This window comes from Molothrus ater, chromosome 4 (genome assembly GCF_012460135.2).
Source record: "Molothrus ater isolate BHLD 08-10-18 breed brown headed cowbird chromosome 4, BPBGC_Mater_1.1, whole genome shotgun sequence".
In the NCBI taxonomy this organism is placed as follows: Eukaryota; Metazoa; Chordata; class Aves; order Passeriformes; family Icteridae; genus Molothrus; species Molothrus ater.
In genome coordinates this window covers 47,224,350-47,296,438 of record NC_050481.2, presented here as the reverse complement: position 1 = coordinate 47,296,438, position 72,089 = coordinate 47,224,350, and the positions used below count along the sequence as shown (strand labels likewise).

The 72,089-nt window shown below is 38.7% G+C and overlaps 1 protein-coding gene and 2 long non-coding RNA genes across 3 annotated transcripts; 1 reads left to right on the top strand and 2 right to left on the bottom strand.

Moving 5' to 3' along the window:
* Window positions 1-14,168: 14,168 nt before the first annotated feature.
* Window positions 14,169-17,649, bottom strand: LOC118686141 (uncharacterized). The gene is made up of 2 exons (XR_004980116.2): window positions 17,354-17,649; window positions 14,169-15,385 (listed from the first exon to the last, which is right to left on the bottom strand). It is a non-coding gene; the product is annotated as an uncharacterized LOC118686141 (long non-coding RNA).
* Window positions 17,650-20,350: 2,701 nt separating this feature from the next.
* Window positions 20,351-68,053, bottom strand: GABRA4 (gamma-aminobutyric acid type A receptor subunit alpha4). Its single transcript, XM_036382156.1, has 9 exons — window positions 67,792-68,053; window positions 67,573-67,691; window positions 58,394-58,461; window positions 55,748-55,968; window positions 55,563-55,645; window positions 53,683-53,826; window positions 52,172-52,324; window positions 49,585-49,844; window positions 20,351-32,333 (listed from the first exon to the last, which is right to left on the bottom strand). Exons 1-9 carry the CDS (start codon window positions 67,872-67,874, stop codon window positions 31,800-31,802), a joined length of 1,665 nt encoding a protein of 554 aa, XP_036238049.1. The 5' UTR covers window positions 67,875-68,053; the 3' UTR covers window positions 20,351-31,799.
* A 154-nt stretch (window positions 68,054-68,207) lies between these two features.
* On the top strand, window positions 68,208-71,411 carry LOC118686140 (uncharacterized). Its single transcript, XR_004980115.2, has 2 exons — window positions 68,208-68,757; window positions 69,264-71,411. It is a non-coding gene; the product is annotated as an uncharacterized LOC118686140 (long non-coding RNA).
* Window positions 71,412-72,089: the final 678 nt, after the last annotated feature.

The following is a 72,089-nucleotide window of genomic DNA, read 5'->3' as shown; positions in this document are numbered from 1 at the left end:
TGTTTGAAAATCCAGGATAATGTTCAACTTAAAAATTTAAAGCTGACATAGTTTTGATGAGGGTTTTTTTCAAAGCATGCACTGTACAATATTAATTGTAGTCCCCTCTTGCACACACATTTACAGCTGAAGGAAGATTGCTGTCACTGGGAGGCATGGTTGCCTGTCTGGCCCTGTAGCACAATGAAATCTCAGGTCTGGAGGCCTCATGCTCATTGCACCTGATAAGTAATGCAGTAATTCACAGAGCAGAGAGATGAGCTGCAAAAGACACTCTGTCTTTTGAGCACTACTTATGTGTTGCAGCACCACATCCTACCACACTGGCCTCATGTTGGCTGTAAAGTCCTTCTGTTTTACAGCTGGCACTGGTAAGTGTAAGCCTTGAAAAGTAGGAAACTCTAGCATCCTCACCAGCCAAGGTGTGAAGTGGCCATGCCAGAGGTCCAGCATAGGGTGCATTGATTAATGACCTTCCTTTGCAGGAGAAAATTCACATTTGGACAGGTACAGTTAACAGTTAACACTGATTTTGGTCCCCTTCAACTTCTTATGACCTGGGATCAGATCAGGGATTTTAGTGAGAAGGAGTAATCACTGTATATTTTAATATCCCTTAAGTAATTCTCCCTCACCAAAAAAATATAAGAGCAGTTTTCACTTCTTTTGTAGGAGTAATGATAAAAGGTGCAGAAAATAAAATGCTATTTTAGATGTACTTTGAATTATGTGAAAATAATGGTCAAGATAAAAAGGAATTGTGGATGGCATCTGGATAAAGGCTAACAACAATCTACACATTTACAGATTATACAGTTTATACAAACAGACATGAATAAATCCTGAAATGCATATGAGAATAAAATACTACTCAGATGTGCACATGCAAAAAGAGAAACAAGGAAAGGGACTGACAAGGTTTAGAGATCCAAGGGCAGCTGAAAATATTCAATTTAATTTTGCTCCAGTTTGTGCATTTTATCAAGTTCTAATTTATGCTGTCTCCAGTTTAGGGGAAATAAAAATCTTTCATTTAAATTTCTACCACTCTCAGATGGGCACCAAGATTTATATGCAGTCACCACATTTGGACTCCTCACAAGATCAGACTAGAACAAAAGAAATTAAACATATTTTTCCTTCTAGGTAGACTTTCCAGAAAGTCTTTTTGTAATTTTCTAATAACAAAAAAGCATCAGTTTGGAGAGAAAACTGAGAACTAAAATCAGAATACCTGGACTGGAAAAGAAGGATATCACTGACATGCCCCAAAAGAAGTTCTAAGAAATCAATTGGTTTTTCAGTTGACTATGGTGTGCAGCCATTGCTTGTAGTATCAATACTCCCTTAGCTGAAGAGGGATTTGCAGCAAACTGACACCAACTCTGGAGACAAATCTCTTTTCTCTTCAACCAGTTTCTCTTTGCAATAATTAACAACTGTTACTACAGTAAATCCCTTTGGAATTCAAAATGTTCATCAAAAAAACCCCCAAACCTCTGGATACAGAAAAGACTTGACTTCTTGGAGCTCTAGCTTTCATTTTCCTCTCTTATTTGTTCCATGTAAAAACAAAGAGGTCTCGGTATAGTTATGAGAAATGTGAAACTCAGTTTGTAGGAGATCAAAACAGTGATTTCAAGATAACTAAGCAAGCACATCAGCTACAGTCTCAGTTTATTTGTGTGTGAATCATGAGCCTGATGAATGCAAACTGTTGACTCAAAGTGTTCCCTGAGCAGTTCAGAGGTCTCTTTGATCACACAAATTAATATCAAGTGGGACACTGACTATGTTGGTTATATGTTGTGCAGAATTTTCAAAACTGGGCAAGGGAAGACCTTTAACATCAGGAAGATAAAAGACAAATAGACTCAGATGAAAAATAAAAGTCTTTCTCATATACTTTTTCCTCTACATTTTTACAAAGTGTTCAACATTCATCTCTTATTAAGCTATTTGAAGAATGACAAATTTAGAATAACAGAGTATGGCAGAAGTGGGCCACCACTTAATTAAAGATGTATGACCAGTGGGAACCATTTGTGTGTGAAAAGTCATTTTATTTCCAGGGTTCTGGATAAAGACAATTTTAATGGACATTTGGTTCACAAACAGCTTAACTGATGGGCAGGCTGTGTCCAAAGACAGTGGACCCATTAATTGAGACAGTAACAACCAATTTACTGCAAGTGATTTGGTGAATACAGGCTAAAAAACAGAGATTCTGAAGGACCTAATGATCCTCATCACTTCAACCAAGAGCATTTGCTTAAGCTGTGCATGAAAAGGTGTCAGTGCCCCAAACTGGACTTGGACCTAACAAGACCTCCCAAGAAGTTGCTCTTATGCAGGAGTCTCTGTCTCTCTTCCTGCATCAATTTTCCTCTGCTTGGCACACTAGTACCACGTGGAATTATATGTCAAATTATAGCCACCAGATTTAGCACAGCAATCTATATTTGCTCACTCTCTTTGGCCCACTCCATGGAAAGCAAACAAAGTCACAACCTCCTCACCCCAGAATAACCTGGAGCAATGTCTTCCTGCACACAAGAAGTTGCTGGATCCAGACAACAGTGATAAGAATTTTTTTTATTACTGTCACAATTAAAAAAAAAAAAGTAAAAAATGGTAAACATCTTTGAAGTCTTTTTCTGTCTTTTCTCTCAGAGTTCACAGTATCTCACTACTCAGCAGCTAATTAGCATCATGTTGAAAAACAGTGCTGTGAGTCAGTGCCAAGTGACAGGGGAGGGAAGAGGGCTGGAGACTTGTTCAAGCACACACACTCCTTCCTCTGCAGCCTGACCACAGGAAGGAACATGACTAAGAGAAAGCATTGTGATTTCTGATTTACTGGCAAGCCACAGACGTGATAATGGCTCTCTCAGTGCTTCTCTCACATCTTTTGCAATACTTTTCAAGCAGGAATTTGGAACTGAAATAATTAAACAACATAATTAGACATTTATTTTAACTCTGTGGGCCAACGTGTTGGCTGAGGCTTTGCAAATGACGAAAACCACAGCTGCCATGTTCAGCTTTGGGAGCAGCTCAGCTGCACTATGTGTCATCAGTTCCCATCCTGCTCTCTTGTTTTAATTAGACTCTCTTGCAGGCAACAAATCAGACTGATATTCTTCCTAAATGCTGCAAGTGCCCAGAGCAAACTGTGAATACTAAGGGAAAAACAAAGAGACAAACTAGATGTTTGTGTTCTTATATATGCGATACAAGAACTTTACCAATACAGTCAAATCTATCGAAATAGCCACGTTCAAAAGTGGCAGGCTTCTGTTGCAGTAGTGTTACCTCAAAGTTGTTAAGCAGAAATTCTTCTGGCAAAGAGACTTTCCATGTGCTCAGGCTTGGATTATATAAGTCTCCTGGCCCAGGTCCTACCTCCACTGGTCCTTCTCCAACATTTCTTCCCACCAAGGAGATAATGCCAGAGTATTGCCTGTGGTAGCGGCTAGGAAAGAATGGATGTGGCAATAGGGATGTGTTGTCCATGCCCCCTTCCAGTCTGCTCAGTAAATGCCACAACTCCTTTAATTTTAAAATCCTCAATTGTCTCACTTTGCACCAAAACAAGGGATCAGATCAACTCCATTTAGCTAAAGTCAATGAGAAAATAATTTGCCCTTCTTTAGGTGGGGGCATAGGGCACTCCAGACTCTAAAACCGAAATATTCCTCTTTGCTTTTATTCATCCCTCTTTCCCCCCTCAAAAAAAAAATCTCCCCTGAAGGTAGACAGACGGGAAATCACCAACCATATGAAGTTTAACAAAGACAGGTGCTGGATTCTTTGCCTGGGATGGGGCAAGCCTGGACAGACTGGGGAATGAGATGCTGGAGAGCAGGACCATTTACAGGGGGTCCTCATCAATGAGAAGATGAGTCAGCAGTGCTCTGGCAGCCAGGAGGGCCAACCCTGTCCTGGGGGACATCAGGCACAGCATCACCAACCAGGCAAGGGAGGGGATTGTCCTGTTCTGCTCTGAGCTGGGGCAGCCTCACCTCAAGTCCTGTGTGCAGTTTTGGTCACCACCATTTGAGAAAGATAGAAAGTCTAGATAGAAAGGGAGTGTCCAAAGAAGGGCTACAGAGATGGTGAAGGGTCTGGAGAGAAAGCCATATGAGGAGAGGCTGAGGTCACTTGGCTTGTTCAGCCTGGAGAAGAGAAGACTGAGGGGGCACCTCACACTTTCCCTCACAAGGAACTGAGGCACTTCCCCTCACTAGGGCAAGTGGAGGGGCAGGTACCAATCTCTTCTCCCTGATGACCAGTGACAGCACCCGAAGGAATGGACTGAAGCTGTGTCAGGGGAGGTTTACATCGGATATCAGGAAAAGGTTTTTCATCCAAAGGCTTGTTGGAAGAAGCTTTTGGACAATGTTCTTGGGCACAAAATGTGATTCTTGGGGTCGTCCTGTGCAGGGCCAGGAGCTGGACTCAGTGATCTTTGTGGGTCCCTTCCAACTCAGGATATTTTATGATTCTATGATTTTGTAAAATTAAAACATTGAATCTTTCTTCTTCAATATTTTCCTCTTCTTGAAGAAGAGCTTTTTGAACCTGTGACCTGTTTCCCATCACCTATGCTTCCTCATATTGGCCAGTAATATGTTCTGCCTGTATTGCATGTCAAAGGACTCTATGAATTTCTCACATCTTCCCCTCTCATGATCTGCATCTGCCCACATGGTTCCCAGGAGCACACACAGAGCAAAGCATGTTGTGCAAAAGGGACCAAGTGGAGTAAACAGCTGTAATAAGTAGAAAATAGAACTTACTGTGGAAGAAAAAGATGAGGCATATCAGGGCCTTGGCACTGCATCTTGAGATGAATCTTAGCTCCCACAATTTCTCATCAGCTGCAGATGAGATGTTCCTATAACAGGAGGGAAAGGGAGGGGAAACTCACAGTGTCCCAAAGCTCCCCCAGAAGTTAAGAAAGCCATGCTTGTATTATAATAGTTGGTTAAATAGCAATGAAATGTTAGTACAGATGTTAGATGTAAGTTTCAATATAGATGTTGTGTATAGTTATATAGATCTATATATATATTTAGTAATCTATATATGCAAAATAAATGCTGTCAAAGATTCAAACTAGAACCCCCATCACTAACAGACACTGAAGGGAATAAATCCAGATCTCAAACATGCAATTATTCCATGCCAGACAGCAGTATATGTTTGTTATCACACTATCAAAGTATTCTGAGTGTTGTAGCAGACATTTTCTTCAGAAAAAAGAGTTTCAGACATGATGTGAGAAAAAAATCCATTTTAGCAGGTTTCATTCTTTGAAAGAGGTGGGGGACTCTAATCTCTAATGTTTCTAAATTGGCTAAGACATAAAAAGCAGCTTCCACTTTTTTAACTATTTTAATTTTTATAAAATATATTCCCAAAGAAAATTATTTTAAGCCATTCTCAAATCAGCAGACCATTCTACATAAAGATCTGAGCTACTTGTACACTGCATGAGCCATACAGAAACAAGTTAATTACCAAACTACGGCTCTGAAGGATGATTACAACTGAGGCCCTGGGCATGCACAGAGCAAGATCCTATAATCTGAAATTATCTTGATTGGGAAAAACAGCAGAGAAGTTGCTTTTCTCCTAATGTTGTGGAGGTAAAATGTGTTACTGAGGCAGGAATACACTGTGACAGGGAAATTGGAAAAAAAAAAAGCTAGCGAAGACTCTCTCCGGAATGTCAATATCTGGGTTTTGAAAATATGGCACTCACATTTATAGTCATTATCATATAAGTAATACAAATTTCATGATCCTAGCTCTGAAATATATGTATTCTAATATAATTCTAAAAGAATGTAAAAGGTTGAAGAACAAAATCATCAGAGCTGTGACTGCGTGAATCCACAGATGACAAATTCCCAATTCTGGGCACTCATCTGATTTTCTTAAGTGAGGGCATGTGAAAAAAATACTCAATTGTTGGGCTGGGTTGAGGGAAGTGAGGGAATAAACACTGCTAGAATAATTGCCTTTTGACATATTGAAAAGCATGTACATGATTGCCAAGGCAGGCAGCTCCTAGGGATTATGCTTTTCTCTGAAAAGCTATCAGCCTGCAGCATGTATCTGAGTTTACTAAAAGAGGTTTAAGAAAATATGTTGAATTGCAAACAAAAATAGTACCAAGTGCAGGCACAGCTCAAACAGCTGCATTGCAGTAGATGTTTGCTTTGAACATCGTGACAGAACGGCATTCAACAAAACTATCCAGTGCGTGCGCTCAGAAAGGATGCCAGGATCTTGCCAGCTCTTGTACTCCCACTTACTGGGATGACAAAGCCATGAGCACAATTGTCAGGCTGAAAGAAGAAATGAAGAACTGTGCCGAGGTGCTTGGAACAAAGGAACATAAAGATTTCTGTGATCAGCTTACATGTCACCAGACTATAAGGGGAGAAGAGGAACAGGGAAGAGTGAATGAACAGACTGATGAGAGCACTAGAGACACGCTGAAAGATAAAGGATTGGCACTGCAGAGAGGAAAATCTCGGCACAGTACTGAAAAGAAAGGCTGAGCAATAGATTATAAAAGAATGTAGAAAAACTAAATAATATTTAAAAATAAACTTTGAAAAGCTCGAAAGGTCTTTGGGTCAAAGTCTATATCCTCCTGTGTACCTTACCAAATATGACCGAGGCAGGGTCCCTGGGGCTGCAGCTACATGGCAGGCATGGGTGTTAAAGCAATTGTGTTCCTCAGGGCCCCAGGATCTGTCAAATCTCTTGCCAGATATCCCTCACTAATGAAGCAAAGTGTGCTGAAAAAGATTACAACGAATCAGTTTCATTGGTTGCTTTTAAGTGAATGATAGGAGCTCAGGTTAGCAGCTCTTTATGTGTTAAAAATTATCTGAGCTAACGGCTACATGTTAAATAGAAGAGGTAGGCAGGCTCCACAGCAGGACTTATCCAACTCAGTTTTTTCCCCAAAAAATTGCATTCAGGAACCTTCAAACTGTGGAAATACACAAATCCCTTTGAAAACACCCAAAATCCTCACTGACAGCCTTCTACCCTTCCGCATGTCTGCTTCAGGCTGCCTAATTCAGCATCTAGCTCCCACCCAAGTCTCAAGAGGATGCCAAGTTACTCATTCATCCACCAAAGTCTTAAACAGAGACTGTTTAAACAGGTTTCATAATGCCCATAATTCACTCAGGACAAGACACTCTGTGAATACTACTTGCATTGAACTAGTGCAATTGCACAGCTTCTCATTCAGAATTGGTGAATATACAAACAAAAATACCTGTACATTCAAGTCTAAGTCTGTATGTCTCTAACACTTATTGAATACAGCCTTTAAGCTAATTTAAAAATGAAAAATATCATGTTCTCATTTGTTGATTTTTTTAAATCCTTTTTTTATGTTGATTTTTTTTTTTAAATACTACGTGATTTCTTTTTCTTGGGGGGGCAGAAATGAGAAAAGCTGATTTTAATTGAGAGCTGGGTTGTTTTGGAGTTCAACATCCTTATTTTCTTTTTTAGAGATTCTGAATTCTCTATTCATCTATTTTTTCCTGACCCATCAGCTTCTTAAAACTTAACGGACCTATTTTCTCATTTTCTTACCTTCTTACTCTTGTCCACTTAGTTAATCTAACACCTGATTAGTTTCAGCCAAACCAATTCATTATTCTTCTTATATGTTTATTTTAATGGTTTCCTCAATAGTCTTGCAAATGTCTCCTTAATTTTTTACCTGCCTCTAGTTTTGCATGAAGCTACTTTGCTTTCTTCTTTTTTCACTAAGCTGTCACATCATCCTTAATCATGCTTTCTCCATTATCATCACCCACAAGTTTTGACTCAGAAATCAAAGATCTTCTATTAAATAGACTGTTATTTCAATCCCTGATGGGTAGATACTTCATTCTCATGACTTTACTCATGCATTTGTATAACCCTCTATTATTATTGTTATATTGTTTCTGTGTAATATTTCTCCATCCTAATACTATTTTTATATAATAAGTGCCATTATCTCCTCTTTATTTACTGAGCAAAGGGCCCTTTGTTTTAATTCTGTGTTTGAGGTTGACTATAATTTTCTTTACCCTACTCATTTTCTGATCTCTAAGGCATTTAACTCAAATCTTCTGTCTTTCTTTGACTGTTTGAAGGCGATCTGATTCTTCCCAAAAACCTGAGAAGTTTACTAATTTACAAAGATACAGAGCTATTTTGTACAATATTTGAATCACAAATTTCCTGATCTTTTCTTTCTTTCCTTAAGTAAATTCCATACACCGCCTTCAAATCAGCTTCTTATTTCCATTTGTCTTCAGCTCAGTTTCCTTCATTCATTGCATCTCATAGTTTAGTCTGAGAATTGGACATCTTAATTATAGACCTACTTTTGTTTTCACAAAATTCAAAGAGAACTGACACATGTCAATTTAATCTCAGGATGTTTTGTATTATCAGAACTTTTTTCATATTTCCAGTGCTTACCACACTATCTCTTGATACATATGGTTATGTTCAACCGTATGTTCAACAGTGAGTTATAATATTAGAAAACAGAGGGAAGCCTGAACAGAAGAACATGTGACTACAACCATCTATCTAGTAAACTCCACCTTCATTGGCAATTAAGATCTAACACCTAATCCTAAATAAAGAAAACACAAACACACCCTAAATAATAACAGTCTAAAATAATAAACACATCCTAACTAAAAGTATATAACATTTTTGCACCAATAAATATATTTCCAAGAGTATATGATACTAATGCACCCAATCTCTTCTTGTCCTTTATCTCACTGCACAGTGATACCAGTAGTGATGACAGCAGTAGTAATCAACAGTAATTAACAGCTGTGACTCCAGTCCTTCACAGCTACCTTTCTTTAAGCCAACAGGGTGCAGGTTTGTTCCTCATTCTGAAGCATTCATTTTACTGATATTCCACTTTTTACTGTCACACATGGCTTCAATTAATTCACCTGCAGCTTTTGCTTCTTTGACATCACATCTGCTTTGTACCACAGCCCATTCCATCATTGCACGGCTGAAATATTTATTCAGAAAGTTGTGCAGGTGAAGGGCTGGCAAAAAGAGAAGAGCAGGACCTTTTAGCTGCACCATCAGAAAATTAGGTAGGACATAAATGGAATTGCCTAGGTGAAACACAGTTTGGATCTCACCACTTGCCTCTACATTCTACATACTAATTCAACATGGTAAAGCTGAGCTGCAGCACAGTCAAAAACTAAAAGCAACATTGAGAACATCATAGTCTAACAGAAGCTTTTGTAAAAGCTATATTTTTATTTTTTAAAAATTAGTATTTTAATCATTTTACGTACAAATGTAGCCTCTTTATTTTTACCCAAGAAAAATGAATATATGGACCAAGAGTTTGAATGGGATTAGAAAAAAACTATGCAAACTGTCAGTCACCAAATTACTCTATGACAAAGACTGTTGCAGGAAACCTTTTAACAAAGATGTAAACTCTCAAGAAACACAAGGAGTTATATTCACAAAAATATGAATCAAAATAATAATTTTTAAAACCCACACTTGATTTTTTTTTTTTACTGAAGGAAGGAAATGAAGCTTATTTTTCTTGAAATATGGACCTTAAGAGATCAGCTAATCTAGACACATAGTCAAGGCAGGATTGACAGAATTGAAACATTTCTGATACAGGATTTTTAAAAAGTAAAAGCAACAAGAAAAAACCCCATAGACACTCCTGTGCTTGAATACAATAGCAGCTTTTTCCCAATGTCAAAGATTTTTCCCAATGCCAAAGGTATCTCTCCTTGCTTGAGTACCAACCCATAAGTTTGAGTTGTGGGACAAAACGCAGAAGACTAAAGGGTAATCTTCTACGGACAGATAATTAAGAGAGCACATAAAGTCAGCAACATGAAAACATAATTAAAATCACTGAAACACAGAGTGGAGTTGAATAAGTGAAGTGGAACACAGTATTGTCTCACATGAATGTCTCTGTTTTTCCACAGACACAGAAACACTGACCATCTTCTCAGTTTTAAACCCTGACATAAATAAATTTCTAGTAAAAACCACTCACTGGTGGACATGGGTCAGCAAGCACTGGGCTGTTTGACACCACCAGCAGAGAGCCATGAATCCCATAAAAGCTGATCTATCTAAAGGGGTACAGGAATTTAGGTCAGAGCAAGAATCAATTTTCAGTTCTGCCCTGCAAGTAAATTGTTTACTACCCCATATGTCTCCAGTGATACTACCTTCACATTTCAAGTTTTCATCACGTGTATTACTTCATTAAATTGTTCTTAGCTGTTCAAAGGCCTCCAACAGGGATGTTTCACAAGGATTGTCTATACCAGCAATTGCCATTCCTGATATGAAGAAAGGTATAAAGCTTCTTTTCCTGTACTAGCTTGAAGTCAAGAGCATTTAGGGTTTGCTTTTTTTATCCCTTACAATTTCCTGTTTGAGGATCATAGAAGCTATTCACTTTATGTAATTGTTTCCTTAAATTGCTGTTTTCCATTTGCATAATGTATCATTTAAGTAAAGGTAAAGAAGCATTTCATCTTGATAATTTCTGCCACAGCTGAGATTGCAAAATTGCTTCTTGTTAGAAGGAAATTTTTAAAAAGTGCAATCACTGCAACTTTCCAGATGGCATCTAACATATTTTTCAGTCTGCTGCAATAGTATGTTATAGATATGCTTGCTATTCAGTTCAAGCTAGGAAACATTTTCTCTAGCTGAGGTAGGTCTTTTGGCCCCATGTTTTCATATTCTGTCACATTCCTTGATAATTTCCTGATTTATTAGTTCCATAGCTCTAAACATTTTCTTGTCTACAAAAAATTCTCTACAAGCTGGACTTACCAAGACACTCTATTGCTCCACTACTAATTTCTTTGCTATTAAATCTGATTAATTCTTTTCTACAGCCTTATCTAAGAATGCCATAATTTAGTCAAAACTCCATTCTACATTTATCAGTAACTTCTCCTAACTTCAATTCTCTTCTATTATTAATAGTAAGAACTGATACATGCAGTACCCTTTACCTCAGATATACCCATAAGCTGAAATCCTCAAAACATAAAACTTCCTAAGTTTCATGCCTGACACTTCTCTGGAATTAGCCTTTAAATATAGTGTTGCTGGAAATATCAAAGTCATTATATTGAATAGTTCTGTGTAGGTCAAAATCTGGCAATTGATCTATAAATATGTATTGTTTGTACACATTTACCCACATTCAGCTGAGCTTTTGACTCAGCCAAACATATGAGTCTTATACTTCTGTAAAGTCACTACTTACATGCCTAAACTTTGGCTCAGTGTGGCAATACCAGCACAGACATTCAACTATTTAAAAAAAATTAAATTTAAATTAAAAAAAATAATTCCTTTATAGGTGATAAAGAACATATAGATCATGGTGACTTAAACAATCCTATTGCTTAAGACTGCAAATCAGACCCAGTGCCTGCCAGAGAGAAAAAATAAAACAGAGTTAGCCTCAAGCTCTTCACCTGGGTCAGGAATCATTCCTGTGTACCTGAACTCTCCCATTCTCCCTTTGCACTTCAAGGCAAGCAGGGTACAGATCCTTGTTGCATCTGCAGTACAGGGTCACAGGCCTGTGCAGATAGGCAGCAAAGTAAAACAAGATTTGTCCTTGATTCAATCATCTTCCTTTTCTTACACTTAGAATGCTGTATTTCTCTATCTCTCTACCACTTGCAAGTCTGCAAGCTGATGCAAACCCTCACTTGAAATTCTTTCACTAGATCAAGAGCATTAAAATGGGGCATGCATATCCCTACTTGGTTGCTATATTAATCTGTCTTTTTCCATTAGAACTGGACAAAATTTCCAAGTTTTTCATTAAAAATTTGAAAATCTTTGTTTCGTTGATTTGAAAACTTAGATGTTTTAAGGATTTATTTTTCAATCACTCTTGTTTTCAAGCTTAATTTTAACACCAAAGAAAACAAAAATCTATGATAATGTCATCTTTTATGACATCTCTCTTGGTCAAAGTAAGCTCTATGACACATTTCATCTTCAAAGAATTCGAGTGCTTCCTTTATGTTTAATGATTATGACATGGACTCAAGTGATCTGCAAGATCTGCAAGAAGGCAGCAAAATCAGCCACCAGCATGCAAGAGTCAGGACAGTTTATTGTCAGACCTGAAAGACCACAAAGAGTGCAGAGTTTATCTAGATTGTGTGCACATCAGCCACGTGGTTAATGATTCTCGAGGCTATCAGCATTTCTTAGTCTGGGTGGAAAATGCTGTGGGATGTCTCAAGTGAATTGTTTGTATAGCACTGCTTGGATGCAGTCAGAGGCTGTGAAGTTCACATGTGGCAGCACCAGCAAGATCATCTGAGATGTCTGAAACATTAAATAGCTTCATCTCAAACTGAAGGACTGTGTTAGGCTTATTTCCTAGGCAATGAAAAGCATTTGTAAAGAACCGAATTGTAATAATACATGCAATTTCATTTTGAAAGATAGGGATTAATGGCACACAATGCCAGTAATGGTAGTTTAATTTGGCCTCCAGCAAGGATTATTATAACCCAGAGGGTATTCCTCTGCAACTGCTTTTAAAAATTTTACTTCCAACAAAAAAGTTTGCTGCATCCTTTCATAGTCCTTTAAGGAGCCAAGGACTCTTTTCTACCCTGCTGCAGTCTGGTGCACCTATGCTATGAGGTTAAACCTGCCCAGGACTGTGCCTGCTGCTTAGGCCAGCTGGCACTGAGTGATGAGTGATCTCATTTTCTCCTCTTGCCCTCCAGTGAGGGCAACCATGTATTGAAAAAACTCCCATCAGGAACTCCCACTTGCATCCAGAAACCACTTGACTAGCTGATGCAAACCAAAACCATCCCAAAGACTAGCTAGGTGCTTACCTTCTAGCATGGAGACAGTCAAGAAGAAGCAAAATCAAAAATTAAATAGAATTATGTCTTTCACACAATCATCAAGGTTGGAAGACACCTTCAAGATATTCTAGTCCAACCCTCATCCCAGCACCACCCAAATCACCACTAAACCACAATCCAAGTGTCACATTCAGATGCCTCTCGAGCAGCTCCAGTTACAGTGACTCCACCACCTACCTGGGGAGCTTGCTTCAATATCCAGCCACTCTTTTAATGACAAAATGTTTTAATATCTAATCTGAACCTCCCCTAGAGCAACTTAACATCATTTTCTCCTATATTTTTCATTTGAGACATGGCAAAAAAAGACCAATCCCCACCTTACTACAACCTCCTGTCAAGTAGCTCCCTCAGCCACTCCTCGCAGGACTTGTGCTCCAGACCCTGCACCAGCTCCATTGCCTGTCTTCAGACTCACTCCAGCACCTCACTGTCTTTTCTGAAGGGAAGAGCCCAGAACTGAACACAGAACTTGAGGTGTGGCCTCACCAGGGCCAGGTGCACAGGAGCAACCACTTCCGTGGCCAAACTACTTCTAATACAGGCCAGGATGCCATTGGCCTTCTTGGCTACCTGGGCACAGCTGGCTCACATTCAGCCACTGTCAACCAGCATCTCCTGGTCCTTCTCAGCTGGACAACTTTCCAGCCGCTCTGCCCCCAGCCTGTAGCACTGCCTGGGGTTGGTGTGACCCAGGTGCTGGATCCAGCACTTGGCCAACCTCATGCAATTGGCCTTGGCCCATTGATCCAGCCTTTCCAGATCCTCTGCAGAGCCTTCGTGCCCTCCAGCAGATCAACGCCCTCACCCAACTTGGTGTTCTTTGTGAACTTACTGAGAATGTTCTCAATCCCCTCGTCCAAATTATCACTAAAGATATCCAACAGAACCAGCCAAAACACTGATCCCTGAGGAGCACTGCTAGCAACCAGCTGCTGGCTGGATGTAACATCATTCACCACCGTCTCTGGGCCCAGCAATCCAGCCAGCTTTTCACACAGTGTGGAGTTTCACTGTCCAAGCTCAGGACTGCAGAGTCTAGCTACTGCACTGGGGGATGCCAGCAAAGGCTTCCAAATTAATATATAAGTGAGGTTTTTTCTCTTCTACAGCAGGTATCTGAGAGGTTTGTCTAGTTGTCTAAACAATTTATTAATAAAGTGCTTTGTTACAAAATTAACATAAACAAATTGTTCTTGCATTTATTCATAAGTCAGGAAACTCCTCATAAATGTTATTTACTTCACAGACAATTTCAGTCTGATTAACTAAAGCATCCTTCTTCAGGAGAGCACTTGAGCATGTCCTCAAGTTCCACTGAATCCAATTATTAGGTTAGTTGAGGGAATCAGTTACAAAGAGAGATTGGGGTGGAACACTGGACAAACGAAAGCAGGAACTAAATAGCCAAGGACAGAAACAGAATATGGGACAAAGCCTAAACAAAAACCAAACAAAGAAAAGGGCCAAAAATCCAGGACTTGAGATTAAATCTGGTGGCCTTGTGCCACTGTACTTTGGCTGTTGTTGGAACTGTACCTCACTCTCCTGTAGTTTCAACACACACAGTAGAAAATGTCTTCTTTACTTCTCTTGTGAGTTTCTTCATGACTCCCGCAAAATTCTTTATTTTATACAACTTTCCCTACAAAATTCTTTAAATAAACATGTTAGTAACGTAGCACAAAGACATTTGTAACCTGAATTAAGTACTTGTGATTTCATCCAAGTTTAAAGACATTAATGTAATATGTATTTACTAATTAGTGAAAAAACCTAAATAATGGTTACAGGCAAATGAAACAGCAATGCATTTGCAAGGACATAATGAATACTCATGGGGAAAAATCCATGACAATGAATTAAGCACATGATTAAGTAATTATTTGGTTGATTTGCTCCATTTAGCATACCCTGCTACTATGATAACAGAAGTAAGAGATGCTCACACTATATAATTTACTCAATGAATTTGACTTTCATGTGAATAAAGAAACAATAAATCAAGGGCTGTGACACAAAAAAATGCTCAGGCTCATTCCCTCTGCTCTCACTTTAAGCACCTGTAACCTGTCCCTGCCACAGGTCATTTCTTCCCATGATTGAACAACCAGACCAGAGCATGTGCAGGGATAGAGGCTAGATAATTAACCAAAGACCTATTTTGGAGTTCAGCACACGTTCCTACATGACCAAACTTAAACATTTTTTCAAGACTTGCATGGCATACTTGTTTAAGAAAAATAAAAATAATTACCCCATTGAGAACAAATTTTTATATTGTTCAAATTATGCCAATATTACCTGAGAATAGAGTTATCTTTTGTCTTATCCGTCTGTTGTCCAGCTTTACTTCCCTGTTACCTGCCTTTCTCTCCTCCTCCTCCCCATTCCTAGGAAAAAAATGCAGGAAGAAAGGCCTTTGCTATAGTATCAGTATGACATGGCATCTGCTTGGGTTTAAGTTCAGACTTTTACTATAGGTGTGGATGTTGGATTTTAGTGAGAGGAACCAGCACATAAAGTGTTGTGTTTGTTTTATTCTAGGGTTTGCAAGGTTCAAAGGAGAAGCTGTTGGTTTTCTTCCTCTGGGATCCCTGACTCCTTATGTTTATCTGAGAGTTAGGGTGTCTCAGAAAGGGATTTCAAAGATTAGGATGTTAAAGGGAGACTGTCTGGAGGTGGCTCAAAGGAAAACTGAGAAAACAGTATATCCTAATCTTTCTTCAATCGCTTCTTTGGGCTTCACGCAGGTTTACAGTGAGATATGTTTTCTCCAGGCTAAAAACTCTGGGTGGGTTGCTGCTAACAGCATTTTTTTTCCCCAGGAAACTCTGCAGGTCTCATGTTTCCAGCACACCTTCTCAATTCTTCTCTCTGATGAGAGCGTACTTCTTCCTTACTGGTAGCATTTATATGCACTGGTTTTGCATTCCAGCAGAGAGAGCACTCAATGTCTCAGCACTTAAAAGGCATATCCAGCACAGGAACAAAAATTTTCATATGTAAGTTTTGATGTGCCTACTTACCCAGCTTTGCCCACAGACACTTTAGATAGAGAACTGAGCAATCCATTAGAGATTAGCTCTTTCCAGACCTTTCTCAGCATGTAGACACATGTATTTTTAACAAATTTCAGAATATACTAGAACAACTTCCCTGCCCATCACCTTTGCAATATCAAAGTGGTGGCCATTTATTTTCATGTGATTCTATTCACATCCCAGAGAAGACTAATGGCTTGTATTTTAGAATGCAGCTTATTGACAACAATGTATGGAAATAAGGGCAAGATAACACACGCATCATGTTTTGATTGAAAAAGACCTGACAGGTGCCATGATATGTAAGTGGCCACAAGTTTGATAACTAAATATATTCAGAAGCAACTATATTGGCATCTTAGCTAAAATTATTAAAGCCCAAGATGTTGTTAGGATCCTAGGGTGTTAAAATTGCAAGAAAAGATGCTTCCAGTTAGAGAAATTAAGCAGATTTAACAATTACCCTCCTTGTGTTGTTACATTCATAAACAGTTATAATGTTTTCTTGAATTCAGGGATAGAATTCACCACATTTGCTCTCCAAAGGTGGCATTTATTGTAATCTTATATGATAAATTTAAAACATAGTAAAAGGGCCTTTAAATAATGCCAGCTGTGCCAGTTCTCAGGCACAGCTTGTAGCCACACAGAGAGAATGGAAACACATCTCAAATACCTCTGTGTATAAACACCTCTGTGACCCCAGGGAATCTGGCAGGGGTCTGCTTCTGCATTCCTAAGGCATCCCAGCTTCTCAACCTTCAGCTGTCAATGTACAAAGCTGAGCTTACACGCACACTGCTGTGCTTTATAACTCACAATGAATCACATAGCACAGATGCAATGCTGTTTGGAGGAGCTGGAGGTTTAGAAAAAACACAAGCACAACTTTCAGCCTGAACTGACAAATGTAATCCATTTCCATAAAAGCAAAGACTGTTATAAAGGAGGATAAATAGAGGAATCAAAGTCAAATGCATGGTAAAAAAAGAGGCTGGTATATTGCAATAGCAAAAATAATTCAGATAAGCCCAGACTTGTGCAAATAATCAGGCCTGTTTAACTTCCAGCTGGACACCTCTACCCTTACAAATTATCTCTTTGAGCCCCATATCAACACCACTATAACACCTAGTCATAAAGCTGCTGTGGAATTCCAAGAATGGTTGTGTCTCTGGGAAAAAATAGCTTTCCTATTGCTGGAATTGTGTCCATACAACCCACAGAGCATTTGGGCCTCTTTAGCTGAGTCCATTTCCCTTCAGGGCCAAATCAGTAGGCATTCTAACACATCTATTCCATCTCTATGTACATTACCTAGTGCTGAGGCTTCCTGGATGTATAGGTTCCTTAAACAAGGGGTCCAGAAACTCTGTGAAAAACATACAGGAAGTTATCTCCTGAACCAGCAATGTAATCATACATCTCTTTTATCTTCAGATCCTGGACAGACTCCTGAAGCAAAATACCTTCTACTATGCTTCAAGGGATCCCACAGGTCTTCTCCTCTGCTATGGCCCACTGGCTGTGCTTACACACAGGTTACACACTGAGGTTTTTTATGTCAGCTGGGAGCTGACGTTGTAAAACAGGCAGAAGACATTCAATGTCTTTTATTGGCAAGTGCTCTAATCATTAGCCTTGGAAAGGAAGGATGTAACAGCACCTCCATCTGCAATCATTAAAAGAAAAAATCAACAAAAACAAAACAAAACAAAAAACCAAATGAAAACCACCAAACACCAACCCCCCCCGCAGCAGATAAAACACCAGGGAGCTCCGAGTTGTTTGTGTCATTTTGGCAGGCTCTCCCATGCTGTGAACGACACTTCAGAGTAGCTTTTTATTCAGCTTCTTGTTATCTGAAAAAGAAAACACTTCAATGCATTTTTAATGAATTTCCTGTAGTTTGAAATGAAGTTTTCTCAGTTGAGAAAGTAAAAATCTCCACAGAACAGACAGAAAATGTCATTTAAGAAAAATAGCCAAAACTGCAATAATACAGTGAGTACATCTGGACACACTGCCCATCCTAGAATGCCTTTGGCAATTTGCCCCAATAGCTTCACACCTCCTAGTCTCCAGCAAGTTTCCTTTCACACTATCCATCAGAGCTGACACATAAATTCCATCCAAAGGCTTTCATCAGCATTAAAGCACTTCAGCAATACAGGTAAGTTCTCTATTCCTCTTAGAGACCCTCCAGCACATCTGAAAAACAAGCCTTTGATCTATAATTTCTCTAAGTTTTGCTGGCTTAATCACATCAACTCACACCTTCATCTTCCCTCCCTAATAGCATGAGGGTGCTACCAGCTCCTTCCCACACTCAGACTGGGGCTACCCTTCACCTTGTATTTTGAATTTTTCTTCCAGGCTCATTTGGCTGTGCTGAAGTTGATGCAACTTCTGTCTCTCTGTGCCTACACTGGCTGCTCTTCTGACATGACAATTGCTAGCATAAGCTATGAAATGTCACATGATCTACAGCCAGCCTTTTCCCAGATGCTTCTTCACTTTTATCTGGACGTGTCATCTTGCTGGTTTCCTGGATAAATTTAGTGTTACCATCTCAGACCACTGGACAGGCTGAGCAGGTTTTACCTTTATATACATACCAGGTCAGAGGCTGTTCAGTAGATGAACACTGATATTCAGCATTTGAGACCAAATGCTGAATTTGGTCGATTTCATTTTGGTCCAAATTCAGCATTTAGACCATAGTTAATTGTGTCTTCTCCAGGACCATTCCAAAAGAGCATCCAAATACAAATCTGAGAATACAAACTTGAGACTCAACCCTGTAGAAAGGAAGAAAGGAAAAGGGCAGAAGGCAGTGGTAGGCAAAAAGCCAGAACTTGACTTCCACAACCGAGTCCTCCTCAGCTGTGCTGCTCTCCTAAGAGAAGTACTATGTACTGCATATAAAAGTAAATATATTTTAATGGGAATTGAGAGTACCTATTCCCAGCTCAATATCAAATATTTCATGGGTCCACAGTAAGACCACTCAGACAGAAAACACAGGCTCAATTCCCTTAAACTCAGACTGAAAATATATAAAACAAAGTCTCATGCTCCTACTACCAGAAATGGATCTAATGCTCTTAAGAAGCACTAATCACACCCAGTACACAAAGAGGTATTAAAAATTAATTTAGGAAGTGTTTTTCACCTGCCCAGGTGAAGTTCCTGATAATTTTCAGCCTTCAGGTTGAATTCGTCTTATACTACCAGCAGCCATAGTTCTAAATTACATAAAACCTGATGCAGCATCCACTGAAACTCTCCTTAGATGCTAAACAGGCCTTGCCATAACCTAACAGCAGAAATCCCCACCTAATCAATGCAAGTGATGTGACTAAAATGTGAGATGTGGGGTAGGTAGAATCATGCCATGTAGCATTAAGTGGCAGCAGCAGCATGTATGACTAATTTGTGCTACAAGCTTAAAAATGACAGCCACAGAAGCTAGGAGAAAGGGCTGTAGTCTCCCAAATCTATGATCTAGCTGTGGTTGTCAAACATAGCAGATTTCTTGGCATCAACATCTGTCCCTGAAGCAAGCAGCAATTACAGCACTTTGCAGCACTGCAAGCCATTCTGACAGCTTTCAGCTCAGCCTGCAAAGAGATTTGATGGTCCTGGCCACACTTAGCAAAATAAACTAGGATTCCCCACTCCCTGCTTTGCATGGGCCACTACTCATACCAAAATAATTTCTCCATACTTATCTCTATACGCATATTTGTTGCAAGCTATAGTTCATTTTTGCTGAAACACCATTTTTACAAGTCTGTGGCTTCTAATGTACAGAAGCTTTACCAGGTCCAAGCAAAGAATAATAGAAGATCACTTTAGGTCATGTTAAGAAATAGAGCAGCTGATGAATGTTCTATTGGCAGGTAAGGCAAGAAGGAAGTGCTTTCTTAGATTACCTCACAGGAATAAAAAATAAATAAATTAGATAATAAAGTGAGCATTCCTAATCCGTGTATTATTTGTTTCTGCTGCTGTGAGAGAGGCAAGGTAATTCATGTAGCTTTTAGCTTGTTGACGTCGTGAGATACATCATAGACTGTGTGATACATCAGTAGACTGGTCTGCCATCTTAATAAATAATAAAGCAGAATAACACTCAGCATATTGCTCATGAAACCCATCCCTTTATCTGTTCATATCTAAAACATCAGGTTGATGGAACCATCTAGCTAGCATCAATGTTGCAGCAATCATTTCAGGAGAATCCGTATTAAAGAGGTTTACTGTATTCCTTTCTCTTTCTGCTTCAGGCCACAATTAGAAAGACAACTGTTTAAGAACTCTCACAATTGTATTTTATTTGACATCAGCAATACACTGGAGTATAATAGGAACAATTGTTTTTGCACAATCTTTCTTGCAAGATGGATTTATTTTCCAAATACATAGATGTTCATAATACAGGAAGGTAACAGTTAAGCTGCACAATAGCAAAACAAGTTGACAGCTATCAAACCACCTTTTAAGTTTGTTAGTATAGTCAGGTGACCAGCATTGAACATATCATTCAAATAATTTAGTTAACTTCTGATTCTTCAAATCTTCCCAGCCACATTGTTCCATGCAACTAAAATGTGCACCAAGAATAGTGTAAAAGAATTCAACAAAAGGCTTCCCTTGCTCTGATTTCTTTTCAGTTTTTCCCCATGTATGAGCCAATACAATGGGATAAACATCAGAATTTGGAATGGCACAGGAACTCTTGCAACATGCATCTAGGTCAGCCACATATTGCAGAAGTAATAAGTTATCGACAGAGAAGATAGAACTTTCCTACAGGAGGTGTTTAAAAAGCATGTTTACTATGTTTGCTTTAAGTGTATTTTCTGCATGCCACTACTTTTACAGAAAAAAAATATAAAAGTACTTCCAAAAGCTTCACATATTTCACTGGGAGTTCTCCTTGCAATGTCTAAGCCTAAACCCAGATGTTTTGGTTGCAATGGACAGGGCGTCTCAGGAAAAGAAAAGCTTACAGTAAAACAAAATATCAGTAAATATCACATTTTTTATTTTCTTTTCATTTTCAGCTTAAAATGACACAATATATATGACATATAGCAGCTGCTACACATCACATATAAATACTTTTTTTTTGGGGTGGGGGTTCGAATTAGCACAGAAGTTGGTATCTCCCAGTCTGCCCCTCAGCTGTGAATTTGTGAGTAGAAAGAGTGAGAGAAAGGATGTTCTCCATCATTTGTTAGACAGACTGATTTTAACAGCTCATTAAAGTGCCCCAGCAGTTTGGAATATCAGGACTGGCAGAGTGCAAGGGTGGTAGATAAAGGGGAGAAAAAGGTACCCAGGGCAACTTCTAGATGCCTTATTTACTTACTACCAGCAAGTCAATACTGTGTTTGCAGATGGACTTTTAACACACTGTCTCTGCTCTGGATGCTTGCTAGTGATGCAGCACAGAGCACAAGTTAGTCATCCAGAAAATCAGAAACCTGAAAACTTTTGTCTGTTCTGAATCTGACCTGTATCTCAAGCAGCCAAACTTGGTTTATGCCACTGCACTAGCACTGGATCTTGAAGCCCACCCCTAAATCCTTACACACCATTCCTTAGGACTCCAGCCCTACTCACACTGTGCCTTCTGCTTCACTGCCAGGGTTTATCTGCCCCTGGCATGGATGCACACCCTCTCCCTGCCCAGATTCTGCTGTCCACCTGGGGCTGGAGATGTGATGCATAGAGAGCCTGTGGCCAAAGGGAAGGCGTGGGAATCCCACACCATCCCAGAAACTGCTGCTCCTCACCTCAGCCACACAGCAAGGGAGCAAAGTCAAGGACAGAACTTGAACAAATCAAAACAGTGCAAAAGTAGCAGAACATGCCAAAGATTGGTTTAGATTGTTCATTTTGGAAGTTTAAAACAGCTAATGAGAAGCCCTTAAACCTAATTCAACTCTAACATCTTACCTCAGGAAAATGCCTCAGCTGTTCTTATCCAGAACTGGGATACCTTGTCCTGCTGAACAGATTGCTCCATCACTTACAAAAACATGCTCCAAACTCAGCAAGGCTAGCACTGAGTGCCCTCTTAACTGGATTGATATATTGAACCTTAAAATTCCTAGGTCTTCCACAGTTCATCCATGGCATAGCAGAAAGAAATCATGGAAGTATACATGGAAGCTGGTTAATTGCATATTTAGTAAGATCTACTGAGAATGTGAAGATCAAAGAAAGCCTTTTTTTCACTCACGTATCTGTTCTTATCTGATTTCACTGTATTTATGTATATGATAGCCAGAGAAGAAGCAAGAAGTAGCATTTTAAAACCTCTCCACAGAATCTTCCCACCTTCTGTTTATAAATTGTCTCTGCATTCTCCAAAGAGAAAAAATATAATCCATGTATTTATTAAATGGCTACTGAATATCCCACAGCTAAGCATCTGATTTAGCTTAAGGGAAAATCCACATACATTTCACCTTATCTTCCTAAGTGAAATGTCTACAAATAAAATTCACATTTTCAGTACAGAGAAAATATTTTTGTATATAAAATGTTTAAAGATTTAACTAAATATCCTCCTAACTAGAGACTTTATTTGAAAACAAAAGCTATCTTTGTGAGATAATCATAGACAGAAGTTTGCACAGAAGTGTTTCCTACCTTCCTGAAGTTTGCAATGGAGCTTATGATTTCCATGTCTGCAGGTGAGGAAGCCTCTTTAAAAAAAAAGTTTAAAAATGAGAAGAATTCAGCTTGATTTTCTTCTTAATAGTTATGCAACAAAATGGAGAAATGTGCATAATTATGCAACAAAATAGAGCATCAAAGAGAACCCCCTTTTTCCAGTGCTTAAGTTACAGGAGAGATGGTGGGGGCATAGTAATCAGACCTGCAAAAAGTCAGCGATGCAGTTCTGTCTCTGGGAAGGCCCACAAGCTGCTGGCAGGAGACTGTGGGTACTTACCTGGCAGCAGCACTAAGCATCTTCTGTTTCATTACCAGACCTGTATTTGTCACTCCCACCACTCTTCATTGCAGAACCTTTAGCAGATAGGCAAGGAGCAGACGAGGTGCAGTACACCTTGGTGCTCCTCTGGGACCTTCTGTGCTGTTGCAGTGCATATGAGCAGTGCTGACCTGAACAAAGTTTTCATTCTGCCCTATTTTGTACTCCAAAAAAGCATTTTCCATCCTCCTCCCACTACTCCAAAGACCCTGTTGCACTACAGGACGGCTTGGATGCACAGCAACATGAAGGCATCCCAGCTGGCAGCAGGAGCTGCCTCACATCTTTTCAGTCTTCCAGCCACAGCATCAGAACCCTTAGGGGAGATTAACTGTGCTGATCCTCATGGAGGATTTGCAGTTGGAGCTGAATTCCACATTGCACTCAGCTTGCTCCTATGCTGCCTATTTGGAAAAGGGGTTTAGGGGGCATTTTCATAAGTGGCTTAATCCAATATAAGCTCTGCTCAGCCTCTGAGAGAGGGAGTCACCCTCTCCTTACCCTCTGTTTCTGACCACAGACTCCCATCTTCTCCCACACGAGCAGCACAACAGCCCTCATGCACCCACTGTGGGTACACACACATACACACACACACACACACACACACCTTTGCCTTTTGTGGATCCATGCTCTGCAAGTGCCAGCTTGTGAATGTACATTTTCAGACATGGCAACTCTAAATGCAGGTGCAGCCCACACGCTGTAGCACTGACTGGATTATCAGAAATGTTCAGCACCAAACAGCTCCCGTGAATTCAGGTACAAGAATGAAGGTTTCAGATTTAGTAGGAAAGCATGATATTTTAAAAATACTGGTTGTTACTGTAAGGAAAGCTGTTTTCTTCACCCACATCCCCTCTGATAACTGAATTAAATCAGAGACAGCATGCTCTCTATTTAGTCTCTTAAACATAAAGCAAGTTAAATGCTAAACATTCCAAAGTGCTTCATTACTGAAAATTAAATGTATAGAGTCCCAGAAAGATTTTTTTTAATGTTACTGTTTACATTTTTGGTTGAGAAATGTTCTAAAACAAAGGGAAGCAGTAAAACTTAATAAAATTCATTCTTTTCCCTTTCCTATTCTGTCTCCTAATTCTTCCTGGCTGATAAAGAAAATACCATTTTTGCAAACAGCTTCAATGGAACACAAATGTTTATAATAGGACATTGGACACTTTTCTTTAATACTTTCTCATTATACTTATAATGAAGGAATAATTATTTCTAGGCTGTTTCCTGCCAGATGCAGTTCTAGTACCTCTAATAGGACATATCTTAAAATAACTGCTTGGTAGCAAGAAAATAATTTTTTCATCCACACTCATGTTTTCCCTTCTCTCCTTTTCTTTCTCTTCAAATAACTTGATTGATTTGTCTCTTTCAAAAATTCTGGCCTCTTTTTTTGTTGTTTTTTTTTTTTTTAGTCCATGATTTGTCATTGATATAATTCACAAAATCACCTTTCTGGAGGAAAAATGACCACAGGGCCACAGGAGGTTTGAGAAAGCCTGAGAGAGCCTCTGTTTTAATGACAGTGGAGGGAAGAGGAGAGTCCTCAGGCTGTGGTTTCACACCAGCATTAACCCAGCTCAAAGCATCAACCCAGGCTCCTCACACCCTCCTTTGTACCAGCACTGAGATGGGAGCCAGATCAGACTGACCCCACTACTACTAACCAGCCAAAAGGAAACAAGACAAAACTGGGGGTTTAGCTGGACAAGTTATTTCAGCCTGCTTCCCCACAAACACTGAAATTCTTCCCCACACACAAAGCAAGGCAATAAAGAAGAAGGGGAGAGTGCTACATTCAGCAGTAATATAGTCTTATGGTGGAGTCTCAAAAAAAGCTTGCAAAAAGCTCATGGATTCTGCTTGTAGCCTCTCTGGTGCAGACTGCTCCAGAAGATGGCAGAACATAAGCCAGCTCCAATTCACAAGCCTCTAAGAATAAACATGCCCTGAGTCCTGCCTTGCCCAATGTGCTTCATCAGCCCCTCAAATGTGGGTTGAGTATTCAAGACCAGAATTTTTCACAGGTGGATTATTTTTTACCACAAAAGCACTGCTGGTATTGATTTGCAAAGACATGTATCTATGAAACAAATATTTTAAAGTGATTGCTCAAGAGCTCTGGTTATCTGAAACACCGCGAATCTCCACCACTCCTCTGGTGATAAAGAATGTTGCCACAAATTAACAAAAAAATGAAATACATGTACATACAGAATCATCTGCTTATGAAAGGTTCATTTGACAACCTGGCACATCCTAACAGAAAAGGAGATTTTCAAGCTTGCAAATATAAAGCATACTGTGACATTACTCTTAGTAATAAGGTTAGATATCTCATATTTGGAAATAACTTTGAAGAAATACTTATAGACATTCTTTACTTCTGAGACCTCCATCCTCATAGCAGTTTTACTTACCATGCAGATGAGCCACCAGCACAAGATGATGACGCAGGACAAAGCAGTACTCAACTAATTTTTTCAATGTATTGAGCTCAGAAGTAGAGCCGAGTGCTTCATACTGTCATCTGCTTCTTCTACCAAACTCCAGTTAAGTATTTTCCAAGGATGAAAACATATTCACAATCAACGGTTTCCTTTAGTGTTTCTTTATGTCATCAGATCATCCACAGACTGCTGTCAGTTAACAGCAACCTGCATACTGCATTCACAAAAACACTAAGCAAATGTTGAACAACAGCAAGATGACCAGCAGGAAATAACTCAGATTTTATGCTACTTGAAGATTAATTCAGTATTATCACACTCTTCCTCCAGATCTTTGTCTTGAAAACAGGTATATGAAGATAGTTATAAAAAAAATACCTACCTCGCATGGTGTTTTCCATCCAGAAAGGTACTCTTTCAATATAGAACTATTAGCAAGTGCATCTTGAGTCTGCTTCCTTAAAATTCAGGGAAATTATATTATTTCAAGGAATATATATATATATATATGTATATATGTACCCAGGCTGCAACAGCATTAGTATTTTTAAATGCTAGAACTACACTATTTTTTTTAAAACCATTCAAAAATTGATGGGAGTTTGGAGGGTTTTCTAAAAAAGGGAATCTCCAAGGCTTTTGTTTTGCCAGTGTTATTTTTATTTTGAAAAAGCCATCATGCTCTCCATTCCTCTTGCACAAGAAAATGAAACTAGAATTATGACCAAAAATATAGTGAACTGCAATGGATATTAACTGGCTTTCTTTGAAATCCTTTCCAGCGGAATAATACAAAAAGCATGAGAAAGTCTAAGAGATAATTTTAGATGCAATAAGTTATGGACTAGAAGACAATGCTATTCAATTCTGAAATAAATACCTACCAATTTCTAACTCCTGTGAAAATAAATTATATTTTGCAAATTCTATCAATTTTACAATAATTGCATTTTTCATTCCCTCCAGTTAACACAGAATATAACATTAGCAAAGAGAGATCTTTACAGGGTGCTCTGTACTTCGCACTACTCTCACTTGCCTGGGATGTGGCAAAAATTTACTTTCAGAGTCTGATTTACTCAGAACACACTGAAACTCTCCCCACATTCACATTCTCCAAAATAGCTACATCTCGACTCTGAGGAGAGGCCTACAAATGAGGATGGTACAAATAAACGCGTATCAGACGCTTTCAAAACGGCACATTTTTCCTTCCAGTAAACTTCCCTTTTAAAGTGCACTGAAGAAAATTAAAAACACATATTGGTGCCAGTGGATACCAGTAGACATTCTTAAAAAAATGTAAACTCACCTTGGAAGCCCACAGTGAAAGAAATACAGGTTCTTGAAAAAAAAACCTAACTAATTTTAAAAGATGCTACTGTCATTTAACTTAATTTAACTTAACTTAATTTAACATTTAACTTAATTTTTTTTCTTGGATTTTTTCCCCCTGTTTTTTTGGGGTTGGTGTCTGGTGGTTAATACTGATCCCCATAATGCTATTTGCCTCTCAGATTTTCATTGAGTATGAAATTTTGTTTATGCAGTTTTGTTCTACCACATATAAATAGAGCAGCGATAAAGCTTATGCTTTACTGCTTTACTCCTGTCAGAGTATGAAGGGAAGCATCTCCTTTTCTCCCCACTTAGCGCTGACCTGCTGCAAACTTACTGCTGTATAGCCCTGGAGTTCTGTAAGGCTTCTACAACTCTGATCATCCTTGGCTTGATTGATATCATCAGCAGATGTTATACTAAACCTAGGCTTCTCAACACTACAGCTGCTTTTTTTCTAATCTGTTTTTCAATACTAGGATTAAATAAAAACAAGGGTGGGTTTTTGTCAGCTGTCTGTATTGCAATTCATAACCAGTGCTAGCCACACAGACCCCTTCTATTTTAGTGAGGTCAAGCCCTATTGGCAAACCCTAGGAAGACAAGGAACTCACCAAAATTTCTGTCCTCCTTCCAAGTTTATCAAAAGTTATAAGAAGTGTGCAAAGCCCACGATCTATTCTGCTACTCAAGCAGAGCTCTGGCAACTCTTGGGATTTGTATGTATAGTGTGCTGCTATAGCCCACTGAAAAAGGGTCTCCTCAGAAATCTGTAGTATCTATGGGAAAATGTCCCAGATGGCTAATGTGTGTCCCTTACAAAGCCTGTGCGTCATTTCTCCCATTCTGGCCTTCCCTACACTTCTAACAGCACAAGGAATATGGGAAGTCAGGCTTTGGATAAATTGGATAAATAGATACCCTGACAGTCTCACATAGCATACAGACAATGACCTACAGCATTAAGGGACACAGAGGCCAAATGACACAAAGGAGGTGTACAGTACAGTGGAAGAAGATCGAATTCTGGGCATATAAAAAAGCTGAGTTCATTTAATTTTTTTGTAGAAATACTGGTTAATCCTATTAAATACATTTACTTGGTTTCCCCATTTCTGGGTAAGGTCCATTCTGAATGTTGAAGATGATGAGATGCCAAAGGCTACACTTGAACACCCTGTAATCAATAACTCTCAGGTCCTGTAAACAGAAGAGCTCTAATCACATTCCTTATTAAACTATTTACCTCTTTCATTCAATTATCATCCAGTTTACTCGCCTGATGAAAGGGTAATGTAGAGTGGATAACTAAACAGTTTAAAGTCTTTTTTCCCCTTCAAAGACACATGGGAGAAGAAATGCACTACCAACATCCATTTTCTGGACACAAGTCCATTTTAATAGGAGGAAAAACAGATTCCAGTACTGCTGGTGAGCTCCAAGAGTTCAGGTCACCTTGAAGGGCTGGGGTCTAAGCTGGCAACCTTTCTCATCTTCATTATTTTCAGTTGCAGTGAAACCTATTAATAGTGGGCTCACAATTGACTACAAACCACACTTCAGCTCCTGAACCTAATCTTCCGGAACCAAGTTTTTAAAACCAGTTTTTCTCAAGTGGCTGCATTAGTGGTCAAGGCTGCATCACTGCAATCTGTGTGAGTTTTGTTGCTGGTAACAATGTCTCTGAGGAAATATCAGTGGAGAACTACCTCTGTTTCCTTGTAAAGATTTTTGTCTTTCTCTTCAGTTTCCTTTCCTGTTGATAGATGTGACCTTATCTGAAGTGTTTGGTTAGTTTTAAACCACTATGATACTGTCAAAAAAAGATTGTTCAACAAAGCCAATAGAAAAAAAGAACAAAACCCTAAAAATATAGCTCCTGTAGAGTTCATCTCACTGAACCTCATCTCTAATAAGCTGTTCGGTCACTGAAATGACACCTGCAATGTTCTCCCTTAGGATTTTAGTTAGCAGATTTGGGCTGCTATATTAAGCATATATATCCTTTTGTGCTTTCAAGTTATGGTATCACTGGTATATTGCAGTGATCTTTTTTGTTTTACTGTCTCTGATCATCCAGGGAGATTAAAAATAATGAGGAACAACTGTTAACAATAAATTCCTATTTACATTGTCCACATGTAATTTCGAAAGGTAATTATGGCAATTTCTTCATTTGCTGCAACATAAAAATGTAGTAAAGTTCAATAAAGTAGTCCTAGACTCATCACGATTTTTTTTAATGAACTTCATTTTGAATTTAGGCATGAGAGTTTTGGAAGGTACTTCAGAAATACACTGGATATTTAAAGTAGGTAACTTTTTCTGTGGTATCATTAAAAATTTCTCCCAAAATGGAAGCATAGAAATAAATATTTGTAATTTTTTTTTTGCAGTCCTTTTCCCTCTTTTAAGTCTTTAAACAGAAACTACAAGTGAATTGAAGCAGCACATTTAGATCAATCTTAGCTTGAACTAGTGTTGATCCCACTGAACAATGCACTAGAAAAAGCTGATTCTAAATTCAGTTTACAGGGATGAGTGGAAAGAACAGACAACTGCTTCTAATGAATTGTTTAAAGCTCTGCCTGTGAGAGAATATCCTTGGTTTTCATCACGGAGGAAAGCAAAGAGTAATTTCATTAACTTCTGGTGCAAATACTAAGTTCTCCACACAGCAGGTCACCATTCTTCGTGCTAGACATATTTTATCATCTGCGCAATTATAATCAATATTTGCCAGAGGTTTAGCTTTGTTTATTCTGCTTTAACCAAATAAATAATCCCTTGCTTACCATCTTCTATTCCAACAATTTGTAACAATGTGACCTAATTAGAGAGGAAACAGCTACAGCAACTAGCAGTACACCCAAAATACAAACTACTGCAGTTAGACATCGTGCACGGGTGCTCCATTTCCAGTTCTCCATCATGCCCCACAATGTTTTCCTAATGAGTGCTGTAGTGTCAACCATCTTCCAGATGTAAAAGATGAAAAAGGAAAGAACCATACCTGGCCCTTTGAGAGCATCCCTTAAGTAAAAGAAAGGCTAAGGCAACTGATTATATCACTCCATTATAATAAAGTTACGTAAGACATTTCCACTGCATTCTATCATCTACAGTTCATTATTACACATGAAAGAACCATCTGGGATCCATACTGCACACTGCAGTATCTCTTGCCAAGTATCTCCCAGGTCCCACAAGTTAAAGGTCAGATTCTCAGCCAAGAGCTGGCTAAAAGGCTTGGAGAGACAGGGGCACAGTCATAGTTTCACCATTATGGGGCTTTTTACCCTGATGCTTGTCCCAGCATAGTTTAGGGCAGTCCTATGCATCCCTTTTGTTGCCAGCAGCTTGTGGTCTCCAGACATCCCTTGATCATTCTCTGGGCACAGAACCACTGAACACTCACCTGATCTGCCCTGCAGCACAAGACTTTGAGAATAGGCTACCAATCTCCTATTCAGTCAGCTGAAGCTAAGGATTAGTCCAGACCCTTTAAAGGCACAGCCAGATCATAGCTGAGAATTTGGCCCTTGATTCTCACTTGTCACCTGCACAGAAACACTAACCATTTGCCAAGCCAGACAGTTCTGTACAAACATTTCTTTTATTTATTGGCAATTTGTTTTCTACCTGTTATAGTGAAAATAACGTTTATGATCAGGATTTCTATCAGGTTTAACTATTCAACTCTTTAATAATGTTGCCTACTTGCATACTGCAATTTGGTAAGAAAAGCACCTATCTATGCCACAGTTTAAAGTGAACAAATGGATTGTAAATTAACATTTTTAGCCTGGGATCCACCTAGAAAGTTTACTTTCTTATTTATACCACAGCAGTCCTTATCAAAAAGGGTGTCATTCATTCACTCAGTGACATGCCCCACTCATCTATGCACAGGAAATGGGGCTTTTTTTGCTTAATTTTCAAGCCACTTTTAAAACTGTGTTGAAAATTTAACTTGACATAAACATTACATAAGGAGGTGGAGGGGGAAATGGAATATGTGTTTAAAGGAAATCAGGAGTGTAACTGAAAAGTATGGAGGGAAAAAACAAAAAGCAAACCAAACCCAAAGCATCCAAAGAGAAAGCAAAGAATTTAAATGAAAAGTTGAACATTGTGGTCTGGTCCTCATCTACTACAACTGATGTAATTTAGGAATAAATCCACTCAAGCTGGTCAGCAAGGCCAAAGAAGAATCGCCCACTTAAGATCACCGTACCAAACAAGAAAATCCAATTTTGAGAATTACATCAGATTTCAGATTTTACAAGGTTCACTCATTCTTAGTTTGGTGTGAGAATTTCCTAGGTTACAATGCAAAATAATGCTTAGTAAAAATATACGGAGCTCTACAACTCCTTTGCATAACTTTCCTGGAGTTGCACTCTCCCAGGCTGGACTTTCTTCCCTTTTGCTGCTATTGATTTTCTTCCCCCTATTCTGTCAATTTTAATCTAGCAGGGAAAGTCCTTTTCTAGCAAGCACTGTCAAGATATACAGGACATAGACCTCACACTCAGAGAATGCAATGCTGTGTCCAGACAGCAGTGCTGGGTGCCTCAGGCATTTGTGATAGCCAACATGCATATTCCTAGCAGTCAGATGTGTTCCACTGCACAGCTTTGCACCTCTGCCTCTGGTTTTTTTCAGGTGCATGTTCCTCCCTATTGCAAGTTCTGTGCAGCCAGAGTAGCTTGTCTCAAGCAAGTGTTGGTTCATTGCTGGCTGAAGGGAGGAAGACCCATTACTGTTACCCTTTACTCTGTTAAGAGTTAACAAATTATCCCCAATAACTCCAGCCTTTAGAACGGGAAAGTACCACACAGCTTTTATAAATAAGAATTACTGACCTTTTTAAATAGTTTCAAAAGAAGAAACTCTGCATCAAATGTGAGTATAATTTAGGAACTACTACATAGCAGCAAAACTACATTAGACTTTCTGATTTTTCCATGGTATCCTTGGATAGATACACCACCCAGTAGACCATGTTAAATGCTCCAAAGGTAACAGGAAATAAAATGCGTGCATATTTGTCTATCTTACTCGTGCCAGAGTGGGAGGCAGGGGGAGGAGGTGGTGTGACAGCAGATGGCTTTGCAGATGCTCCTAATGTATTAGGTGTGGTGGTCTGAATCTGCTCCAGTCTAGATCCAAGCAAGTGCTGAATGGAAGGGGATCCAGCTGTGGCATGCTGGGATACAAATCCAGTTAAAATTGGGGTAGAAGGAGGAGCTGGAGGGGTAGCTCTTGCAGAGGATAATGTCTCCGATGCGTTGATTCGTGTGAAAGGGTTGGGACTTGATGCAGAAAGGGAGTGGGGTGTAATGTCAGAAGACCCCTGAGCTACAGAGGGAGGCTGGACAGAGCTGTGCCTTGTGTCAATTCGGCTCCCACCATCAGCTTCAGACTGTACTGTGGCATTTGTTCTTTTCCTCACATTTGAATTGGCATCTGTACTCTGCAAAGTTACAAAAAAATACTTGTCATTCTTAAAATAAACACTCAAACAAAAGCAATGGAAACTATAATCAAGTACTATCCAAGTAATACTCACAAATATAACCATAGCTGATCCTGAAGAACAAAGATACCAAAAAATGATGAAAATAGATTTAATAGCATATAAAGTGACAAACAAGAATTCCTTTTACCTGTGGCTGGAATACCAGAGTGAAGACATCACACTCCATGTGGTGCAGTACCTATACAAACTGAATACCACGAAGCTAAGGATTCTCAGATTAGAGTCACAGCTTTTTCCAGGCTCAAGCTCAAAACAAGATTCCCCAATGTCTACCTCTTTCTCTGATGATATAAAAACATTCTAGATGCAACTTTCCAGCCATGAAGGTTTATTTATTCTATATATCTCCAGAAAAATAACTACCACATACTAGGAACTCTAGTCCTCTACAGAAGAGGCTGTTAAAATGCAAGTATTCAGCAAACCAAGTTGTCACATTGCTGTTCTTTCAGAAATAAAGCCAGTGCTTTTTCACATCAGCCATAGGCAATAAATTAACCAGGCACAACTGAACCAGGGAATAAATTAGTCTCTCATCAACTACTTCTCTCCGTTCATTAGGTAAGAGAAGTGGTGAATTCTCCATCACTTGGTGTCTTCAGGCAAGTCTCGATGTCTTTCTGAAAGATATTCTTCAATCAAATAGTACTTATTAGGCTGCATGAGAAACCGAAATACAGATAAGGAAGTACAGGAATAGAAAATCCATCAGAGTTTAACATTCTACTGATTTTTTGGGACTAGGACTTGGCTTCTGCCTTTATTTTTTGCACTTAAGAGGAAGACTAACATGTCCTGAATTTCCTTCTGGAAAGGTATTTAAAGAATTCTGACCTTCAGCAATGCACCTAAATATGATGTAAAACATATAATACTTTAGATATAACATGTGAATATCTTCTAATAAGAAACTAACTGATTACCAGAAGACAAAGACTTGAGGACAGATAGGGTACATAGGTCTAAATACAGACAGGATGAAACAACCACTAGTTATATATAAAAAGTCCTATGTTTTATGCCTCTCTGATGATACCATTCCCAAGCATTGCCTTGCACCATACCAACTGTGCCTTTGGCTCCCCTTCCCTCCAGCCTTCCCAGAGAACCCTGCCAAAGCTCACAGCAGAATTCAAGAGAGAGAAAGCATGCAGCAATGTCTTTCCTCCTTCATCCAACAGCAGTTCTCTCCAGCCAAGTGACAGAGCAGTAACAGAGAGTAGGTTAGGTATTATTCAAGGTACTAGCAGTACCTTGAGTAGTGACAAGAGTGACACTGTGTCTGTCTGCTACACCAATTGTGCTTTCACTGTTCTGCTCAAGGAAACCAAGAAATTGAAGCTGAAAAGAAATCTAAAAAAAACCTAAAAAAAAAAAAAAAATCAAATCACTTGATAGTATTCCCATCATGACCAGAATGCTGGTCCCTAATCCTGTTAATTGCAAAACAAATCTGTCACTGGCAATACTGTTGGCCTGAATTTATCTGAAACTGTCACAGCTTTATGCCTGTTCATGTCTGATGTATTTGCCAGCTCACAGTTGATATATCAAAGAATCCCTCTTAAATTTCAGTTTTCCTTCCTGCACAGAATCATGTCAATCCCTTTTATTTATTATTCTGCATCTGCAATCCAAAGAAGCAGAGGACTAGAAGAAACACAAGAAGCTGGTTTTTCCTAAAGAAACACTAATTTTACTGTTTGATAGAGAAGCCCAAGTCACTCTTTGGGAAGTGCAGAAGTACACACAGATGTGAAAATTGGATACTTTCATACTAGGGTTGTCAATGACCCAGGAACAGTAAAGCCATTTTCAAGACTGCTAAATTGAAATTATAAAGTACAATCAGGACAGGGGTACATTTACTAGAGACTTGGTAATACCTGGTGGAGCACTGCATGTCACTTGAAGGCTTGCAAAGCTAAGCAGATTGAAGTCATCAATGCTCACTGCCCAAAACAATATCTCTGTGCCATGGAGAAGCTGGCACTAGTCAATGAGAGGAGGTGAGTTTTATCTTTTACATGCAGATCCTTCGACAACCTGGCTTGCTCAAGTATGTGTCACCCACTGTAAAGCTCTCAAGCAGTGCCTAGGAAGCAAAAATTCACAGGCTGGGGCAGGGGTTGCAATGTACATCTGCACTGGAACCAAGACATGTCTCAGTTCCTTCCTGTTCTCTACCTGCATTAGACAAGTAGCTTAGAAGTGCTGCTGCTGCTGGAGAATGGAATTACCACACCTTCAGTCACTCCACATGCAACCAAAATGAATAGTTCAAAGAGCAAAACAATAAATTAGGTGCCATTAGTTTACAGAGACACCATTTTATGCTCTTGCTCACTTGTACTTTCACCTCTTTTCAATGACCATCTCAGTGTATTTCCCTTTTGTGCACCATCATCTACAGACACGGGTAAGACAGACAGGTAACAGTCAGGCTCCTCACATTCCAGGCATCTCCATTTCTTTTGTAGGAACCTGTTTCCATCAATATATATCTGCATAATACCTCGTCTTCCTCCCCAGTTCAACTGTCATCTAAATGACCAAATCAGGCCTGTTGCCATTGGGTCACTACTTATTTTCCATTACGGTCTCTATTCTAGAATAAAATTATCTATACTATTTCAAATGGTCAAAATGTGTGCTGTGTAACATCCTACTGGGCATTTGCTTTCTTGTTACTGACACAGAAAACTTCCAACACTTCAGAAACCTTAATTTCAGAGAGAAAAACACTTTTCTCATAACATACACATAAATGTACACATAAAGGCTGAATACAAAACACTGTAACATCTAAAAATAACACAGCATAACAAGCACCAATAATGTGGGATCATTTTTGTTAATTCCCTGGAAACCACCTTCCAATCACTCAGAGCATGGAAATCAGAAATGGCATTTCTAACGTGCTCCACAGACAGTGTATCACAGACACCCGGTTATTCTTGCACGATGTCATTGTAATAGTTTGTATTTGTGTTCTTGAGCAGAATCTTGCTCTTGAAAGGTACTGAAACAAGCATGCTTCCTGGAGCACCCACAGCCATGCCTTGTCAAAGCTGAGCAGAATGCACTCTCCTTGTCAGGGTGGCCTCAACAGCACATTGACCATCATTTATCCTTTCCTTGCACTTGTTTTACTCAAGATAATATCATGACAATAGTTCCTCCTCCTCATTTAAAGCACTCAGGTACCCCTCCTTGTTGAGTTGTCCACGTAAAAAATATCTTGCAAAAATTCTTATTACTGGTTTTATAGATAGGGCTCTTCTATATTTCTCTATTCAACATTGCAAAGATAACTCAGTTCTTCCTACTAAAATAACATTTCTCCTCTGTACAGAAGCTATCTCACAACTCTACATCATCTGAAGATTAGTGACAAAGTCACTAATAAAAATATCAAAAAGACTGATTCTGTAGCAAGCCTCAATGACTCAAATTCTGTTGTAAAACATAGTAAAATACAATGCTCAGATTGTATTAGGAAAACATTCCACAGTCATTTCAGTTATGGTATATACCCCTAGTAAAAGGGTAATGTGATAATGACAATCTGACCAACAAAATTATAAATGTATGCAAACACTTGCTACCTCCCAAAATTATTTCACTTTATCTTTTTTAAAACAACAGCAAAAAACACGAAACTGCCTTTTAGTTTGGAAGCACTGACTATGCTTGCATGGCAAGGTTTTCATGACATAGGGGACACAGGGGTGGACTCTGTGAGAAGCTGCCAGAAACTTCCCCTGTGTCTGACAAACATGCAGCTGCAGCCCGTGAGGTCCCCGTGCCAGAGTGTGGAGCAGCCTGGTTTTGAAGGACTGCACTCCATGGAAGGACCTACACTGCAGCAGCTCAGGAAAACTGCAAAGCCTGGGAAGGACTCACATTGGAAAAGTTCATGGAGGACTGTCTGCCCCAGGAGGGTCCTCACACTAGATCAAGACAAGACTGAGAAGATTCTTTCCCCTGAGGAAGAAGGAGTGGCAGAGATAACTTGCAATGATTTGACTGTAACTACCATATCCCATCCCCCTGAACCACTCTAGGGCAGGAGATAAATTCAGGAGTAAAATTAAGCACAGGAAGAAGGCTTCAGGGAAGATATTTTAAAATTTAGTTTTTGTTTTCTCATTACCCTACTCTGCTTTGACTAGTAATAAATTAAACTAGTTTTCCCCAAGTTAAGTCTGTTTTGCCCATGATGGTAATTGCTGAGGGATCTCTCCTTGTCCTTATCTTGACCCATGAGCTTTTTGTTGTATTTTCCCTACCCTGCTCAGTTTAGGAGAGGAGTGATAGAGCATCTCTGGTGAGCACCTGGTGTTCAGCCAGGGTCAACCCATCACAGGCACAAAAACAAGAAATATAACATGAAAATCAAATAGGAGCCAAATGAAAATGCAAGCCAAGAAAGGAAGGGATTATCCAAAAGTAAGGATTCTTTTATGAGGGCAAGTCAGGAAACCACTCAATTGTCCTGAGCCAACAGGACTGCCGTGCTAGTCCAGACGGGGCTCCACAGGAAACACCGAGTGCACATTTTTCACATTCTCACTCTAGAATAAGAAAGGTTCTGATTTTCTGGAGGTATTTCAGTAAGACTTTTGGGAGACATTTAAAATCGTGTATCTCAGGAATGCAAAATGGGAGCCTGGAAACTACTATAACATCCAGTCTATTCCAGTGTGCATTGCCAGGCTTAATAGAGCTGAGAAAGATTGCCTGTCTATAAAACAACAAATTCTGCTTGGGTAAATGCTGCTTCACCTTTTCTTTGAAACAGTCTGTCCATCTGATAGGTCCAATCAATTGGTACAACCAATTCCACACACACCAGAAACTCTGATCGTAACCACCACCAAATCAGCAGTAGTAAGTACTTTGCTCTGATAAATCCTCCGTCAAGAGGAAACTTTCTTGCTATAGATCCTGTCAGGAGAATTCAGCCTCTGAACCTTTACTGGCAGAAACAGTATGAATGAATTTCAAAATTTTGGGTGATTTGAGTGCACAATTCCTGTCTGTGCATAATCAAAGTTCTCAAGAGCTCTGAGAATACATATATTGTCCTAATTGTAAGACATCTTCATTGGCTAAAGCTCTGTGGTTGGCTGGGATACATTAATGTGCACTACTGTATACCTATTTTATTTTTAACAGCCAACATCAGCAACAGTGAAAACTAAATTCCAGCCTTCATGGAACTTCAAACATTTATCACCAAAACTTTGATCATGCCAGAGGCAGATAGGTGAGTGTAGTAAAGCCAAGGAATTGACCAAATATGCAAAAATGTGGAGTAAAGTCTTTCTGAGAAGAGACTCATAATCACTCCTCCTTTCTACCCAAATGAATATTTCCTTAGTGAATACAACTAAAAAAAAAAAAAGAGAACTAAAACAAAAAACTTTCTCAGTAAAACAGGTTTAGAAAACTCCCATCCTATGCATAAGCATACTTCACTGAGGAGGAAGGAGGCTGTAGGATAGGACAGGAGGTTCAAATTCAGTCAGACAAATTTTGTCACATAGCATGCAATATGCAAAAATATTTTTTAAGTATTGACTGCTTTAAAAGGCACTGAGACTTTGCTTTAGTTTTAAGTATCACATAGTATTTTCCATGCATTTTATCCTTAAAAGAACTAAATTAGGGAAAGAATCATTAAATACAAATTCTTCCTATGTGTAATGTCCTGATGCAAGATGCCCTTTTGCTAGTACTAGAACAGAAAGTCCATTTAGCATGAAGGTAGGACATCTATACCAACCTCCTTACAAATATGAGTAAAATGTGGTAATTAATGCTGTATCCACATGCAATTAACCATGAATAATACAATGAAAGAAGCTTTCAGCATAGCTCAGGATAAATCTATGCAATTTATTGCTTAATACTGTGGCAGATTTGTGGAGTAAGTTTGATGGTCAATGTCTATGACAGAGTGTATAGAACAAACAAAAAAAAACCTTCAACAAATCTATTGCCAAAAATCAACTCACACATCATTTGCTTTTCCATTTATGCTGAACTTTGATGGATACTGCTGTTTACTACAGCACTAAAATGATGCACAAATACGAGCTGATCTAAATTCTTCAATATTTAACATGGTTTGTACACCATAAACAGCTGCTCACATAATGTGGAAATTCTGAAACTATTTCTAAGTCTATGTAAGCCTCAACTTGAGCCAAAAAAAATAAAGTACCGGATTGTTTTTTATGTATTACCAGTTTTTGACAAGTGAGGCAATTTTGCACTTCAATGAAGTCAAGATTGCAAATTTAGCATGAAGTGAAGTAGCGTGCAGCAGCTGAGCTGAGGTTCAAGGGAAGGGGATCATCAGCACAGCAATATGCAGTACTGAACTGACAAACTTAGTCATCTTGTTACAGAACAAAGAGAGCTGGTAACAACCACACTGCATATTTCCTATGATAAGGCCAACCTAGAATCCATAAAACAAACAGGAACATAATTTAAAAGTCACAAGTCGTGTCCTGGGGAGAATGCAGCAATAATAAAAGTGGTTACCAGGACACCAGGGAAGTTAGTCCTTAGGACTGTATTTAAAAACAAAAGCAGTGAGAACACTGCAAGCTGTGAGAAACTCTTGTATTGGTGCAGCATTGTAAAATCAGCTGTTTCATGCAACTCAACTTTCTGTATCTTTAGTGCTCTACATAGCAACTTTAAATCAGTCTCTGTAATTTTAAATTTCTTCACAGTTTTTATGATGGGCACATCCTTTTGAGATGTGAATCCAAAATAAGGAGCTCTTACTGCCTGAGCTAACAGAGTATCAGTAGTACTCAGCATGGAAAATCCCCTTCTTAGGCTCTCTGATCACCAGGAAGCACAGCCATCATCAACTCTTGAAAAACAGGTGCACATTAAAACTAGAGCCATGTATTGGCAATATAATTCAGATGCATTCTTCTAATCTTCCTCAGGACTCCTTGGAAAACAGCTCAGCAGATGTGGGGTTGGATATACAGACACTTCTGAAGACCTGTGTCAGGCTCACCCTGTGACAGAGCTTCACAGCATCACTGTGCAAGATCCCAGGACTGCTTTTGCACTGTTTGTTTGCTCAGGTGGAGAGCTCACTGCTGCAGGTCAATACATTTTCTAGTTCACAACAGATCTTTGCCACAGGATATCACTAAAATGGTTTCTCTTTCTGGGACTGAGGAAGTACAATACTTAAAGGAGTAAATTCTCTTTTCCCAAGGATAAATGCACAGCAGACTTTACAAGTCACACCACCACCATCTGGTACCAGTTCTAGTGGGAGAGAGAGCTAACACTTCGACATCCAGCAAGCAGCTGTCAAAGCTGGAGAGAAATGCCCTGGGTAGGATCACAGCCTAAATTACACACCTTTGCAGAAGGAGCCACCCAACTGTATCCAGTGCTTCCAGCTCTGAGCTCTTTCCTGAGGCAAGACAGCTAAGACACACCATAAAAAGACTGTCCTCCTCTGCTGTAACCCAGCAACCAGGAAGGGAGCATGGGTTTGGTGATTGGAGACCACTTCTCAAATCTGCCCTGTCACAGGGATATCCACACAGCCTTCTCACATCTCAAGCGTTTCCCCACCAGGCCATTGGATATTCAATCACAAGTGATCATCCTTCCTTTCTAGAGATGTTGCTTTCTCCACACTTCAATCTTGCCCTCCCATTGCAGTGCATGCACGTACAAGCCAGCTCCAGAATTGATTCCTTTCCTTCTCCATGGCCCCCCACACAAATTATTTAACATAATGAGAGAGCAGCTTCAATAGAACTTAATATGCCAAGGACTACCTAGCAGTCTGGCTACTAATCTAAGTGTTGAAAAGGCTACTAATCTCCAGTATTGAAAAGGCAGGACTCAAGTCTGCTCAGACTCCCACATGGGATTGGTGGGAGGCTGTATCTAAGAGGCATGCTGGCCACTGAGTTGAAACGGGGTAGGTATCCACCTAAGATGCATGGCAAACACCTAACAAGCAGCAAGTCAGTTTTTACATGCCTCCCAGGGAAATTTAGTAATTATGCCTTTCAGGTGCCTAATCACCATTTTGCATACTTCATCTCCCTAAATAAAAAACAAAACCCAAACACAAAATCAACCAGTCAAAAAAAAATTGCTGAAAATGGAAGCACAATCAAAGCAGTTTTAAAATGGCAAAGAATTTTAATTGTTTATTAGAATAATCAGGTATATAACAATGAAGTGTTAGTAGAATGGAATCAAAACTTAACAGCCAATAAACACCTTTATGCTTTTCTGTTAATTTTCCAAGGATACAATTAATGTCTTTCATGACAGCACAACTAAAACTTCAATGAGACACAGGTAAATGAATTTACAGAAATGTCAGTAATGTATTATATGAGAGCATGGCCTTCCCAAACTGAGAGAACTCAATTAATCCAAGCAAAAATTAATTCAAAAATTGGAAGGCTGAGAGCAACCAAAGTCTGACATTTTTGAACAACTATAATTTGAAACGCTTACTGTTTAGCTGCAACAACAAAATTGTTTGTATGGTAATTTAGTATTATTTTACTATTAAAATCTACCATAGTGTTTTTTATCCTTAACAATCCTTCCTGAGAAAACAGTCTGTTCTTCTGAGAGGACATTGTATAGCCTGCCAAATTCACACTATTTGACATTTATCAGGGAAGCAGCATGTTGTCATCAGTGTAAATAATGCTGCTTGTCCCAAATCCCACTGAGTCACCATATTGACCTGCTGCGAGCAAAAGCAAAACTTGGAGGAGAAATCTACCCTGGTTTACTACTATGTTGCCGAGCTAGTCAATCAGAATTTTACTGGAATAATACTAGAGACTTTGGGTTGCCTCATAGAGCCCTGGATTATAGCCAAGTAAAAGCTTCCCTGCCACAAAATACAATTAATTCTAGTCCCTAGATCTAGCAGTGCAGAGAGCAGTGAAAATTATTTAGAAAGGAAAAACAAAGGGGAGATATGTTATAAGAGCCAGTTCAATATCCACTCTGTTTATTTTGCAATCTGAATCATGTAATGGGAAGAGAAAAGAAGAAAGAAGAGCACTCCATTCTATGTTCTACCACCAGACAGGCATAAAAGTGCACAAAACATAACTTACAAAAACCATGGCAAATTTATGCCAAATAAATCCATCCACCTGTGTGCTGCCTAAAAGCCTTACACATGCAAACATGTATGCACTGGTGCACAATTCTTAAAGATTTTATTTATCTTATGCCAAAATGAAAGAACTGAAAACATGACTATGGTGGGGAACAAACCTATTAGCCTAAGTCATGTCCTAATGAACTGTGGAGGTGATTTGTGTGACATCTCTGAAAAGAAGAAGAATGGCTGATTAGGAACCAAGGACCTTAGTTATTTTCTCTATCTTTCAAATTTCATTGACCTTAAAGCTATATTAAGTTTGCTTTAGTAGTTTGCTGAAAGTGCTTTGAACACTCATTGTCTTGTAGATTTTCCCAAGCTTCTCAATGCTTATTTCTTCTGATTCCAATTTTCCCAGTGTAAAAAATAAAGTCAGCCAGAAATCTTACACACAGCTGGAAAATTCAAATGTGATTTGGTGTCATTGGACGCACCAGTATTGAAAACTTTGTGGAGGGGAAACAAAACTAATATTTAAATATAAATACATGAAAAAGTTTAAGCAAAAAATATGAAGAGTCTTGTGTTCAGAGATATCATCTCATACTAACCATCACAGGGAAAACTATAAACTCTCCAACAATTTTCAGTGTAAGGGTTTATGCTGAACAATCTGAAAATTTTACCCCTGTCACCCTGAAGAATTGCCCTTGACTTGATGTTTCTGAAATCCTACAACATATTTTTTGACTATGTAACATTTCCCTCTACCAAAAAAGAATTTTAAAAGGGAGGAAATTGACATTATATCAATAGAAGACCTATCTGAATGCTTGCAACTGGTACTGTCAGGAAAATAACTTATTGTTAAACAGAAACATACGTTGTATATTCTAATGAAAAAACATAATGAATATGGTTTTTTGGAGCAAGACAGTCTTTTTGTTTTTCCAGTAAATCATCACAATGGCAGAGAAAGATACGCACATTTTTGGAATTTAAAACAACAGGATATACTATTTCTTAAAATAACTGCATTATGCTTTGGTTTCCAAAAAGAAGCCTTATCCTAATACTATTTCAATAAAGTCTTCCACAACTTAGAGTAAGCACTGTTAAGTATTTTAGCATCAGATGAGTAACAGCCAAGTATTATTATTACTCTGTATTTCCTTGTCTACTTTGTGACAGTTCATTCTAATACTTACAGGAAATTGAAGAGTGATCAATTATAACATTTCCTAATAAGGCTTGGAGAAGACAGCACTCCAGCAGGATTTTTTGTTATCTACCAGGTGCTGCAACTAAACTCCTGCTTCTTTTTGTGCATATTGACAAAAAATAGTCACAACAAACCCAACCTTCCCCCCCAAAAAAAACATTTCCACTACAATAAGAAAAAACTTCTTTGTCCACCTTTACATCCCAACAATTTTGGTCAAGCACCCTGCCATTTTCTCTCTTCACTATAACTGAATTCTGGAATTCAGCAGAGTTTACAATCAAGTTGGTTCAGAATCTAAGCACAAATCCTATACTACATTGCCTACTTCCATTAATTACTCTGCTCACTTTGCAGTAGAGAAACGTCTCTGCTTACACTATAAATTCATTCCACAACCCAAGCATATTAAAAGTAGAGTAATATCAGGTTGTTGAAGAAAGATAAAAATTTTTAATATAGCACTTTAATTTGTGCTATTTAAAAAGAAATATTATGTGAAATATTAAATAAAATTTTTACATTTTATGTCTCTCATTTATGCCCAAGTCATATTGTTTGAGCCCATTTTTAGCTTTATACATTATGAATAGTGCCAGTTGATCCGTACAACTGGCTAAGTCTAGTGAACCAAGTAAAAAAATAAAAACAAACAAAACAAACCCAAACGAACAAAAAAATCCAAAAGAAGAACCAAAAAATCAAAAAAAGAACTAAACAAACCAAACAAAAAACCCAAACAAACCAAACCAAAAAACAATACAACCAAAACCAATAGCAAAAAAGCTCCAAATTAACACACAACAACCCCCCCCCCCAAAAAAAAACACAAAAAAAACCCACCCAAAAACTGCACCAAAAAACAAAGCAGCAAAACAACAGAAGGCAAATAAAATCAAGGAAGCATAAAAAACCCCATAAAACATTGTACCTGACCATCACAGCTAACAAAATATTTCATTAACCATTTTAGATCTACCTTCAGGTATCCAAAAATTGAAACTTCCCACTAAGTCACTGCAACCTTCTCCCAGGTGATTAATCTCTCCTATCTTTCAAGCAGCATTCAGTACAAAATGTGCCAGTTGTTTATGACCTGCACCCACTCTTACCCTATTTAAACCTGATTCTAGCATATCTTGACTGTAAATCATCAACGATAAAAATGTTGACTAATGAAATTAGAGCAGCAGAAAACTGTTGACATGTCAAAGAAATTGTTCAATGGCACAGCAGCTTCCATTTGTATGGTCCTGTACTTATATTTAGATGAACTCTATGCATTTCTCGAGCCTGACTTCCTTCATTAGGATCTGAGTTTTAAATGCCACTGCCCTAAAAAACCCAAACTGTAACACCCTAGGCAGTGGAGAAGTAGTGAAGCAGAAAAGAATGGTCATTATATTTAAAAACTGAAATGCAGGACTCTTTAAGTCACACAAAGGAGATAGGCTGTGCATCCACATAAGGAGTCCAGTAACCAGACCTGTGGCCCAAGTGTTGCCACCAAGACCAAGCTGCTCTTCAAATACTTCAATTCATATATGAGGCAGGAGGGTTTAGCTCCACTTCACTATTGCTGGGACAAAGGAAGCTATTATCCCACTACTCCAAAGAAGGAGCAAAGTAAGTAAGTGGTACTACTCTAGCTCTGGTACATTTTTGGTACCTCTCCAGTACGTCTGTGTATTCAAATAGAAGTTTTGGTCCAGAGGCTAAAATTTTCAGTTTCACTTAAAGTGAAACTTTACACACAATAGTGTATCTGCTGACATCTCACCATTAAACAACTTCAGGGATTAACAACAACAACAACAAAAAATGGCACACTAAAACAAGAAGTATCCTACCTATAGCTTCAAGATTGTATGCAGCCCATCAGAACAATTTATCAAGCCCAATCTTTGTTCTGTAAGTCAGGAGTTTGGGGAACAGAGCTGGCCATCAGCCAGATTAATTGCTCTAGATGTCTGATCACCAAGGGCTGACAGAGGATTTCCACTTTTCGCCCACCCCACCACATAAGTTGAGCTGTGTCCATAAATGACTAAAAGATAAGTATTTCATAGCAGAGAAAATATATCTGAATCACACAAAAGCAGCATGCAGGTTGTCCACATGACAACATTTCTCGTGAACTTGCAGGGTGGATTCCAGTCACAAAGCACCCAAGCAAGGAGAGGAGTGTGTGCCTACATGGCAGTGAACAGCTGGACCCCCGAGTTCCCCCATTAGAAGCTACAGGACTTGCTAAGGACAAGATGACATTTAACTGTCTTCAGAAAAAAAAAAACGAGAAAAATTGATAGTTACAACCTACTTGTGGCTGAGTTTGAAGAAATAATTCCATTCAAAAGGGTTTTTTTTGAGTCTGACCTGATTTTCCCTGAGTTTCACACTCTTTTAACAAACACCTGAGGTTGAAGCTCATGTTACCACTGTTTAGGAGTCTATCTTTTGAAGACTACTTTTCAATAGCATTCTTCATCTCCAAAACTGGGTAGGTCTTTAAAAATAAACTTCATAGGAATACAGTGAAAAGGAAATAGTACAGAAGCATAAAAATAGACTCAGGAATCCAATAACAAACTATAAATCATTCATTTCCATCACATGTTGACTTGCAGCAATATTTCTGCTTATACTAACAAAAGCAGTTCAGAACATTTAGGGATAGATTCATTCCTTCTAAACAGAAAGCATTTTAACTTGCTCCCAAAACAAAGAAATCACAGCTAACCAAGGTTTGAGTTACCTCTCTTGGGTTGAGCACATATTTAAGCGCTATCCTGCTGTACCTGACAGAAAGTCTGTCCAAGTCCCTTGTGAACTCCAGGCAGACCTCAAAAAAGCTTGGGTCTTACTCCTGAGATGTCTTCTGCAGAACTGCACTCCTCATTGAAACACATTAAGTTTTTATCAAGAAGTTAAAAACAAGAAGAAAGAGTTGAAATAGGATAGGCAGGGGAAGGAGTATTAAAAAATACTGAAGATTACCATGGCTAAAGTCAAATCAAGTGATAAAGAAACACAAACTGCATCTGCAGCTATTGCAGGCTTGCTCCTCCTACCCTCAGCCCAGTAAATTAGCTTGATGCCAGGATTTTTTTCTTGGAATTAACACAGTTCAGACTACTTAGCTAGCCTCTGAACTGCATTTAGTGCTTACTTTAATCAATGTATTAATCAGAAACACCCATCATGTGGCTCCAAAAAAGTAAATATAATTACATAAGAGAATAACTTAGAAAAACAGATAGCCCACATTTTCTACAGTAAAGATTTATTGGTTCTAGTGAAGAAATATATAACATGAAGTGATATATCCAAATCATTTGATCATAATGATAAATGATAGGAGTTGCCTTTGATCCAAGACAACTATAAAAGTTGTTTTGACCAAAAAGAGAAAAATAACCCACCATTGAAAAATTCTAATATGAGTAATATATGAACTTATTCAATACAGAAAACCTACTTTAATTCTCTGGTCAGAAATTGGTCAAAGATTTACCTGTCAAAAAAGGACTTCTAATAATGTGCAATTTATCTTTACCAAAGTTTACTATTAATATGCCTAATTTCTGATATCATCAGATAGAAAAATCTTCATATTCTATAGCTAATCCAGTTTATCCCAACTTGCTCCCTCATAGAATCCTTCAAGGACAAACCCACCATGTTACTTTAGGGAAAAAAAAAGATCAAATGAGTGAAACCATCCAGTTAATAATATAGAATCAACAGCTCATAAAACAAAACCCTTATTTCAAACTATAATGTCACCATGTTTGTTTTCCTTAACAACCTCAACTGCTCCATAATTTTTCAGGGAACCTACACAGACAGCATCCCAGTTGCAAAAAAAGTGGGCAGAGACACATGTATGCCATTTCAAGGTAGGTTAAAGTATAGGGCTAATAGGCTCAAGGCAGGTATCTCCCCTCCCAGTTAGTAGAAGATCCAAAGCCCTTTGCAAATGGTGAGATATTCAACAGAAAGAACTGTAAGGATTAGGTATTCAGGCATCTTCTTTCCTAATAAGCATACCCTTCCTTTCCAGGCTAAGTGAAAATTTTTAATTTTGGGAGACTGGAAAATTTAGTATTATAGGCAAAGTCTATTTGAAAAAAACTTCAGGTTTAATATGCAACTTTTCCTCAAGCTCTGGCAATTGTACTGTAACCAACAGAATTTCTACCACAACAGTGCCAGCACAGCACAGATTTTTTTAAATACTACTAATACTAAATACTATCATTTATCTATTGAGAAAAAATGTGCAGATTTACATTAAGAAACACTGCTTACAAATTACATGCTACAGTCTGGCTATTGTCCTGGATTCTTTGCACCACAAACTCACCACCAATCTCAGTACCAAGGAAACTGAGATTTCATTATCAGCACCGACTAGACAGTATTTGTGCAGAACAAAAAGTCAGATTCATTATAAGGAATAAAGAAATAATTCAATAATAATAATAGTATAATGATTAAAGATAAAATAATATAATACATAATAATAAGGATTTTTTTTCAATTATAGATTAGTCCTTATAAGCAAAATATAGCAAGGAGTATTTTACATGTCAGGTTGGAAAGCAGGGTGTAACATCCATGTAAGGTTCTAGAGAATTAGATTCTATCTTCTGTTCTTCACAGTGGGAGACCAGAAGTAATCCTCCAGTCATAGAAAGGATTGCACAGTAGTTAAGCCTTTACTAACAGTAGCTGTGGGCTCACCGTGCACACCTGTCTTGGAAGAGCAAAGTCTCAAACCTTAGTACAGGCAGAATTAAGGAGAAACCCTTGAAAAAAAATAACAGTTCAAGGTACAATCACTAAAAAAACACTATCACTCACTTACATACTCATAACATTAATGTGTAACCCCTTGAGTAGATTGCTCCCTTGAGTGCTTTCAAAATCTCCCAGTCTGTGAGAATGCTCCCACATTTATCCCAGCAGTATTAATTAAGCAGTGGAATAGAACTCTTCACATCTCATTTTATCTATCTTTCAAGTTGAAAAAAGATGTGTGTTCTGTTGCTGCTGGTTTTTTTTTAAAAATAATAGCAATAGTAATAAGAAGAACAACAGTAGGGGAAAAAAAAAAAGGAGAGAAAGAGGAATTTCTCCAAAATGTGTATAAATGGCTAAGCATTACACACTACTAATTTAAAGCAATTCTGTCCATGAATCAAAAGAGTTCTTTGAAGCCTCCATGAGAATAAGTTTTATTAAGCTACCTGAGTAAATAACTGTTTTCCTATTGTTCAAAATAAAATCTAATAAATAAACCTAGGATTAAACTGTTCTTAAGTAATTTATTTTCCTAGGTTTCCAAATAAAACCTACCACCAAAAGCAGTATTTACTTTCACTCCTCAGGAGCAGCCAAGATACTCTACTAAACCTCATGCTGCACAGTCAAGAAGCTTAGCATAAGCTCATAGCACTAATGCCTGTGTGTACAAGGTGAACTTCGTGCTACTATAAACATATTTCTTGGTTCCTGTCTCTTACCAGCAGGAGTGACAAATAACAAACTCTTCAGGAGCATATCTATCCTTCTAAGCAGAAATGGAAGCTAACATAACAACACAGCCAGGAGATTGAAAACAGTATCTACTGTAGGAGAGCAAAGAAGAGGAAGAAAAATGGAAGTGGGTGGACAGCAGCTGTGCAGCGATAGAAAATGGAAGGGGTGGGAAGGCAAAAATGAGAAGATGAATAGGGAAGGAGACAAATGAGATGTGAAAAGAGACAGAAGACAAAATTAACAAGAGTTAGTCTAAAACAGCACTTCTTAAATCCTGGCTCAGCCAAAGGAAATTACAAAGTCAGGCTGACAGGAAGAGTAAGTAAATCACAATGCTGCTGTCAGCGTCTCACTTCTTGAGTGGCGTTGCCAAGAGCCAGCCACGGCTGGGAAGTACTGGCCCCTGCGTGGCTGGGACAGGTGCTGCAGTGGCTTTGTTAGCTACATGTCTCATGAACAGCTGCTTCAGACAGTAAGCACCATTTATTGGGAAGGGGAGAAGAGAGGAAAGGGTAATCACAAGTGAGCCCAACTGGAAATGAGATTGAGCCCTTATGAGCCAGTCCACACACTAATCAACTAAGTCACAGTTAATCCAAAGCATTAGGAAAGCAGACAAGCATTTTGTTAAAGAGAGCCACAAGAACTTATCAGGAATTGAGGTGAACTACTGTGCAAAGATACACAAATTACATTAAAATTATATCTGTGGTAGACAGAAAGTTTCCATCCAACGTTCTTCAAAAATTCCTGGAATTGTAACAGATAAAGAGAGAAAACTCTTGGTAGGCAACACATGCAATGCAAGATCTGTGATGTTTAGAGAAGTGCTCCAAGGTACAGCTGCAATGCTTCAACCTATTTTAATTAATTAAAGACACTAGCCACATAGGATAACGTGATGCCCGTATACTCTGCAATATCTTGGCCTGTATAATCAGTCCACACAGAATCAATGTGGAAAAGGAAAAGGAAACTAAGTTTCCTCAAGATTCCCATCCTAACTGACCTTCACCAAAACACAAACATAGAAGAGACTGCACATATGGATGGACATAATTGCCACCTCACCCCTGAGTTTATTCAATAACGCAAATAAGAATTAAATAATGTTTTACAGGTCTTTGTAATTGAATATAGTGTAGTATTAGCCTTCCATTAATCTGATGTACAATCATCCTTAGCTCAAAGGGAGCCTGGGAGGAAGATAAAGGCCAATTTTTACTGAGAAACACTACCAAAAATGCAGAAAATGTTTGCGTAAGCTGGAAACATACCGTGAATGTCTCTTCTGTACTTCTTTTCCTTTGTACTGGAGCAACTGGAAATTCAAGAAGGGACTTGACCGTCTTCCTTTTGGCTTTTTCCATTTGAATGTTAGTGAAATAGTTGACAGCAGCAAACTCAATCAGAGCAGAGAACACAAAGGCAAAGCAAACGGCTATGAACCAGTCCATGGCAGTAGCATAGGATACTTTTGGCAGTGAATGTCTTGCACTGATGCTCAGCGTCGTCATTGTCAACACTGTGGTTATTCCTTGAAAAAAATAAAGCAAAAGAACTATTGAATCAAAGTAAAACAAAGGAAGAACTGGCAAGGACCTTCAAACAAAGAATTTTAAATCACATATGAGTCGTTGTCTCCTGCTTGTGAATACTGCATTAAAGTCATGGCAAGCATCACATATCCATGAGCAGCTAAGTCCTAAAACAGCTTACCACTTTTTAAAGGAGCCACAGAAAGCCATGACTTCAGCAGATCATCTACAGCTCACATGAAAAAAACACAGAAGCCTTCATTTTGTATGTTTTTCATGTCAAGTTCAGTTGAATTTTTTACAAGTTATTTTCTAAACATGCGAATAAGATATAAGTTGTTAAATTGGTGAGTACTCCTCAGACTGCAACAAAAACATGACTTCTCCTGTAAATGGCTCTGAATGCCCCCTATTATTCTGCATCTGTGTCTCTGATCACACTTGTAACCCAAGAAACATTTTGGTGCTAAGGAAGAATATTATGCTAAAAACTCTGTTAGTTAAGAAATCATCAGAATTTTTTACAGCCTTCTGCTACTAGTCAGCCAATGAAATTTAATTAGATTTTCATCTTCTGAAATAACAACTTTAATTAAAATGTTTGAAGCATGAACACTGAAGATGGCCATCAAAAGATGGTCACTTCATGGTAGTACTTCAAATGCAAACACATGCTGCATAAAAACAAATGAATGGGGTCTTTTTTTCTTTTTTCATCCAGAATATCCCATATCATAAAAATGTAAAATCCCAAGTATGCATTGAGCACTGCATAAGTCATAGCATGATAACCTCATGATGAGGTGATGAGTGACTACAAATAGAGATCTCCTTACTCTTATGAAAAGAACACTGTATCCATTCTAATTCAACATGCAATTTTTATGCTCAGAAGAATTTAAATTCATTAAGATTATGTTTTTCAACAGATTTCTCACATCCCCATTTGCTAAATGATGGTATTCCATCAAGGTAACATAATGAAAAAAGGCTTCACCAACACACTGCCATACAGAGAAATGCTCACAATAACATCAGTCCTCCTTCTAAAGAAGAAAAACAAAAGAGTAGCAGCCAGGTCATGACAGCTCAAAGGATTTCTCAGAGTTTTCAGGAGGATAAAAAATACAGATGCAAGCTCACAAAACCTTCTTCAGTGGGAAGGTATTAAAACCACACCACTGAAAATGTTTAGGTCTGAGAAAAAAAAAAAAAACAAAACAGGGAAAGTTGGTTGTTTGGGTTTTGTTTCTTTCCCTGGAGGAGACCCATCTCTGTTTAGCCCTATCCTTTCTAAGGACCTGAGTGGACCTTTGTCCACTTCAAGCAAAAACTTTTTCTGAATTGTTTCTAAAAACATTTGCTTAATAGATGTAAAAATAGGGTAAAGTAAAATAAATGACCAAACATTAACCAAAAACAAGGAGGTAATCTGTGACAATATTAGTTTGCTGACAGTCTTTGTCAGATTTTTCTCCATTAAATCATTCTTCTGCAAGACTTGGAGCTGCCAGTACAACTGCCCCTATTACTCTTGCCAGCATCTAGCAGTCTATAGAGAGGCTTGTAGTAGAACATTCTCTTCCTGCTTTAGGCAGCTTTTTAAATGTTTTTATCCTATTTCTTTGTTAGGAAACATATTTCCATTTAGATTCTTGCACTTTGTCTTCCACTGAAGATTTTCTGGTATTTTCACTGTGCCACCTCATTCAAGCTGTATTTTGAAAAGATCAATTTTAATATCTTGTGATCAGTTTGCTTTTGTAATTCATTTTCATGATGGTAGTGGCAGAAAGGAAAGAAAAGCACTAAATAAGAAATTACAGTAACAGAATCTAAGCCTTATTCATAGCAAGCTTCCACTGATGACACAGATACCTCATAACAAGACATTGGAACATCTCACACACTCCAAAACAATTTATTTTACAAGTATTCTATAAACCTTGAGTTCAGGTACTTTCACTGCTATCCACTGGAGGATAAACCTGATCTGGATGTAGACTAAGGACTTGAGTGCATTACTCAGAGCCAGGTCTTTCTAGTTTGCTCCCTCAAGCGGGTAGAATCCCTAGAGCTGAGGAGCCATTTTCTACAGGTTACCATGCCACCCTTCTGGTTACATATTCCAAGTTTCTCCTCAGAGTCCAAGGATTCACTCAACAACATTCTTCATACATCAACAGCAAGATTCCCTCTGAATTTAAATTATCCCCTTGTTTCTGCAATAGCATGGAGTATACCCCAAGGCACTGAAAAGGCCTATTCTAGTGAGAGTTTTTAAAAGAGCAAGTACAAGAAAAAGTTAAAAAAAGGAAATAATTACCAAATACAGTTCTAGCAGGTACTGATTCCTTATTTATCCAAAATGAAACTTGAGAGAGGATCACGGTCATAATGCATGGGATGTAGGTCTGAATCATAAAATAACCCATTTTCCGTCTGAGATGGAAATAAACTGTCATAACAATATATTCACCTAAAAAAAATAAAAAGAAAATATTTTTCTGTGTAAAAAATTTGTTTCAGACTCTCAAGTAGGATTGTTTAAGGTGATGCTATTCATATAACTTAACATGCACAGAAAGATATCTTAGAACAAGAATGAATGAAGGTTTGTTTAAAAATCCCAGAAAGAGTAGGTCCTTACATGGAAGTTGATATCAAAAATGCTATAATACAACTAATACTGAATTACATTTTACAGTATAAGCATGATTTTAAAAATCCTTTTGACAGCTGTTGAAGATGAGAATCCAACAACACAATTTATCTACCTACCACGGTATCTGTAACATTGTGGTACCTACCTGCTGAATAAAAAATTAAGAACAATGATACACATCAAATGTTATGCAAGCATCTCAAATTTTTGCTAGATTTATAAGTCAGTCCCACTATGATAATGAAACAAATAATTGAGAAGAATTAAAAATACTCTAAATTTATCTAAAATGTTGTAATTCATATTAAGCAAACAGACCAAAAAAGCAGTTTTACCATAAACACAATAAACTGTCTACAATAAAGCACTACAGAATGAGCCTTTTGGGACAGCAAGGAATTTTTTTTTATTAATTCATAATAATCTATATGCTGAGAAGGAAATTCCTAGTGAATTGCAAATGCCATTTTATCTTTGAGTAAAACATCCGTAGAGCAATACGTCAAATATATTTGCTTTATTGGTTTCATTTTGACTATCTCACAACACCCAAACCTGCTGATGCTTAGAAAATGATTCCAAATTTTAAAAATATTTTGGGAATATGCTTGTTTATCACCACACTGCTCATCAGTGATACTTCACTCATTTTGGATGCCTGTAGTTGCCATTTGCCTTATTTCTTACAGCACAAATCAGCAGAAGTATCTATTGTGACTAATGTATTTGTGACTACCCTTATCTGGCTAGAGGGTTTTTATGGTTTTAATAACCCATTCTGTATGCTGTACTTCTATCCCGAGCTGTTTGCACCACCAAACAAAGGAAGTCTTTTGCACATAATGTGGATACAGTGCTGAGAAATTACTTCCTCACCCAGGCATCCTCTTGACTCTTCAAACTGCATTTTAAGCAGTGATTAAATGCTCATTTTGTCCCTTGGAGTAATGATCTCATTCTAGCTTTCTGAAAGACTGTCACAATCTACTGTAATGAATCTGCAAATGTAAATCTCAAGGACAGAAACCTAATTCAGATTTACACTCTCAGCCCTTAATACATACCCTATGACATTCAGTAGAATAAAACTTACAGGAAGAAAAAGAACAGGCTTTGGGCAATGTTACAGGTTAGTTTTATGTCAAGTTGACTTTTACTGACGAGATTCCTACCTGTAATTGATTTTATAGTTTCAGAGGATACCGTATGCCCAAGCAGGTCATACTGAACTAAACTGGAAGACTCCTCAGGAACTTCCACTGACTTCTCAGGTCCTTTTGTCCAGGTATAAATCATTTCACTCTTTGGATAAGCATCTACAACACAGCATCAGTTTGCATAAATAGGAAACTTTTTCTCATGCCTTACTAAGAACCAAAGCCAAAGCTACTGAAACCAAACAGTAAAACATACATAAACAATTTCAGAAGATACCCTTCATGTTAAGTTACCCCCAAAAAGCCACCCTGGGAGTAGAATAAATAAGAGCTGAGGTAATATGTCAAGTGTCACACATAAATTCAGTTCACATATGAATGTGAAGACTAAACATAAATCCCTTATGGATCAGCCCTTCCTGGGCATGCAAAGTTTATCTTTATTTTAGCAATTTCTAACTATAATTTTACTATTTAAATATACTAAGATAAAAAAGAAAAGAGTATGTACAAGGAGGATATATTTTGAAGATTGGGTGCACATTACTTTACAAAAAAACATGATTATACTAAAAATGGCAACATTTTAAACTTCTGTTTAAAATATTTGCCAGAAACCGTAGGTCAGTAAAGAATTCACAATGGCCCCAAAATAAGCACACACAAAGAAACATTTTACATTTAATGCAAAAGACATGTCTTAGGGCTAGCATTCAATCCCTACACAGTCCAAACTCCTGTTAAAATGGAATCAAATCAGTCTTACATTTTAAATGGTTACACATTATTTCAAGTTTCACTGTGGGAAACATCAGACTAGTGTTCAGCAATTCCTGCTGAGTGGTGATTCTGTCTGAAGAGCTGTTACTATGAATGAGCCCCCACTATCAAATCCCCCCTATCATACAGCTGATACCAAAGGCAAATCTTGCAGCACATGGCCTCCACTTATGAAAAGTCGTATCAGAGCTGTGTCTTTCATACCCCCGTTCAGGTTGACTATCCAGCTGTATAAGCTAAATTTATGCAATGGAAAATCTCTGAAGGTTCTGCAGCAATTCCTGACATCAGAGCTCTGGGGTCACGGAGAACAGATTAATGTCCAGCCATTGGAGGGTCTAAAGCAGAGAAGTCAGTGACCAAGAAGGCTTAAAAGAATAACAAGATAGTTAATGGAGAGCACCAACCATTTCCAGGGGGTCTCAGAGGTCTCTGCTTTGGATTCACATCAGGGAACCACAGCTACCCTCTCTAGTTTTTTTATGCAGCAATCCCAAACTGTTCCTCTATCCAAAATTTGGATATTTTTCAAAAACCTACATCTGACTTCAAAGCAGAAAAGTCATCTGCACTAAAATTTTTCTCACCAGTTAAAAAGTTATTTATTTTGTCTAAACTTGCCATGCAGACTCCTCTTACAGGCCAACAGACAGACAATTACAAGTAGACATCAAATCTCTGCACATAACCTACACCTCTTTCTTAAGATGCCAATGTGCTTCCACTACCTGTAGAGAAAGTCAGCTAACCCGCTTCCCTAGGTGTCTTTTACCTGGCTGTTTAAAGGTAAGTTTGCCTTCTCCAGAGAATCTCTCACTTACTAAGTATCCAATTCCTCCCTCGAAACCAAGAAAAACAACATATTTCAAGCAACTGTGTGTCCAGAATAGTGGCGTTTAACATAATAGCTGAATCACCGCCTGCTTTTTAGTTCTCTGGGTTTAATTTCTGAGGTCTTAAATTGAAGTCTTGAGGAAATTAACAGGAGTTTTTTCTGCATAGAGATTGTATATCAAGACATAACTCTATAAATTCATAAAGTCTAGTAACTGCTCAAAATTTAATTCTACTATTTAAATTCTGTAGTTACAAGAAATTTGATAATTGCAACTTACAACTCCCAAATTTGAGAGGACAAGCATGACCATCCATGGGAAAATCCACTAATCTCATGGGACACTCTGCACTTATTGTAAGCCTATAATGGAACAAATTAAATAGTCTCTGGTTGCCATTTTGTCTAGGCAGTACAACTTTTGCATACAGTAATTGTAAGAAGTCAAACAAACACATTAAATACCTCATTGTGTACAGGATGGTGCCATTTCTCATTATTCTGAAGAGTTTATTTGGGGCTGTCATATTATGTGCAACAGACTTTTTCCCATTCCTGAAGAAAGTATCAGGAGTCCATACCTTCGAAACCATCAAGTTGTTAAGTCTTAAAATTTCAATAGGGCCATCATATTTTAATCTTTTATCTACCCATGTCTGACGAAAGAAGACATCCATTGTATATTCCTGTATTAAATTGCAGAAAAACAAAGATCACATTTGCATGTGCATTTCCTGTAAAGAAGAAATCCCTCAGGAGCAAAGAAATCATTAGAGAAGAAAATCCTAAGTCCACTATAAAAACATCTTTCCGCCAATTAAAGTGTCTTGTGTATTTCTTAATAGCTTAATTTCTTACATTAGTCATATCAATAAACTGCTACACATTTAATCTTTAAGGAATAATTAACCTAATTAAGTTTCAGGAAGCAGGCAACTGAATTGGAAGTCAAGCATATAACTGGAAACAAAATTATCTCTGACAAGAATTGTCAAAAGATTTTTAAAGAAAATATATCCATTGATCAGCTGCTGCTGGCTAAATTGAAAATATCAGGACAAACAATTAGTTCCACTTTAAAGTTAGGGAAGAAAACCCAACTTCATCTCATGGAAAGTAAGCTTTTAACTGAGGAAAGCTAAGTAAATCTTTTGCCATGCCCACAAATCAGGAATAATAAATTATATAGAGATTTGCATTTATATCTACATTTTTTAAAAGTATGTAACTATCCCATTAACTTCCTCAGAAAAGCCACTCAGATGCTCCTAAGAAAATATGCAAACAACTGCAGAACGGCAGACAGAGGCACATCATGAGAAATCAAATGAGAATGAATGGATGAAAGAATGCATTTCTCATCTCAGGAAGCTAAAGCATTTCACAAAAAAGCTGCCATGTGGCAATGAAAAAGGTCACATTTAAGTCCTTTCTAACTTACAGTTTTGATTTTGTTGTTAAGCCGAACAATGTTTTCTGACTAGATTTCAAATTCTTCTGCATAACGTCTCCATTGAAATTGCTTGTAAAACCGTATCTATTTGCATTGGCAGGAGGCATGACTACTAGTAATGCATTTTAGGATTGTATATCTTCTTTTCCATAACTGTATCCTCCACTTTGATTTATAGTCAATCCACGAAAAGTGTCTCCTCTAGTGTCATTTCTTGCTGGCAACTTCATAGCTCATAAGTAGCAGTTTCTGTTATTAGCTACTACCTGACAGATTTTGTAATATAAGATTTCAACCATTTTCATTAAATGAAAACCATTCATAAAATGAAAATGGGTACAAAAGCAACTAAAAAGACGTTCTGACCTCGCCTGTACTGAGACCATAGCACATGTCACTGTTGCAGCAAGCTTTATGAGTGCAGCCACATTCAGATTACATTGGGTCACTAATGGATATATTAACTGAAGAGTATTCCAGAAACAATTCCTGCATCCCTAAATAGCCTCCTAAATCATCCTTAATGAAGAAAGGGGAAATAAACTCTCCTTTTGCAAGTTCCTTACCCATCTTCAGTCCATGTTCTCACTTCTGCCTAGATATATGCTCCAATATAACTAATAACTTCCCCTGAAAATGAAACCTGAGAGATGACATGCAGCCCTCACTGCAGATTTGAGGCACTTATTACTAGATTTCCTTGGGACCACATTCTTGTGCCCCTTGTCACTCTGATAAGCATCATCCTGCACATGATAACCCACAAAGGGGTAAGATGCATTTCAACATGAGAGTGCTGTCACAACTGTAGCTCTGGAAAAAATACCTTGCTATCACAGACCTTTCCATATAACAGAATTAAATCAGGTGCAACACAAAGGAACAGCAGCACTATATGGGAAGAAAATTACTACCCTGAAACTGCTTTTTCCATGAAGAAGTTCAGTTCAACACGTATGGCTGCATTATTTCCATGGGATTTCTTGATTATGTTATAAAAAGATCAAATGCTGCATGATTTAAGGATGCATCACTGTATTTTAGAAGTTGATGAGAGTTTTGCTGGATTTGACCTTGAAATCAAAAGCCATTCAGCCACAAATAACAGAACATGCAAATGTAATATTTCTCCTCTGTTACTATTTCATGCATGTGACTTGGACGTTTAATTTCTGAATATACTTGTGAAAACTCTTGTCAGACAAACATTTGCTGAAAGTGATGCTTAAAGGAGCACAAAGATCAACAAAGGGCATTCATCTGAAATGAAAATGTCAACAAGTATTTTTGAAGTGATGTCTTTACTATTCACCTGAGCATAACACAAGTTTCAGAAATGAAAAGCAATTTCAAAGATATTACAGGTTTTCCCCATAGTAGACTTACTTAGACACTCCTTGCAAGGCTGGATTCTGCCTCTGTGCCGTGAAAATCTGTTTTAGATCCCATGAAGTGAATTTCTTAAGCCAGCCAAAACCCACTGAAAGTGTGACCAGAATCAGGCCTTATGTATCTAATTATAACCTGTAAATTAAGCTGTTACTAATCTTGCCTAATTTGCATGATTGACAGAACAGTACAGATGAAGCATCCACTCCTACTGCAGCTAATGGTTTCTCAGAACCAGGGAATGGCATTTTAATCCCAGAAATACGTACCATTTCTACATCAGAAACAGGTCCAAAACTGGTGACATATATATCTGTTTTGACTTCAGTAACAGGACCTAATGTATGAAAAGGAAGTGAGCAAGAAAATTTGAATTTTGCAGGTCAACAATTCCCATAAATGATCCTGGTGTGTGAACAGTTACCGCTTTCAGGGTTCTGTGGACGAGCAAGAGCAAAATGCAAACAGAGGTCAATTCAGATAAGTCTCAAATAAGAAGCACTTCTCAATTACCTTTACCACATAAGTAAACCCAAAGCAGCATTGCCATGCAAATCCCCATTCAGAAAACCAAAGTTGACTCAAGTGCTAAGAAAACTGATGCCAAAAAATTAAAAGGCTCACTAAAAACACCATTCTACTTTACAACAAGCACTGAATCCCAGAAATCCACTTTCATCAAAGCATTTATTACTAATATTTGGACCTACTGGCAATAACTGGGCAACAGACATTAGCATGCCATGTACCATGTAATTCAGTATCACAGGATCAGGAACTGCATCCACTTCCTGAGATGTACTTAAGTGCTCTAATACTAATATCCAAAATAAAAGATGGAGGTCTAAGTACCTTTGAGGGTTTGAACCAAGATGCACATTCTGCTACAATGTCTGTCTTGAAAGAACCAAAGATACTTAGGACACTGCCAAAAACAGTGCACTGAACAGAGGTTTTGCACTCTCACAGCTGCCTATGGCAAATCAACCACCAGAGAAAGCAGTTTCATTTTAATGTATTATTTCTTTTACTACCTTGAAATCTTAAATGGGCGTTTGCTCTTCAGTACACTCTACATTTCCCCTTAAACCAAGAAAACATGCACTAATTTCACTGGGATTTAGGTCTCTTCCTAATGTCTTAATCTAGAAGGCTGCTAATCATGATCAGCTGTTATGATGATTTTGTGATCAAAGCATTAACTAACAGTTTAATTCAGGTAATTAACTCACATCATAAATTTGATAAAGAAATCTACTGAAGGTCTTACCAAACAGTATCTGTTTGAAAAAAAATGCATTATCTACAAATTCACAACCAGATTCTAAACCCCTCCAACTCAAATTACTATAAAGGGCAAGTGGCTCAAGTCTGATACATCAGGTTTTATCATAATATTTGCAATCTAAAAATGAAAGAAGGAAAGATTCAACAGAGTTAGCAGCAGAAGAAGGTCCCACTTGAAAAGAAAAAAAATTCTAAAAAATCAGTCTTCACAGATGTCACTTTGAATCAAATGGTAAAAGATAAAAAAAGAAGTAAGCAATGAGAAAACAGGGAAATTGAAGTTCTTGCACCTAGAATAAGTCTCAAGCTCTGAACAAAAAGTAAAAGAGAACCATGCAAAATTGTTTTACTATAGAATTTGCCAATAATTTAGAGATGAAAAGCTAAGAATTTTTCATCTAAATGTCAAAAAGATTACTTTGCTGGAAGCTAAGTTTCTGAGAAGGGCACTTTTTCAAAATAAAAGTAGAAATTCCACTGTACAACAGTCGGTAGCTCAGAGATCCCTGGAAAGTTGTATAGTTTGGCATGTCTGTCTCAAAGAGGTTTTTAAGAAGCAACCACCAAGTTCCAGATTACACACTTTCATACCATGCCATTTGTTTTGCAATGGGTTACTACCTAAACATGGAAGCTGCTCCTTTTCTACAAATAACAAAGTGTTCATCAGTCAGGGAAATCCATGATCGCTTATTTTACTAACCACATGGTCCAATGACATTTCCTGAATATATTGATTTCTGGAGAGCAGAAGAGCTCCAAGAGATTAGAAGTGAAGACATTTATCTACAGTGCTAGAAAATAGGAGAGAAAAACCCAGTCATATTTGCATGTAGAAATAGATGAGATTCAATTACCACTGATCTCCCATAAGCACACTTTTAAAATTTATCCAGAGTTGATTTAAATAGATAGATATTTATTTCATTTGATCTTGAAATATTTCTGCAATCAGTTCTACAGAATTGAAAAATTCATTTTCCCACATAGCTTTAATAAGAAAATACAGGAATTAGTCTTTGTTACTCAATAATAAGAGAATACTGAATACTGTACTCAGTTCCTGAAGGAATCCCTTTGAGGAACTGAGTTCAATATTCAGTACTCCTTTTTTACTAAGTAACAGAGACAAGTGGCTGAATTCTTTTCAGGAACTGCTTTACTTTTTAGTTCTAAGAAACTAAATAGGAATAGTCCTTAAATAAGCCCCAGGTCTTTAAGTGCTTTTCCTCTGATGGTATAGTCTTTTCTTTAGCTCACAGAACACTGTAATTTTACAATCATACCAAATTGAGCACGGGGACAGATTTTCCTACAGGTATGAGCTGCTTCTCCTCAGACATTGATTCTTTTGTTTTATTAAATGATTACAGCTTCATGGGTGATAGGCATTGCAACTGTTTTTTGGAGTTTCTCAGAAAGAGGGAAGCTAAGATCAAGAGGCTAATCTCCAAATCAGCAAGCCTACAAGTTAATGCTATTTAGAAACACTATAGCAGCAGCACAAGACTAAAACTATGTTTGAGTTCACTCTACAGTAACTGCTATTCTGCCCTCAAATATTTATTACTATGACCCATGAAAAAGAAGGAAGCAGGAACTCTCAGACAATTATGAGGCCACAAATATATTTCAGTTGCTTGTCCAACATGATGGCAGAAGAGTAACAAAACGGATGTGAAAATCACATTTTATTCCACTAGAAAATGGCAGATGAATGTGGATCTAGAGATACTTTAAAACATCATAACAGTTATCCAGCTAGTACAGACATACAAATCCTTGATTTGCAGCCAAAACCTTGGCCAAACAGTTCAGTGTCTGGTAGGAGCAAAGACAGTGAAGCTGATTATCTCCTTAATGCTTTCTCTCCAATTGCAGCCCTTTCATGCTCCATGTCTTCCACCTACACTGGCCTTAACAGTTGTGAAGTGACAAATCTTGGATTTTCTAGCACATCCCAGTACTTAATGCCAACCCAGGAGTATCTATGGCGACACCAATACCTACCTCTTATTCTTCTTGTTCTAGAAGAAAACATAGTTGGTAACAATAGCGGGGGTATAAATAGTGAGTCATGCTGCTGCCTCTTTTTTAAACTATTATTAATCGTGGGAATTCCTGTCAACGAGGAGGTGATCTGTAGTCACCTAACCTACTTTTACTGGTGATTTAAGCAGCCCTCCAAAATGAATGTGTTGCACCACTTAATCAACTCAGGCTCTGCAAGCAGAAGATCCTATTAGAATCCTTAACGCTCTATTACTGGCAATAAAATGCAGTGAGTTGTAAGAAGGCCAATTAACTTTAAATATGTCCATTTGGGCTTACCCCTCAATGGATCTTCACAAAGTATCTATCCACCATAAATCTTCAGGAATGCTGAAGAACTATTTATATCGTACTGGTGTGTATTTTTATGTCAATGAAATAGGAGGAGAGTCCTACACACTGCAGTGGGAACAGTTACGTCTGAATCACTGCTTGCAAGATAATATACTTTAAAGAAGCTCAGGCAGGATTAAAAGCAACCCCTGCAAAAAGCCAGAATAGTTCAGTGTTATAGATGTTACATGTGGGCTGAAGAAGTGATGCCAGGCCCTAACCCTGGGAAGAGGAGTGCAAGAGAACTCTCCCATGCATTTTATGTCAACATATGGGTTGAACTGCAGCACAGCTCCCAGTGAAAGACTTCGGGTTCCATTATCTCTGCGTCTCCATAGGCAACTGTCACTGCAGAGATCCCTGCTGTATGTAAACACTCAAATCCTGAACAAGCTTTCTGTATATTGCAAATTTTGCCATCAAGGGTCCCACAACTAATCGGAAACATTAACAAAAAAAGCCTGTACAAAGGTTTCAACATACAAAGTGCAGTTATGCTGCTCAGTTATTGGTGCTATTATGAGATCAATCCTAGGATATATAAACCACATAAAATCATATTACATCAGTTCCTACAGCTACATTAAAAAAAAAAAGTAGTTGCTACAGATTTTTTTTTAAATATAACTACGTGTGAAAGACTTGGTGTTTTCTCTTTCCAAGTTCTTGCTGCCTGAATAGGGTTGACATTTTTTAAGTGAGGAAAAAAAGAGAAAAAAAACCCCATCATATGAAATATGTTCTCTTTTCATTCTATCAGAAAGAACAGCTAAGGTCACTTGCTATATGTAAGAATTCTGCTCAGAAGCCAGAAGTAGGTAGGGCATTTTTAAAAAATTAATGCAGAATTCAAACACATGGGCTACATTCTCTACCAAAAGACAATACAACAAACACAGCAGCACACAATAACCTTTGTCTCTATGTATGTTCATCCATCAGCATGTTTGAACCTGAAAAGGGAAAAGTACACCTCCAGAAATTAGGAGACTACTATTTCTTTGCCTATTTATCAGCAAAACATCTCTGCTGAACCAGCCAATAAGCCTGCTACTGGTGCCAGTTTTCATGATGTGGACACCTGTCTACTAAGAACTGGACTAAGAATATCAGCTAATTTTATACAGATCACTGAACAACAGACAGATGGTAATGACTTCAAGCATTACTAACCGAGGCCAAATTCAAATCTGTCACCTACAGGTATCTAACACCATATCCTGTTAAGCTTTGAGTCATCAACTTTCACCAGCTGAGAAAGAATGGACAACTGCCGGGAAAAAAAAATGACCCACTTCCTTTTTCAATGCTCACTTCAAGTCCATTTGCAATCTAAATAGTAAAAATAAATTATAATATCTATTATGCTGAGCAATGGAACCTTTAAGGTACGCCTGAGTTCCTAGTAAGAGCAATTAATCACACAGATATTTTTATTTTCTCTAAAAAGAGAAAATTGCCTTTGCACTTCAAATGTATTCTGTGTTTATTTTCTGACTAAAGTCCTGCATAGACAGGAAATGAAACTCTTCAGAAATGCTGCTCATCAGCTGAACAACACACAGACTAAAGGGGCACAGAATCCTTCTCCTACCCTTCCTAGGGGAGACAATGGCCAATATATTTAATTCTACCAAGTACTCAGCTGCACTACTGAGCTGCACTCAGTCACAAGATCATGGGTAAGAACACAAAAGGAGGAAGAAAAGAAAAAGGGAAATGGATGAACACAGTCCTATTCCTTCTATTCAGGAGTCAGCAGCGGATTTCAAAGAGAAAGCCACGGAGCTAACACCAGTAGTTGATAGTGAGACTCAAAACTTATGCCAGGTTCTACCTCACACAAATTAACAGAACTCAGGAAGGGAGAGGGCTCCATCTTTCACCAGCTGAGGGGCGACCACACCACAACACATCAGCAGCAGGTGTGGTTGTGGTGTGGTTGCCCATCAGTTGGTGAAAGATGGAGCCCTCTCCCTTGGTTCCGCAGCTAACCTGAGAGCCTGGGGCAGGAGGCAAGTCACACACCACTTTCTTTCTTTGGTCTGGCCATACAATTGGCCAGTAAAAGCAAGATGTCAGAGATCAAATGTTGTCTGAAAGGCACAATTCATTACAATTAGCAGATACACAGGAGCACACAGTCTTGTCACCTCATCAGCTTCAGTCTCACTATTCCTTCCTACATCTCTAAGTCCAGGTTTAAGTGTGATTAGGTACTGTATCATGAAAATTTCAAAGACACCAGTACATTTTTCAAAGTTACTATCCAATACAGGTTTGAATCAGCTCTTGCAGGCCCTTACTAATGTCAAGAGTCACTCAGGTGAAGTCTGAAACCATGCAAGAGTTTAAAATGGCAAATCAGACCCAGGCTTTTTACTTCAAGTTAATAAGGCTTCTTTCAAAGACTTTGGACTTCCACTGTCAGTTTGAAACTAATGACCAGAAAATAAGGTGATTTTCAGAGAAAATACAGCTTCTGAAATTTAATGTAATATACAAAATTTTAAAAGCAGATGAAAACTGTAGACAGGGTTTAGCTAGAGATGCTTCTACTTCAAACTTTTACAGCTGAATCAAAATAGTACTCTGGTAGTACGCTTGAAGTTTTCCAGCAGATGATGATTTTAATTAATGACACTACAAGCAGTTTCTGTAAAAACACTGGTTTTGTAGAGTGGTTTTACCACAAAACCTACTTGGATTATAAATTGCATGCAGAAATTCAGGATAAGGGTATAACAGAACATACAGTGTAGGGAATGAACTAACTTCACTTCCGTCACACTATTTTCAAACATCATACAGCATTACTTTACTCATTAGTCCCTAAATACCTTCCATCTACCCAAATTCAAAACTCTTATGCATTTAAAGTCTTCCTGACAGCAGTTGCAGGGCTTTTTTCCTTTCTTACATGAAACTGCCCATTCTGCTTTATTTCATTCAATTGCTAGGTGACATTTCTTTGCTACTAAAGAGTAGCAAATCTAGAGAGTTAGATTCTCCCCCTGCCTCAGCTTAATTGAACTTTCACCTAAATGGTCTTTTAGTAACCTTGTTAATAAACCCTTCTGGTTTTGTTTTTCACACTACCAAACCTCGCAGCTCCTGGTAAGGTGACAGCAACTTTTAAAGTTTATTAAATTAATTGAATTAAGTGAACTTACAATTCAAGGCGTCAATGCATAACTACCACCAAGAGAAGCTTCCACATACTCCACTGGTGTTCACAATTGTCCTGGGAGACATTTATAAGCATGCTGAGGCAATTTGACTTCTCCTCCAAAACTACCAAAGATTGTGCAAATTAATGATAGTATGGAGAATATTGATCCAATTGTAGGAAATTTCCAAAATCAAATATTTTCTACTTTGCTCTGCACATGAATTATCTTCATGTATTTTTATTTGTGGTAATGCTGTAACATGCCAGCAAAATTCAGAATTTGGCTACCTCTCTGAGTCTGATTTTAAACATAATTTGTGCCAGAATTAGAAATATTTTCATCAATTTGAAGTTTAAAATCAGCATCAGTTAGTTCTCTGTGAGGCCTTTTGTTCTTAAAATAAAAACTTTGTTTCATTTCAGGCCCTGTGAAAACTAGATGGTGAATCAGCTTCAAGAAGAAAACAAAAATAAGTATTCTGCTGTTCATCAGAAAATGTATCTTTAACATTACCAAAACACACTGTACTTTCCATCTCTGAATATTCCCATTCCCTCTGACATTTTGTTTGCAATGCTATAAACTAGTGAGTGACCCACTTTCAAGCTACAAATCCCACTTCTGATAAAGATTTATCAGGAAAAAGCTCCAAAATAAAGGTAAAAGTTGATTTTTATATTCTCTATTTCAATAAATAGTCTGTAGTTATTACTCTGAGCAATGTCAAAAAGTGAAACCTGATCAATTACAGGAATTTCTTTCTTTGGTTGGTTTTGTTGCTTGGTTTTTTAATCCAAAGTTGTTCTTCTCAAATCAGGTGTAGATAATTTTCACTGTAAGGAGCTAGGGAGGCAAGTATCATTTTTAAAACCAAAGCATTTTCCCCCATGTTTTATTTAAGAGTTCAAAACTCAAAGATGAGTGGTTAAATGTTAGCCATAAAGATGGTTATGAGAAGGAAGAAGCAAAATAATATCCATTTTGAGAAATATTGGCTCAGAGGTGTTTTCCCCAGCCTGAAATCTGAGTTTTTGCCTCCCTCTCTCATTTACTTCAATATTCCCAATGTGAAAGTTCAAGAAGATACAATGAACTTTTTCTCCTTGATTGCATTTTGCTGAAAGTCTTCCAAACTTACAGGGGAAAAATACCTACTCTTGCAAAACATCTTGCAAAGGACAACTGTATTAAAATAAAAATCACCATATATTACATATTTAGTGGTTGTTTAATTTTGGAAATCTGATAATGCTCATAAAGCATCTTTTCTAGATGACTAATTACTTGGCATTCAACCTAAAATGATGCCAAACTTAGCACATCTCTTGTACGCGTGCAGAAGTGTCTGTAACCTCTCCACAAAGACTAAATTGCAAAAGACTATCAGTTCCCAATGACTCCTCCGGGTGTTAATAAATTTAGCTTCCTTCTCACTTGATGTGTAAGCTAACTTAAGAAGGCCTCATTTATTCCACACACTCAAAATAATAAGAGTGGTCCATGGGTGCCAGGTGCTGTCCTTTAACAACCATGATCATGCATGTGAGAGCACTGCATATGGCATGTGGGGAATGTGCTGGCATACATGTCAGTGTGGATGGATCACATGTATGGAGAAGGTACTTTCAGAGCAGGAAGAAAGTATTTTGCAACATAAACCTACGCAAGGATCTCATTCAATCCTGTATTGGAAGGAGCCTATAAAAACCTCATTACAGCTCTGAGCGTCATGAAAAGGTCTGTAGCATTTTTTAATAAATATTTTAATATTACTTTTACTATCAAATTTGCATTTTTAATACCTTCATTTCAGATTACAAAATAAACTTTTATTTTGCCTGGATCTTAATGATTTTTGGTTCCAAGACCATGCACAAAAACATCAAAATCATAAGGAACAGCAAGTCTGGCTGCTTCTTCAGCATCACAAAACTGCATCTTAACAGCCTGGGGAAAGGAAGAGGCCCAAAACCCCCACACGCAGAACACAGGTGAAGGCAAATTTAAAACCCCGCCACGTCTAATTCCTATACAGCAATCAAGTCTACTACTTCTAAATCAAACCTGGAATTTCAGCAACTGTGGTAAAGAACTGGCACCTGAGCTCTGATTTTCCCTAACTAGGGGAACAGAATCCATCAGACCTAACCTCCTAGACTGGTAAAAGTACACTTGTTTCTATTAGGACCCGATCGTGGCATTTACGGGTCAAAACCTGCCGAGAACGAGAAGAATATGGGTGTTAGACAGGTCACTCCGGACCCACCAAGCCAACGCGCACCGGCTTCAGTGCTTATTTTTTCCTCCGGCGCAGCAGCAGCCGCCCGATGCCGGGATGTGGGCAGAGCAGCAAAGTGGGGGCTGAGCCCGGGACCGCCCCAGCGGGGCCCCCGCGGCCAGGACTGCGCAGCACCCCCCGGGCTTTCGGGCCAGGCTCTGCCTCGCTGCCGGCCCCTCCCGGAGGGTTCGGATCCCGGAGCACGGATGGGGACACACCCCCACATTTTCGGTCAGCAGCGGGCCGGTCCGAGCGGTGAGCGCTGCGTCCCCCGCCCCAGCCCAGCGACCCCCCGCCCGCCGCCGGCACCGCGCCGCCACCGTACCCCCGAATCCCGGTCGCAGCCGGTTGTCATAGCCATCCAGGAGGCTGTTCAGGATGCTGGTAAAATTCTCCGGCCACAATTTCTCCTCTTTTTTGATCTGCCCTGGCGGCCCGGTGAGACTGCGAGGCAAAGAGGGAGCGGGTGAGCGGAGCCGCCGGGAGCAGCGGCACCGGACCGGCCGCCCGGGTCCCCCGGCGCCGCCGCCGCCGGGCTACTCACCAGGTCGCCAGGCACAGGCAGTGCAGGAGGGCGATGGAGAGACCCGAGGACATGGCGATGGCTGGCTCCTTGGCAGAAACCATCTTTGCATGCCATACTTCACGCCTGGCACGTTAAACGCCTTGTCCGGGGCGGGGAGGGGGACGCGGGGCCCGGCGGGGGGGCGGCGGCCCCCGGCGGTCCCACATGCGCGGCGCCCCGGTTGCCAAGCGCCCGGCACGGACGGAGGAGCGGCGAGCGAGTTTCCCCGCACCGTTAACTCTCTCGGGGCAACAGGCGCCGGGGCCCGCCGCTCCCCCCGCGCCCGCCCCCGCCCCGCCCCGCCCGCGGCCCCGCGCTCCGCCCCGCGCTCCCCTCCCGGCCCGGCCGGCGGCCGCCGCTGCCACCGGGGCGGAGCGGGGGTGCGTGACAGCGCGGCAACGGCGGCCGGGGGCGTCGCGGGGGTGCCCGCGCTGGCGGAGCCTCCGCTCGTCCCGGTCGCCTCTGCTCCCCGCGAGGGGAACAAAACCGAGAGCGGGGGCGGGCGGGGGCGAATAATTCCCCAGCGAGGAGGGCTTGGGAGCAGGAGGGTCTCTCCGCTCCGGTAGGAGAGGAGATGGCAGGAGAGAGGTAGGAAGAGGAGGTGAAGGAAAGCTTTGACTTCAAGGTTAAAACAGAGCGCGCCCAAAACAGATGGAAGCGAGTGGGTTATCCCAGGTTTCTAAAAGCAAAAAATGCTAGAATAAGGGAATCGTTTCACATTATATCTGATGGGTTTTTTTCTTTTTTCTTTTCTTATCATTCCTATAATTAGGAAACGTGATTTGGTGACCCAAAAAAATTCCATTATGCAAGGTCCAAGGGATTCTGAAGAATTACAGTAAAATCCACTCAGAAGTGTTGTTAGTCTGTCACAAGCTATTGGGATGGTTGGGTGGAGGGGGAAGACTGGAGGAAAGGAAGAGAATGGGGAGTGTTCCATACGCAGTAAGTATTGGCAATAAACAACTTGTTCTTCTGATCAAGTGTGCTGCAGAGACAATCTTTGAGGTTTGAAAATCAGTGTGCGTGTCAATTTTAATGAGGGTGGTGAAATTCATCATGCACATAGGGCAGGTATTGTAATTGACTCAATGACTTCATGTCTTTTACTCTCAATGCCGACTGTAAAAAGTCTTTCTTCATTACTTACTCCACTATGTAGCATAGCACTGAAATGCCTGATCATCTTCAAAACCACTGTACATTTGAAATCTTCCTGATTGTACTTCAGAGCTTGCTCCAGCTAGGGTGCCCTTTGCTGATTCGCTTGCAAAACAATTAAAGCTGTGCTTGAAATCCATTTAGCTTGCTGACGCTGTTTATCTTTCAAAAACTCTGTCTAGGCAGTCAGTTCTGCTTCCAATTTTAAAAGCCCTATTCAGGCCTCTGCAGATTACTAGTCTGCTTCCTGAGATTTTGACAAGGATCCTCATCTCCTGACTGCTTTACAGGATTCTGATCTGACTGCCTTAGTGGAATGACAAATGTGCTGCCAAAACGTCACCGAGTGGGGCCGCCTGCGTATGGATGGCATACACGCCCTGTGCAGTGTTTACAAACCTGGACAGCACAGACGGTGGGATGTCACGCCAAGGTCACTTCAGCTCTTGTGATGAGGCTCTGTTTAACTCCACACACAGGTGAAAACCAGCACAACAGAGAGAGTCCACTGCTCTGTCTCCATTAGCAATCTGATCAGGAACAAAAGAAGGATGGATGAACAGCTCTCCAGAAGTCTAATTTCACCAGTCAGATAAATTTCTCTTGGTTAATCATCCACTTGGGATCTTCTGTAAAGTGTTGTGATTTGTTTCTCTGGATCAATCTTCTGCTCTACCATGGACTGTGCCAGGGGGATACTGAGAACTCACCTCCAGTAAAGAGAGTGTCGAGTTTTTCTCCCTTGAAATAAAAAGTAGACCCTTATTGCAGAATATTGAAAATATTTCCTACTGAGATTATCTTATATAGGGATAACTCAGTTAAATTTTGCTGACAGAAGTGAAACTCAAAAAATGGAAGTGAGTGCAATAGAGGGTAATTGAGAACTGGGCAGAATCCTGCTGGCTAGTCACAAACTTAGGGCAAAACGTGGCTCTACAGCACTGTCACTTACTGCAGCTGCTGAGGAAGAAAACAAACACCCAGGCAGAACTGGGACACCCTTGGGTTTAGATTGTTTTAATACCTTCTGGATATATATAGACACCTGTGTGAGCTGAAATAGAAAATCTAGTGGTATTCACCAGTAATGATCTCACTACATGAACGTTGTGAGAAATGCTATCACACAACCCTCTCTCAAAGCCATGCCTGGAGTCAGTAGTTCTGCTACAGCTAGAAATCAAAGAAATTCTCCCTTTCATCAGTTCTAGGAACTGAGCTGGTCTTTGAATGATTTCCAAGTCCTTCAGAACAAAGAACAACATTATTGATACTTTTTGTTTCTTCAGTACAGGTACTTCAGTGAGGTAACTGAAGTAACATTCAGTAAAAGTAACAGTAGGTTACAAGATTTGTGGACATACCATGCAAGGGCAAGAAATACTCACGGCTTCTAAAAAGACGCTCATGCTGTTTTTTCTAAGAAAATGTAAACATAGTGCCCTCCTGTCATACCAAGCCTGCCTTCGGTTGTATTGATGCCGTATCTGGGTGCCACAGGACTGCATTTAGTCCCAACAGGTGCTAAAATTAATGAAAATTCACTTTGTATAAATTCACTTTGTATAAATTTAGAAAATTATTTCTAAAACCCCTCAAATTCATGAGTTGTTAATATCTCCCTTAAATCCAGCAATGATTATCAAGAAATCTATAAGATTAATTCCAAAACCAGACTATTTTCCTTGATATCTGAAAAACTGAATAATTTGTAGATTGATGAAGCATTTACAAAACTAGACTTGAAGGAAAAAGGATCTTAAAGCAGTTCAAAATAACAGTAAACAGTCCTGTAAGCCACATATAGCCCCTCTGAGTGTTTACAACTTAAGAGCTATTCTGGGTTTTTTTTTGGTAATGTATTTGTAGCATAAACACACAGAAACTCCAGAGGTTCTTCTTTGTCACCAGCAGATGTATGCTGTTTTGAAAAGTACTGCTTCAAATGGTCTTTGATCTCTTCACAGAATATCTGGGTTATATCATCTCTCTAAAATTACTTGATGACTCCCAGAAGGATTTAGTGGTCACAGGCTGGATTGATGGTCCCCAAAAGTGTTTGCTGAATTCAGCATTTTCCCAGCTTCTCCAGCTTTTACCATCAATTCTTCCAAGATTTCTCTGAAGAAATCTCACCCATCGGGGACTATTGTAAGAAGGGGACTATTTTTGCCAGGCTCCATATGCTCAGAAAGCACTTGAATTTTTTAAATAGAATTTTTTTTCTGTCCCTCTACTGATGTATCCTACTAATGATTTTTGATGAAGCAGACATTCTGGCCAAGCCTCAAAAGAAGGATTATCCAGAGCTATGGATCTTAAGTACAGCTTAATCATTTTTTATTTGTTATAACACAGAGAAGCAGATTTTCTTATCACCCTTCCCATTTCTACTTTACCATCAGATTAAGTGGAAATAAAAAGGAAGTCAGTTATTTTCTTGTGTTAATCATTATCTAACCTTTACAGGGTTTGTACTTTTTGGTTTTGCTGCTTTTTCTCCCCTTTGTAAACCATAGGCTCTATCAACACTACAGGTTATATAGGCAAATCATAGGTTCCATCCTTTCTCCCAGCAGATTTAATTATTCAGCTGATTTTTACCTGATTTAGTTTTGGCATCAAATCCATGAAGACAGACAAGCTAAGATTAAAAAGGCTGTGAAAATCTTTAATGCCCAGCTATATGTTGAGTAGTTAAAAACCTCTAACTGTTAGAAAAGAGAAGATAAAACTGAGATCACTGCCAAGTATCTCAATGTTTCTTTATCTAAATAGGTAAGTCATTGATTTTTTTTATTTTTTAGTTTCTATCCATACCAGTAGAGTTTCTTACAATCTTGAACCAACAACTTGTCTTCACATAGATCCTTTTTAAAAAATCAGGGGTTGAGTATGCATTCTTTGGAAAATGCATACCCTCGATCCCTTTTTTGGTAAGTGACCAAGAAAATATATGGATATCTTTACTGTACTAACTAAAGGGTCTTTCATTCCCTTGTTCTGCAACATCCACACTGATTACAGAGATCATGGAAACCTGCATGTCTTGGCTTTATCAAAACTTTGATCTGGAGTTCAGGGAAAGTCTGTACTACCTGATCAGGGAACAG

What these genes read in the sequence shown, in the direction of transcription:
- GABRA4 (XM_036382156.1), bottom strand. Translation starts at nt 67,874, where the DNA reads ATGGTTTCTGCCAAGGAGCCAGCCATCGCCATGTCCTCGGGTCTCTCC. An exon ending in TGCCTGTGCCTGGCGACCTG is followed by an intron (nt 67,692 to 67,791) that starts GTGAGTAGCCCG and finishes TTTGCCTCGCAG; the next exon opens with TCTCACCGGGCCGCCAGGGC. An exon ending in CTGTTTCTGATGTAGAAATG is followed by an intron (nt 55,969 to 58,393) that starts GTACGTATTTCT and finishes AATTTAATACAG; the next exon opens with GAATATACAATGGATGTCTT.